This window comes from Malus domestica, chromosome 15, assembly GCF_042453785.1.
Source record: "Malus domestica chromosome 15, GDT2T_hap1".
Classification (NCBI taxonomy): Eukaryota; Viridiplantae; Streptophyta; class Magnoliopsida; order Rosales; family Rosaceae; genus Malus; species Malus domestica.
Genome location: NC_091675.1, coordinates 14,058,122 through 14,130,210, shown reverse-complemented (window position 1 = coordinate 14,130,210; position 72,089 = coordinate 14,058,122). Strand labels below are relative to the sequence as shown.

At 36.0% G+C, this 72,089-nt stretch overlaps 3 protein-coding genes, 2 long non-coding RNA genes and 2 pseudogenes across 5 annotated transcripts; 3 read left to right on the top strand and 4 right to left on the bottom strand.

The window, feature by feature from the left end:
* Positions 1-22,044: 22,044 nt before the first annotated feature.
* LOC139191710 (pentatricopeptide repeat-containing protein At2g34400-like) lies at positions 22,045-23,577 on the top strand. The gene is made up of 4 exons (XM_070812709.1): positions 22,045-22,505; positions 22,612-22,630; positions 22,787-23,072; positions 23,324-23,577. The coding sequence occupies exons 1-4, from the start codon at positions 22,045-22,047 to the stop codon at positions 23,575-23,577; spliced, it is 1,020 nt and encodes a 339-aa protein (XP_070668810.1).
* A 105-nt stretch (positions 23,578-23,682) lies between these two features.
* On the bottom strand, positions 23,683-33,669 carry LOC103415778 (disease resistance protein RUN1-like; annotated as a pseudogene).
* Positions 33,670-38,095: 4,426 nt separating this feature from the next.
* On the bottom strand, positions 38,096-39,403 carry LOC139191709 (uncharacterized). The gene is made up of 2 exons (XM_070812708.1): positions 39,250-39,403; positions 38,096-38,598 (listed from the first exon to the last, which is right to left on the bottom strand). Exons 1-2 carry the CDS (start codon positions 39,401-39,403, stop codon positions 38,096-38,098), a joined length of 657 nt encoding a protein of 218 aa, XP_070668809.1.
* Positions 39,404-44,140: 4,737 nt separating this feature from the next.
* On the bottom strand, positions 44,141-44,848 carry LOC114821315 (GDP-fucose transporter 1-like; annotated as a pseudogene).
* A 5,361-nt stretch (positions 44,849-50,209) lies between these two features.
* Positions 50,210-56,681, bottom strand: LOC103431490 (disease resistance protein RPV1-like). The gene is made up of 5 exons (XM_070814303.1): positions 56,045-56,681; positions 52,424-53,531; positions 51,901-52,182; positions 51,091-51,795; positions 50,210-50,976 (listed from the first exon to the last, which is right to left on the bottom strand). The coding sequence occupies exons 1-5, from the start codon at positions 56,572-56,574 to the stop codon at positions 50,377-50,379; spliced, it is 3,225 nt and encodes a 1,074-aa protein (XP_070670404.1). The 5' UTR covers positions 56,575-56,681; the 3' UTR covers positions 50,210-50,376.
* Positions 56,682-60,816: 4,135 nt separating this feature from the next.
* On the top strand, positions 60,817-61,978 carry LOC139192568 (uncharacterized). The gene is made up of 2 exons (XR_011576771.1): positions 60,817-61,416; positions 61,497-61,978. It is a non-coding gene; the product is annotated as an uncharacterized lncRNA (long non-coding RNA).
* A 330-nt stretch (positions 61,979-62,308) lies between these two features.
* LOC139192604 (uncharacterized) lies at positions 62,309-64,295 on the top strand. Its single transcript, XR_011576819.1, has 2 exons — positions 62,309-63,594; positions 63,984-64,295. It is a non-coding gene; the product is annotated as an uncharacterized lncRNA (long non-coding RNA).
* The last annotated feature ends 7,794 nt before the right edge of the window (positions 64,296-72,089 follow it).

The window sequence follows — 72,089 nt, the reverse complement described above, 5'->3', positions numbered from 1 at the left end:
CTCATTTTGTTTTTTCAATTCCTCCAGGAGCTCGTACAATCGGCTACGTTGAGCCAGATTGGAATCTTGATATATCATATGAACTTCGTAGTATAGCACTGGGTCCCACTGGGCGTGCCAAAATGTTGACCCTAGAAATTACAAAGCCTACGTGGCGCGCAGGCCAAGTATATTCTAAGCTAACTACGTCCTTCGGTGATTGCGGGCGTGCCAACTCGTCGGCCGGGGCTCGGCCGAGGAGTAAATTTGATGATGCTGCGTTGGGTCGCGCTACTGACTTCTGCGTCTTGCGATTGCGGCCGAGAAAGGAACACGTCTCGGCCTCTTGGGTTCTCGAGCCTGAAGACAAGGCTGCTATTTCTTACAAAGTTCACGAACTGAATTTGGCTTGCAATGTGCCGAATGTAATAACTGTGACACCTCACCTCGCCGAGAAGGCTAATGAGATGACCTCGACCAACAAGGATTCGAAAACCCTTCTCGACCGAGACTTGGATAGGTAATCGACCGTTCTCGCCGCAGTGCTGTTGATGCCAACGGAAGATACTGCGAGACCGACCGACTCTACGGTGACAGAGCTATCTATGCCGACTTAAGATATCACCGGTTGCTTCCACAGTGCTGTTGATGCCAACGGAAGATGTGTCAGCGAAAAAAGGAAAAGAAAAAGATCTCAAGTTGTGAGAGTTTGCGCAGGGCAATTTTGTATTGATTTTGTGGGGTTTTTTTCTGTTGCTGAATGTCTTGTATTTATAGTAGCAGAACATCTGCTTGTCGCGGTTGGATGATAAACATCTCAATCGCACCCAAAGTCTTTGTGACGGAATATCCTGAGAAATAAAATCATGACCACATGTGAATCTGAAAAATAGGGACTTCTGCATGCCAATCCCGCTTTATCCAACTTTGACTTATCTCTATCCAAACACTGAATCTTTTGGGATGGTTCTACACGGCTCTTCACGTAAAAATATCACCTTGCTGTCTAACCTTCCATCAAATTAGAAGCCTAGCTAGGCTAGGCCTCTTTTTCTTGCCACATGCATGTTACGGCAGCCATTAATCAATATATATATATATATATATATATATATATAATCATATATATATATATATAGCCGAGTTGTTCTAACCCACACGGTACATTGTTAACAAATTCAAATTAAATCGGACTGTTCCTGCTGTCTCTCTGTTGAGATATAATTTGAACCCTATTTATCTGGTTTAAGAAGATGCATATAATTCGTATTAAAAGATAATTATGATAAAAACCATAATATTATCCTTTAACAAAAAATATCTTTCCTTTTCCATCCGACGGTTGAGAACTATGCTTACTCAACGGCCTTGATTACACGGGCCGATGGTGTAAATTTGGGCCCAAACAACTATATATTTTAATAACTATCTTATCTCCGATTCAAAAAAAATTATAACGGTTATCTTTAGAATTTTAAGTGAGATACTCAAGTGAAGTCTCCTCTCAAAAGCAAAGCACATTAGTCAACCAAGACAATAGTCGTCTCGTAAGGCCATCTTCAACCGAGGGCTGGCCAGAGGACTTGTTTTAGCCCTCTGGCCCTCCAAGATATTAATATTTTAATGAATATTACATGACCATATTTGTCTCTGTCTCCAACAGAAGGCCAAAGTGTCAGATGACTCGTTTTAGCCCTGTCACAAAAAACCGTATCCAACCGAGGGCCAAACATAATTTATTATTTGAAGACTACAACTTAAATTTTGTTTAAGTTTTATGTTGGTTAATATTATTTAATGTTGTTTCATATTGTTTAATGTTGTTTAATGTTACTTAATTTAAATTAATGTTGTATAATGGCTTAGGAAGTTATAGGAAAAAAATAAAATTAAAAAAAATATATGAAACAAATTTTGTGAAATAGAAATTATAGGAAAAAAATAGAATTTAAAATAAAATGAAACAAGTTTTGTGAAATAGAAGTTATAGGAAAAAAATGGAATTTAAAAAAAAATATATATGAAACAAATTTTGTAAAATAAAAGTTATAGGAAAAAAAATATGAAAAATATAAATTATAGGAAAAATTTTGTAAATAAAAAAAATAAAACTGTTAAAAAAATCAAAGCATTCATGTCGGTTCTAATCGACATGAATACGTTCATATTATTTAGTATAACTGACAATAATACATTTATACTAAATAATATGAACGTATTCCTGTCAGTTAGAACTGGATTTTCATTTTTTCTGGCCAACCCCGGGCTGGGTAGTAGGCTGCATGCAGCCAGCCCTTTCTGATTCTATGGGGCCCTCTCATATTCCACAGCCCTCTGGCTTAACCCTCGGTTGGATACGATTTTCGACCCTCTGACCTTCTGGACCATTCGATTGGAGATGACCTAACCCTTCCGACATAGTAATAGAACAGTGTAAAAGTGGAAGCCGCTTTTTGAAGAAAAGCAAGGTAGTTTCCCGTGAAAAACCACTGAGGCCAGGCCACACGATCTGAATACTGGACGGCAAAGATTGAATATTCGGAGAAATCTGCCTTAAGAGAAAATGTCATGATCAATCGGAAAACTGAGTTTCTACCAAGGGTAAGGGAAAGAGGAAGGAAGGAGGAAAGAAACCAGCACAGAATTGCAGAGTCTACTACATTATCTTCACCTACAAACTAAAGACATCCAAGGTTGAATTTAGAGGTTTCGCATGGGATTTATTTTTCTTTTTCTAACTTGGAGTGTTTCATCTTCTACTTGTTTAATATAAGGGTTAAGTATATATAAGACCATTATCCTAATCAATTATTAGGTTTAATCCTAGATGCTTTGCTTATCTATTTAGGTCCGTTGATGTCCAATTCAACTAACCAACTTTTTTTTTATGGCCTTTATTTAAGGATGTGTTTCTGCAATTTGTTTCAATAGCATCTATATAATTCACTGTTCTTTTAGTGTTATATTTGTATTTGTAGTTTGGTATGTAGAAATTGGAGAAAAATCATTAGGTTTTAATAAAAAGCAGGGTTAAAAAGGTCAGGGTGTCAGGATAGATGCAGTTCAAATTTAGATACAAAAGTGTTACTTTTATTATATTTTTATGTCAAATTTGTATCACATTTTAAAAAAGATGAAATTCACATGTATTAGTGAGTCATGCTTCTATTAGAAATGTGGTACAAATGTGGCATGAAAAATATGGTAAGTGTAGGTTACTCTTGATATTAATGAAAAGATAGTACTTGCATCCCCATGAAGGGATGCGCATATTCTTACATTTGCAAATAACATATTTTGAGTATATAAATTCAATGATTGAAATTATTCAATTTCTTAATCATCATTTTAAGGTCACTCATACAAAAAATCATTTGAATCGAAAATCGTTTAATCATCCAAACGTATCAAATAAATGAACGGTTCATTATGAATGTATTACTTGATATCTACACCGTTGATTTGTTCTATACATTTCAACGATTAAATGATCTCTAATTCAAATGATCTTTTATAGCGGTTTAAATGAAGATTAAGAATTTGAATAATTCCGATTATGAAATTTGAATGATGAATATACATTCTTTGCTTAATGAATAATGAGCTCATCCTTCGAGCAAGCCCACCCCTAAGAGCAAGTCCACCGGAGTGGACTTTGCCCAGGACCCACCACAAAAACAGGGCCAGCACCCTGTCAATCAAGTCCACCCCTTCATTTGACTGGTACCCAGCTCGAGCTGGACTCTGGACCAGCCCAAAAGAGACTGAGACAGAAGCCGGGCAGTTGGCCTGGCGCGTGCGCTTCACGCAGTCGTGGCGCGAGTGCCCGACAAGGTTTCAGAGCACGGGCCCGCGTGCAGGCGCACTCAGTCCCCCCTCCCCAAGTTGGCGACGTGGCTTCCTTTATGCCGTTGGATTTCCAACGGCTAGTTTTCTAGACCGTTGGATTTCCAACGGTAAAAAAAAATTTAAATTTTACTTTTAAAATAGACCGTTGGATCAAAGATCAACGGTCCAGGTTTTTTTCACAAAAAGTAAATAAAAAAAAAGCCCAACGGTCATAAATATGACCGTTGGCCACGTGGCAACTCCCTAGCTCTTGGATTTGAATATTTTTCAAATCCAACGGTCCAAATTAATTAACTATATTAAAATTCATTAAAAATTATTAAAAAATACAGAAAATTTTGAAAAATGTTAATTTTTTTTTCCTATAAATACCTAACCCTCATCTTCTACCTTTACACCACATTTCAATATTTTCTACACTTTCTATACTATCTACATTTCAATATTTTCTACACTTTAAGAGAAAAAAATGTCTTCGTGGAAGCTCATTGAAGATGTTACGTTGTGTGAATGTTGGGTTCACACTACTCATGACTCGATTACGAGTAATCAGATGGATAAGCGAGAAATGTGGAGTAAAATTACGAAAGCGTTTTGCGATGTACATGGAGAAAACGCCAGAACTAGTCAAGGTCTTCAAGGTCATTGGAAAAAGCTCAACGCATCCTTTACTTGTTGGAAAAACGCCATCTCTCATGCTTCCGGTAACCTCCGTAGTAAGACAAGACCTAGAACATGAAAAGCATCATCTTTTTGCACAAAGTATGGATCATGGTTGCAAATATCACTCATGATTTTATTGAACAAATTTTGTTGCATTCTAAAACGACGTCTGAAAATATGATCAGGGAATATGCTATTGGGAATAAAATAATCTTCCAATAGATTTTTACCTCGTTTTTCCCTTTTTCTATCAAGATTTGCAACACGTCTTGGTTTGGCTATCTGACCCACGACTTCCATGACACGGCGGGAATGTGAGGCCTTCTGCCTTCTATGGTGATCATCCTTATCCTCCTCCATGAAGAAAGCCTCATCTCCACCTCCACCTTCCTCGAGAATGGCCAATTCTGCCTGTTGTGCCAACAACCTTTGTTGTTGCTCCTGCAACTGTTTATACACCCTTCTTGAAGAAGACATTGTAATAAGAACTCAAGATTTGAAAACGATGAACAAGGATTCTGAGCTAAAAAGAAGGATTGAGCTTGGTGTGAGGATGGATATAGGGATGTAGGATTTATATGGACAAAAAAAAGAAAGGATGAGGTTCTGGACAATGCCACGTGGCACTACGTGATTGGTTGAAAATCTTATCGAAATCTTGGCTAAATTATAGTAAACCGGAAGTGACACGTGGCGTGTCGGGATTGGTCGAAAATATTATCGGAAATATATCCACAAAATAGTACGTTCGGATAATGACACGTGACATGACGTGATTGGTTGAAAATCTTATCGAAATCTTGGCTAAATTATTGTAAAACGGAAGTGACACGTGGCGTGTCGGGATTTGTTGAAAATCTTAGCGGAAATCTATTCACAAAATAGTACGTTCAGATAATGACACGTGGCGTGACGAGATTGGTTAAAAATCCTATCCGAAATTAAAACTAATTTATTTTTTTATTCTTTTAGAAAAAATTTAAAAATATTTTAAATGAGCTGGGTGCCAGCGCATTTTGTAGGGATGGAGATCGTTTGTGCCAGCGCATTTTTTTAGGGGTGGAGATGCCTTGGCCTATTACTGTTCATTGGAGTCTGTTACTGTTCATTTGAGTGGATAAATGCGCTGGGTGCTGGCGCAAAGTCCTTAGAGCAATTCCACCGGGACTTGCTTTGCCCAGCCCCCAGCACAAAAAACAGCCTGGCCCTCAGTGAAATTGCTCCAGCCCACAAAGTTGCCTGGCACCCAGCCCATGCCAGGCAACAGCCCAGCCCAATTTTGACAGACCAAGAAGCTGGCCTATTTGGCTGGCGCGTGCACGACAAGCGCGCCTGGGCGCGAGTAGCCGACAGGCTGCAGAGGGGCTGTCAGCCCACTTGTGTTCCGGATCCCATCAGTGACGTGGCATGCTCATAGCCGTTGGATTTCCAACGGCTAGTTTTTCTAGACCGTTGGATTTCCAACGGTAAAAGAAATTTAAATTTTACTTTTAAAATAGACCGTCCAATCACAGATCAACGGTCTACGTTAATTAACTAAATTAAAATTTATTAAAAAATACAGAAAAAATATTAAAAAATACAGAAAATTTTAAAAAATTTATTTATTTATTCTATAAATACCTAACTCTCATCTTCCACCTTACACCACATTTCAATATTTTCTACACTTTCTACCAAAGCTTTCATATACTTTTTGTGTGAAAAAAAAATACCAAAAAGCTTGTGGTTGAAGAATAAAGTGTATTTGATGAGTTTATGTAATTTCATTTTAGTGTGTTTTTTTTATAGTTTATTTGATGAGTATGTAATTTTATTTTAGTGTGTATTTTTTTTAAAGTTTATTTGAAATTTTATCTTAAATTGGTTAAAAATCTTATCCAAAATAAACTTAAAAAAAAAAAAACACACCAAATAAATGCGCTGGGTGCCAGCGCATTTTTTTAGGGGTGGAGATGTCTTGGCCTATTACTGTTCACTCCAGTCTATTACTGTTCACTTGAGTGGATAAATGCGCTGGGTGCTGGCGCAAAGTCCTTAGGGGTGGAATTGCTCTTAGAGGTGGACTTGCTCTAAGGACTTTGCGCTAGCACCCAGCGCATTTATCTACTCAAGTGAACAGTAATAGACTGGAGTGAACAGTAATAGGCCAAGGCATCTCCACCCCTAAAAAAATACGCTGGCACCCAACGCATTTATTTGGTGTGTTTTTTTTTTTTTAAGTTTATTTCGGATAAGATTTTTAACCAATTTCGGATAAAATTTCAAATAAACTTAAAAAAAATACACAGTAAAATAAAATTACATACTCATCAAATAAACTTAAAAAAAACACACTAAAATAAAATTACATAAACTCATCAAATGAACTATAAAAAAAAATACACTAAAATGAAATTACATAAACTCATCAAATACACTTTATTCTTCAACCACAAACTTTATTATTTATAGAAAAAAAATAACATTTTAAAAAAATTTCTGTATTTTTTAATAATTTTTCTGTATTTTTTAATAATTTTTAATATAGTTAATTAATATAAACCGTTGGATTTGAAAAATATTCAAATCCAAGAGCCAGGGAGTTGCCACGTGGCCACTTGCCCAGTTTCTTGGTCAGTCAGTTTTGAGCTAGCCCAGAGACCAGCATGGGCTGGGCCCCAGGCTGTTGCGCCGACTGGAGGTAATGGACAGAGTGCTGGGCTGTTTTTTGGACTGAGTGCTGGGTAATGTCTACTCCGGTGGACTTGCTCTTCAAAGTAAGAATGCAAGTATTATCGTTACTAGAATTGTCCATGAGTTTATTGTTGGCTATCCCTCTCACCCAGGAATGAGACAGATGTACATTATGTTGCAAAGTTTGATAATGCCTTTATTATTGGGTTTAGATGAGATAACGGTTACAAAGAGAAAACCTAGGTCGAATTGGATTGTAATAAATGATTAGATGTTCTTAAAATTTCATTGCTCCGATCTATGATCCTATTTTATTTGATAATCATTTCGTTATTTTTTTTTATTTTTTATTTTGCTAGTCAGAGCATATTTTCGCTATGCTAGTTTCTTTGGCAGCCCTGGCTACCGATACAGTTACCATGCTTACCAGCTTTTGTCTATAGGACATAATCACGCTTATAAATTGAAACTATAGCATCGGGTTTTGGAAACCCACATTTTACTGGCTGAACTAAGGGGTGGTTTGGGAGTGAGGTGATTAAAAAAAAAGCACCCATGAAAAAAAGCTGTGAGAGTTTTAGGTGTTTGGTAAACTGAAAAAAAATAGCTTATTTTGGAAGCTGCTGTGAGAATAAGCTGAAATCAAAGGAAAAAGCCAAAGCTGCTATTTGCAGCTTTGGAAAACTGGCTTTTTTTCAAAGCACACGGAGCTACAGTGCTTCTTTAATGAAAAGACCCACTATCAGATTGCTTTTTTTTGTCCAAAAGCACTTTTACAAAAAAGTTTACCAAACACTCTGCTAATTTATTTCAGGACCGCTTATTCTCACAGCACATCTACTTATTCTCACAGCAGTTTTTTTTCAAAGTACAGCAATACCAAACCAGCCCTAAGAGAACTTTCTTATCACAATATATACAAGGAATGATGATCCACACACAAATGAAAATAAAAAACCAAAAGCGATTTGAATTTGATTTCACTTTTCGTTTTCTCTTTCGTTCCTTCTTCCCATGATCGCATCATCCTTTTACATTGCTCACTTATATCATATACTTTTCCTCCATCTCTAAGAACAAATAAAATTTAAAAATAAAAAATAAAATAGTTATCAAATTGACCGATATTTTGACTTTAATTACAACAAAAAAAGTCTGAACTATGCTCTTAATTATCTGGTTCCACAAGAGAATAATATTTTTTGTATCTTCTCAATTATTAATATTCCATTGGACGACTTGCTACCACTTGAGGCTGCATACTAATACCATATGAAGGCAAGATTATTCAATACTAATCCTTGAAAATGAAATTCAAGAAATTTAATCATTTGGCCTGTTGTTATTCCTTTTACAAAACCCAGTTTTAGACTTTATAAGTTAATAGAATTGATAGACTCATCATTTATCAACCAAATTTGCTTTCAAATTTCAAAGACGATTAATAAATGATATTAGAAATAAATAATGTTATTAGGTTTTTCCTTTTTCTGGCTGCGTACATGGTACGTATTTTGCAAGGCCACCCTGACATACACACATTAGGTCATCTGTCGCAGGACGAACATGTAGATGAAGATGACATCAGAAGGAAAAGAGCCCTGTGAATACTAATTATTTATAATTAGGTTTACTATATTATTATATATGTGACCACTGACCATAGAATATAATAGTCTTCATTACAAAACTTGAGCTAACTCTAGCTATGCTAATTAAGTTAATAACAAGTAGTACTAGTCTATCTATACTTATGCAGCCGGAGCAAAATCATAGTCGCCATCATCATCATCGTCATCGTCATCGTCCCCGTCCCCTTCTGAGCATGTTACCGGTGAAAGATCATCGAATTTGGCAGTGACTCTACCATCTCCATTTTCATGCTTCTTGCACCACGAGGCAATGCTAATATTTGAAACGGGACACATTTTTTCTTTTTTTATCAAGGAAGTGAAAAAAAGAAAGAGTTAGATTGAGTCCAAATGATGATAACTTAGATTGTGAAGGTCAGTTCATATATACATCGAGGGACGAGAATAAGGTGCATGCTAAACTCTTTTATGCACAAGGCATTCGCGTGGGGAGTGTGACTGCTGCATGAAGGTTGTGCAAGAACCATTGTCCAAGACAGGTGGTGCTTTGTCATCCAGCCACGAAGGGATCGCAAATGACAATTCAGCAAGCCACGTTGGCGCAAATTGTGTTAGCTTCGTGACAACATGCAGAGTTCATTCATGTGTTAGGATCGAGATACTTGGCAATGTGTTGGGTGGGTATATATTGGAAACTTTGAAAGTGATAGATGCTTTATTCACATGAAAGAAAAGGCTGATCTTTGCTTTTCAATATTAGGGTAGAGACAATTAATAGCTAGATTTCCTTAGTAACCTTTTCATTTAAACTTTTTGGTTTTATGTTTTTAGTTCGTTTTTCATTATGCAATGTTATATGCATGATCTAAATTTTATATTTTCGAGGTCATCCCTTAAAAATTATATTATTTAGCTAAACAATGAGATTTTAACAACACTAATCAATGATTAAAATTATTACTCATTTAATTGATTTTTTGTAAAATTAATCTCAAAGGGTGAAGAGTAGTATATCATCGTAACCATTTATTTCGGCTGTCAACTTAAGATTAATTTTGTAAGGTTCTTTAAGATTAATTTTGTTAGGTTCTTTAAGATTAATTTTGTAAGATGATTTTAGCTCAAGATGTACATGTTAAATATTATTGTTTAATGTGTCCATAATTGACTGATGGAGATAGTTTTATTCTTATTTGTTCCTTTAGGAGGGAAGATTTTATTCTTCGGAGCACTCACATCATGTCATCATAAGATCAACATCATTTCATTTTTCATACACACTAGCTACTCGCCTACATATAATATAAGAAACATATAGACTTTTCTTCCTAAAAAATAACTCCAAAGCGAGAAGAAGAGATAGTGGCTCCGTGCTGCTGCGTGTTGGCTGGGTGCAGTCGACGACAACGGAAGAGAATGAGGAAGAAGAATGAGGAGGAAGGATGAGGAGGAAGTATATGGGAAGAGAGAGCAGCGGCAGAGGATGGATTTAGGGTTTGTTTTTAGGATTTGGACGATGTAAATATTGAAAAAGACAAAAGGTGTTTTTGTCTTAAAATGTTATAAATTTGTGTTCTACAGACATGGAACAAGTCGTTCCAGGCAAGGAAGAAAATATCGGTAATATCGGAAATATCGGTAGTTCGAAAACACGGAAATATCGATGGAAATATCGAGATAATATCGATATCGATAAAAATTACATGGAAACCACGGAAATTGTAAGAAAAACTTGGAAATTTTTATTGAAACTTTGTAGGATGTTTATTTAGTCAATTATCTATTAGTTTATCACAAAAAATTGGAAAGAAATGCATTGCATGATGGATTTAACATTATCAAGTTGATTATATAGCGAGCTGACAAACATTGTGAGTGTAGAAAATATGTAGTAATTAATGAAAGAAGCCTAAACACACCATAATCATTTATATATAATGAATTAGTACAATATTTTACACTTTATACTTTAGTACAATATTTGGATCATTGGATCAGAGAGCTAGAGACAGGTTTTGAATTATTTGGATCATTGGATTTTTTTTTCTCACACGCCACCACACACACAGAGATCGAAATTCGAGACCCCCCACACCACACACACACACAGAGACTGAGCTCAGTCTCTCGATCCTTCCTTCTCTCTCTTCTGAGTTCTCGATCCTTCTCCCTTCCTTCTCTCTTCTGAGTTTTCTCCCTTCCCTTCTTCCTTCTCCAGTTCTCCCACACACACATAAAGACATCATCTCTCGATCCATCGGCGCGATCCTCCTCGTCCACGTCTCCCTCTGCTCATCCCGCGACTTTTACGTCCTGGTGTTTCGCGACCCAAAAGCTTGGGCAAACGCGTACAGAGCCTGCGAGTCCAAGATCGTCGAGCAGTGCGAGGCCGGTGCCAGGATCGCGTGAGCCATTAGCGCATCGAAAAAGTGTAAGCCCCCGTGGTGGCGAGCTCTGATTGGCCAGAAAGTCACAGACTTGAATGACTTGAAGCAGAGGGAACAGTGCGATGAGAGAGAAATAGAGGGGTGTTTGACGGCGGCGAAAGAGAAGTGCGGCGGGTTCGCGAAGGAGAAGTGCTTGAAACCCTTCAGAGAAACGAGGATTGCAGGGGTGAATGTGAAGCAGGCTGAGAGATTGGTCTGCTGAGGGACTCTGGCGGATCCGACTTCGTGGCTCAACTTGATTGGATTGGAAAAGTTGGGGGTTTTGGGTTCAGCGATGAATTATAGGGCTGGTGAATTGTTTGGTTCGGATAGTGAGTCCCGCGACCTCTACCTCTCCTCCGTCGGCGTCGCCGTCTACTCCATCGGCGTCGGCGTCGACTTTCAAGCAATGTCGCAATAATATCGCTAATATCGCGATATTATCTCGATTTTTTGACGAAAACCTATTGGACGTGTGTGTAAATATCGGACTCCGAAAAAAACGATAATATCGGCGAAATATCGTCGATATTATCGATTTTTTATACCCTAGTTCCAGGAGGAGGCGAAATGAAAAATACCACAAAACTTGTCCCATGGAACAACGTGTTCCACCCATTTTAGGCACACCAAACGTGAAACGAAACGCATCATCCAACTTCGTTTCATCTTGTCCCACTTACCAAACAGTACCTTATGTTTTGACTGCCCCAACTAGTGCCATAAATGCGTGTGGTCTTTGTCAATTTCTCAACATCTAAAGACTTAATATATAGTTAATACTTATCAGAAATTATTAGTACTTTTAGGTATATTAAAAGTACTTTTAAAATATTTAAAAGGATTTATAAAATATTAAAGAAATTTCTAATCATATTTGACAGTAAAATTAAAATTTAAGAGCTAAATTACACAAAATTACTTCAATTATTGGGAAAATCACAGTTTTATACTCCATCTTTAAAACAATTTAATGTCATACCTTATCTTTGAATTTGTTGCAATGTTATACATTCCATCAGTTTGTCTGTTAATTTCTCTATTAAATGCTGACATGGCATGAGGCGGATCCTACTCCTATTAAAAATTTAATTAAATATTAAAAACTAAAAAAAACTATTGCGGGACCCATTCTTACCACCTATCACCCTCACCCTTCGCCACCCCTACCCCATCCGTCCCTCATCCCCCACCCCATCCGTTTCTCCCCCTCCTCCTTCCTTAAAAAACAAAAAACGAAAAAACCCACACCATCGCTGCCACCTTTATTAAGGGTACAAATGTAATACAGTTAGTAATATAGTTAGGTAGTTAGTATTTGGTTAAAGTAGTTAGGATTTCTTTATAAATAGTATTTGTAACCTTCATTTCAGGATGTCAATACAAAACCTATTTCTCTCTAAACTCTTTCTCTAAAATCTCTTTTGCTTCTCTCTGTCTTCTTCCTCTTCCTCTCTGTACCAATCCTTTATCTTTGCAATGTAGTTAATATGGTATCAGAGCCACCAAGGCTCACGCCATGGATCTTGGTGGTCGATTCTTCTTCTATCTTTCTTCATTACTTTCTTTCGTTTTCGTGTATTTGATCGTTTATGCTTCCGTATTCATAGTTTTTTTTTTTTTTTTTTTTACTTTTGGGTCTCTGGTTTTTTCCTCTCCTCTTCCTTCACCTTCAGAATACTTTCTTCATCTCGACGGGGACGACGAGAAGCACAGCCGCCCGATCATCAGTAGTGAGCAACTCGATCCTGGCACCGGCCTCACACTGCTCGACGATCTTGGAGTGTTCATCAGAATTTAGGTCTCCAACACTGAGAAACCGTTCGTCTTCTACGATAATCTTGCTAAGAAAGTCGGCAAGTAAGTACCGTAAGTCATGTTCACAAGGTGTTCGAAGAAAAGTCTGAGAGAAAAAGTGTGGTACTCGAATCTGTTTCTTGACGGACCGATTTTGATTCACGGTGTTCTTGGCCCGTAGCTTTGGATCTGAGCGATGTTAATCAGGGTTGGGCGATGTTAATCAGGGTTGGGCTACAAAGGTGTTCGACAGAGTGTTCGTGAGTTACGTTCAAAGATTTGATTCGTATCAGGTGATATTGTTCATATATCTCATACGCTTGGGTTGTGCACAATATATTCCGATAAGTTTTTTTCTGGATCTAGTATTCCTGATTTGAGGTGATATATGCTCTACATTCTTGGATCTGCAGATTTTGGATTATGGTTTCTTCTTGGTGTTGTTTGCATATCAGCTCTATGTGCTTCTCTGGTGTTATTTGATCCATGTTCTGTTCGCTGTTCCACTACTTTGATGATCTGGTGGAGCTGCCAATTCCCTGCAAAAGTGTATGTTTCTTTGATTTTGTGAAGTGTCGATTGATTTCTTTGAGGCACGAGCCATTATTCCTTGTTTGCGGCACGAAGTCATTTCAAGTTTGTTTCTTTGGGTACAAAGCCATTATTGTTTGTTTGCGGCACGAAGCCAGTTCCTGTTTGTTTGCGGCACAAAGCCATGTTTTCTGTATAGATTAGTTGATTGAAGTTTGCGGCACGAAGCCATGTTTTTTGTATAGATTAGTTGATTGAAGTTTGTGGGCACGAAGCCATGTTTTCTGTAAAGATTAGTTGATTAGAGTTGTAGCTGTTGAAAGGCTTGGTTTGCAGGGGGTTGTTCTTTGCTGGCTTAAAACGAATCTGAGGTGCGTGAACAAGAGAAATCATCCAACCCGAGAATTGAAGGAGAAACCGGAGAACCAGAGAGCAAGGAAAAGTAGTTCTCATGTGCACTTTGATGAAAGCAATAAGACGATCAGTGGAACTAATCAAGATCAGGAGTGCAAGAGCGGCATTGACCTTAATGCAATGCCAGTGGTATTCATTTGTTCTCCATTGCTGAAAGCTTGAAGCTTGAAGGATTGTAGATTTTGCTGTGTTGTGTTTGTTAAAAGTAAAGAGTTTGTTGATCTAGAAGAACAAGAAGTTGTGTATGACGGAAAACTACGTGAAGATCAGAGACTTATTGATGACATATGTAAACATAATGATGATGTATTACATCTGTTGTTTTGGAAGTCGGCAAAAGTTAGGGCCAGACCAGTTAAGAAGAACTTTGAACTGTCAGTTGTGGCACCATAGTGGGAGACTGCAGTTGAGTCGAAACTGAACCATTTATCCATATTTCGGTGTTTGCTATTTGCGAATCTGCTGCAATCTCACACTGGGATACCCCAGTTGAGATTGAGGGGGAGTATTAAGGGTACAAATGTAATACAGTTAGTAATATAGTTAGGTAGTTAGTATTTGGTTAAAGTAGTTAGGATTTCTTTATAAATAGTATTTGTAACCTTCATTTCAGGATGTCAATACAAAACCTATTTCTCTCTAAACTCTTTCTCTAAAATCTCTCTTGCTTCTCTCTGTCTTCTTCCTCTTCCTCTTTGTACCAATCATTTATCTTTGCAATGTAGTTAATAACCTTCACCTCATCACTCACGTCTGTGGTTAGCTAGGCTAACCACCGCCACTCTTACCCGAAAAGCACCTTAGATCTATCGCGATTTATGAGGTCGACGATGTCTATTTTCCGACGAGGCCGACGATGTCTATTTTCCAACGATGCCTATGCCTATTTACCCAGTTAACGACATTGTTGCAGACGAGCCCCGAAGACAACATCAGTTCCGCGAATCGGATCTAGTCCACTCCGAATATTAGATCAACTTGAAATCGATCCCCTGCCGGCGAAGCAACTCGGCCAAGTCGTGTGCGTGGGCTCCATCCTCGACATCAGCATGCATAATTCGACCTAATGTGTTGGTGCCCACCGTGGTGTCGCCTTCCATAATGACGATGGCACCGAGGATGCTGTTGTGGAAGGTCTCGATGAAAGGGATATGGAGATGGGGAAGGCGAATGAAGGAGGAGGGGAAGAACGGATGGGGTAAGGGATGAGGGATGGATGAGGTGGTGGTGAGGAAGGGTGAGGGTGATGGGTGGTAAGAATGGGTCCCATATGTTTTTTTTTAGTATTTAATATTTAAATCAAATTACAATTTACCTCCTAAAGTTTAGATGCAACTACATCTTCATAACATTTCAATTTCATACACAAACTTGTATTTAGTTGCGATTTCATACATCTATTAGTCAAACTGTCAGTTTGACTGTTAAATAATGATATGGAAAATTACAATCATCTATCATATGCCATGTGTCAAAAATGAATTAAATGAAATGTTTAATTATTTAATAATGTATTTAAAATTTGAAAAACCCTCTGCCTTCTCTCTTCGACTCCTACTGCAGCCCTACATTGCCTTTCTTCTTTCTGCCATAGAGCCACCGTCACAATAAATCCAAGCTCGCCGCCCTCTCTCCATCTTAACCTCCCGTCATCCAGAAGAGGTGAGACCAAGTTGTCGACGTCGCGCCACTCACTCAAATCAAACTCGGGGTCTTCATCTCCATTTTCACTCTGATTCCAATGACAATAACTCAGGGTCACTCCATAACTCGAACCACTAGTTGCCGCTGCAAAATACTAACCCAAAAAATGTGTTTTCTTGGATATTAATTCGCCGTCGAGTTCGACTCGGCGATTCCGCGGGTTTTGACCCAATTCGTATGAAACCCACTGCCTTCGGATACTAATATTTTCTTGATAAGAATATTTTTGAGAATCTAATTGCTTGATTGATTAGGGGGATCTAAGTAGATAGTATGTGTATTTTGTGTTTGATGTTATGAAGAATTTCTTGAAATTGAGGAATTTGTTTGCAATTGTTTTTTGGTATAACGATGGATTTTCATAGGACTAGGCACGGAAAACTATGACAAAAGCTCAAGATTTATGGGAACTCCATTTTTAATTTCCTTCTTTTTGTTTGGATTTGGTGAGGAATCGGAAGTAGGAGTCGTGCTCGATAACGGGTTCAAAATAAGGGATAAGGTTGGGGTGGGTCTGGACAAGCTTGGTTCGTAGGTTTTGTCCTCCTCCACCACATCTAAAGGAAAGACGGCTGGGCAGATTGATGATGACTTGGCAGCGACGGGGAGGGAGATGAAGGTGTTGTCACATCCCGGCCCAGGTCCCCACCACATCCCAAGCTCGACTTCTTCGTAGCACAATATTGCCAACTTTGGGCCCCGACCACGCCCTCACGGTTTTGTTTTTGGGAACTCACACGAGAACTTCCCAGTGGGTCACCCATCATGGGATTACTCTCACGCGAACTCGCTTAACTTCAAAGTTTTGATGGAACCCGAAGCCATTGAGCTCCCAAAAAGCCTCGTGCTAGGTAGAGATGAGAATATACATATAATGCTTACAGGATCCAGTCCCTTGGGTGATGTGGGATGTTACAATATACCCCCCTTAGGGGCCCGACGTCCTCGTCGGCACACTTCCGGCCAAGGATTGGCTATGATACTAAATTGTCACATCCCGGCCCAGACACTTACCACATCCCGGACTCAACTTCGCCGTAGCACGATATTGTCCGTTTTGGGCCCTGACCATGCCCTCACGGTTTTGTTTCTGGGAACTCACACGAGAACTGATCAGTGGGTCACCCATCATGGGACATGAACTCGCTTAACTTCGGAGTTCCGATGGAACCCGAAGCCAGTGAGCTCCCAAAAGGCCTCGTGCTAAGTAGAGATGAGAATATACATATAAGGCTTACATGATTCACTCCCCTGAGAGATGTGGGATGTTACAGGTGTGGCTAGATGAAGGGTTACGACTATGACTGAAGGGGGGAAGGGTTGACGGAGAGAGGTTGAAGATAAGTGTAGAGGTAAGGGGTGGGCCCACTATTATTTGAAAACAAATTAAATTTTAGGTTCTAAACTTATCCCAACTTGCTTCAAGCCTTGGAGCAAATATGAGTTAAAACAGAAAACTCATTTTTGGAAAATTTAGCCCATGATTCCCTTGGTTAGTAGGGCTAGTATATTTTTTTTAGTTTCATATTTATAAATTAATTGAATCCAACAATTAATATCTAATTTGATCAAATTCAACGGTAAAAAAGAATATATAACAGTCCAAATTTAAATCTAACGGCTAAAGTAATTAAAAAAAAATTATGTTGTAGTGTTTCACGAGTTTCATGATGTCAGTTTAGTGATTTTTCAATATTTATCGGAATCTAAATATTTTTAGGTTAAAGTGTTCATAAAATTAAATAGGATAATCTACCTAATTTATTTTTTTTAGAAAAAAAATTTACTTTAAGAAAGAAATTATCCTAAATTCAGTCTTTAATAATATCGGGCTAAATATTTAACTCAGAAAGGTTGGAGGAGAAAAATTATTTCCAGGCTAAAATTTTTAGATTTTAACCTGAGGATTGGAGATGATCTTAGATTAACATTTCTAAATAAAATTACTTTTCTATCCTATATGACATACTATTGACTGCCACATCCGCAAAAGAATGGGACATGCACTTGACACATCTTTATTAACGGTCAAACTGACAGTTTGATTAACGAATGTATGAAATTGCAATTAAATACAAGTTTCTGAATGAGATTGAAATATTTTAAAGATGTTGTATGAAGTTGCAATTGTACCCAAACTTGAAGGAGTAAAATGTAATTTACCCTAATAATTAATTAATTTTTTAATAAGGATTGGGCCCTGTCTGTCACAGCCCGTCCCGAAATTTGTATTTATCGTTGATGTGAATTGACGGAATTGCCCTTAAAGGTTGCTAAGGTATGTGTGACATGTTTATTCGAATATTACATACCTTCCTAAATTCTTGGAAAAACAAATTAAGTTGGATTAAATTGTGTGTTTTTTGTGTGGTTAGGGACTTAGGAGGACCACACATACCCAATCAGATTTCTCTCTCTCTCCCACACGTTCTCTCTCTCATTTCTCTCAGTCCATTCTCTCTCAGTCCATTCTCTCTCTCCCTTCGAACTAGTACAGACCACACCCAAAGACCATCAAAACTTCACGGATCGTCGTGTTTGAGACCACCATCGTGCTTCTGGAGACCACACGAACTCTCTGGTACCCATTTCGGGTAAGGAATCGTTCGTTATCACGTTGAAAACTCAAGCTCCGAGTTGAGCACTATTCATGAACTTTTGAATGGTTGGTTTTTATGACAATCCAAGCTCACAGTGAGCTCTAGGAGGTTCCCACGAAGCTCGGGGACGTTCGTTTGAAGGTTTTGGACGTCGGGATCACAAGGTTCGAAGGTGGCTGGTTTTGGTAGAAATTTCCAGACGAGTTTTCGAAGGATTTGGAAGTTTAAAAAGGTATAGCCTTCTTTCTCTTGAAATTTGTGAAGTTTTGGTGAAAATTTCGTGGAAAATGGTGCAAAATCGAGCGAGAAAAGGGCGATTGCAGGTCTGCCCAGTTTCCGACGCCGGCGAGATTTTTCGGCGTCTGGAGGTAGGGGATGACGGGCGTGGGGGCGCGTGCGGCGTTGAAAAATTGTTCTAAAAATATCTCGATGTCCGTGACGTCGAGTAGGTCACTGTGGTATATTCATATACCCAAATTGAGCATCATATGAGAAGTTATTACGTATTGTCAGTTATATGCTTTAAAATAACGTTTTTATAGTTGTTTCGCATATAGATGATACTTATCCCGAGGACGAGCGCATTCAAGGACGTCACGGGGGTTATGACCCTTCGACTTACCAGTAAGTGGGCATTTATTTTCTGTATATACCTATATACTACTGATTTTTCCCAGAAATTGAATTTAAATGAAAGTATGTTTTCAAATGCCATGCATGCATATTATATAAAATATATGAACTAGTATTTGATGCATATATGTTAAATGGTGATGTGGACGCACATGTGAGTATCAGCTGAGTTTTATGTTGTTCATGTGATTTATTGTTTGATGTGATTTATGTTGAGAGCTCATAACTTGCACCCTTGGTGTTAGTGCTTATATTATTCACCCCGCACCACACGCTCACCTTGGATCCAAGTAGGTGCATGTCGTATAGACCATTAGAGGTGGTTCCGGCATGTCGTACAGACCATTAGAGGTGGTTCCGACTTGTAGGTGACTTTAGATTATTATACAGTTGTTGATGAGAGAAGCACTAGAGCGTATTCTTACACCATTCTTGTTATACATACTACTTTAGGTAGTTTCGATTTGTGTGCAGAGTAGTGCCGTACAGGTCACAGTTGGTGACTCCGGCTGGATTGAATATTGAGCTATATAATTAGCCGTACAAGACAGCTGCAGAGTCTTCGGTTGATTCCTTATTTCATCTGTTATATTGATGCATCCTTATTATGTTTTGAAGCATAGCATGGCATATTTTCCTGAAAAGTGTTAAAGACTTGTGATTTGAGTTATTTGTTGTTAGATATGGTTATATATATACTATTTTTCTGGGAAAGTATACATGTTTTACAGCTAGGGGTTAGAAGTGTTATTAATTGAAATATTTTCGAAAAATTTTGTTTTACTGACCCATTCAATCTTGTTTTGCGCCCCTCCAGGTTCTAGTTAGCAGTGTTGGTGGCTCACGAGGATTCCCACGGCGTTCTGACAGACTACTTAAATGTAGGACTCACCTTTGGGTGTTGTAATTTAGGAATGGTCTTACTTGACTGCACCTAGTGCTTATGCTCTGATTATGTGTGTTCCACACTTAAACTTACTCTAGCATGTTAATTGGGTATTATTGCTAGTAGTTGGTTTTTATTCCTTCGTATTTCTTTTACCTTTTTGCTTCCGCGTCGTACTTTTGGTTACGTCACGCCCACGTGACGGCCAACACGCCCTGATTTTAGGGTCGGAGTGTGTCAACGTTAACATTTAACGTAGGAATTGACAGACAAACTGACGGAAGGTATGACATTGCAATAAATTCGAAGATAAGGTATGATATTGAAATGTTTTAAAGATGAGGTATAAAACTGTGATTGGCCTAATCGTTGAGGTAATTTTGTATAATTTGCCCAAATTTAAGAGTTGTTTTCTAGGAGATACTTGTATTTTAATAACCACAATATGATACACTTGTATTACACAATGTGCTTCTACTAATATTTTTTAAAGAAGCAATTCCAAACAAACCTTAAGAGAGTCTCATTTGATAATTATTTTGGCTTTAGTTTTTATTTTTACTTTATTTAGATTGAAAACCAAAAAAAAAAAATGATTGTGTAGTAACTGTTTCGTTTTTAAATTTTATTTTCATATTTTCTTTAAGATTGAAAACCAAATCTTAAAAAGAATTTTTTTTGAGTTTTCAAAATTTAGCTTTCAATTTTCAAATTTTAAAAAGTTAGAAACTAAAAATTAAAATGCTTTTCAAATGGTATAATTTCTATTTTCAACAATATGATTGCTATCTAAGGTATTCTCTACATATGTAAGTGAGATGTTTTATGTGCGATTCTCACAAATTGCAGGTTCGATCATAAATTAATGTTGACCAATGTGAGTCTTTACCCAACCCTCTTTCCTAATATCGTACGTAGCAAACATATAAAAAACCGTGTAGCCTCAAATTATCAGAGATTGACCATTCATATTTTTTTATATTTTACCTAAACACTCAACTGAATGAATTGTCTCCTCCATTCTTTTTGTCTCCACCATTCTTCCTAAACACCCTTAAAAAAAAATATTAATTCCCAATATCGTCATCCCAAATCTATCTTCTCCTTAACTTCATTTTCTCATCCAAAGTCTCTTGTACAAGCTTGCTTATTTTCAATTATAACTTTGCAGTTATTCAGACAAAAACACTTTAAGTCGATGTCATATATTCACATGACATTGTAGCATTAGTTTAAAAAAGCATGTGACGGCCTAAAAGATGCATGTTAGTCATTCTTTCTTTAAATGGTGCACACAACTCTATGAGTGAACGATCCAAACCGTACCCCTCATAAGATGAGACCAAATATGCCATTCAATGAGTCAGCATGACAATGTCGTTTTTGGTGTTTGTAATGATTTACTGCTTGAAAGATGCATGCTAGTAATTCCTTATGTACTCATACGTAACTTTAGCATAGAAATTACAATTTTTTAATACTTTCAAAAAAATGATTGAAGCCATTTTGAAGGAACCAGGATCCTCTCCTGAGCAATTCCCTAGGGATCCTAAGAATCCCGCAATCTTGTCTGTTTATTTTATATCGTGCGATCAGTTTTCGTTAAGTACTATTCATATTTGAATTTTAAAATTTAAATTTTAAATTATTTCTGACCGCACGATATACGATGAACGAACATGATTGCAGGATCCTTAGGATCTCTAGGAAATTGCTCAGGAGAGGATCCTGGTTCATTTTGAAGCATTTAAAACAAAGGAAAACTAATGAAAAGGGCTTGAAAACTTTGAGTTTTAATGATAAGGACAAAATAAAGGGTAAAGTGAATAGTACCAGGATTGACTTTTTAATGTAAAAATATGGTTTTTCGTTAAAGTGAACAGTACCGGGTGCTTTTCGTTAAAGTTCCCTTAAAACAATTCCCATTCTTTCAGCCCAACTTAAGGTCCAATATTGAACAGAAGAAAAGTTGTTTTTAGCATTCAGGACCCTAAGCCTGTAAATTGCAAAAGCTAAAGGACCCTTTAATAATCATTTTGCTTTAGTTTTTTTGCCTTCAGTTCTTTGTTTTGGTTTTTAGTTTTCACTTTTTTGAAAATTGAAATCTAATTTAGCAACTACTTTTAGTTTTAAAAAAAAAAAATTGAAAATAAAAAACTCAATGCCAAAATTGAAAATAGTTATCAAACACAATTGTAATTTTTTCTTTTCAGTTTTCAAAAAAATGTAAAAATAAATTGAAAACTAAAAACAAAATAATTATCAAACGCACCTACGAGAATGAAATGTTCACAATGGTCAATCTTCCACGTTATAATTTCATCTACCCATTTGTTTTGAAAGCCATTGGATGCTTGGGAGATGTTCGTGAAGGTAAAAAGGTTCGTGGGTTTGTGGTAAAAACTGGAACAGGGTTTGAAGCGTATATGTGTAAATCGCTCATTGACATGTATCCGGAAATGGGCATGGTTGAGAGTTTCTGGCAAGCGTTGGATGAAATGCCCGAAAGAAACAGGCTTTGTTGGAACGTTACGATTTTGGGGTATGTTAGGTGCAGGAGGTTTGAGGATGCTTTGGATATGTTTTGGCGGATGCGATGTGAGAGCATGGAGAAGCCTGATGAAGTTACTGTTGCAAGCACCCTTTCGGCTTGCACAGAGTTGAAAAATTTGTTGCTTGGGAAGAAATTCATGACTACTTTAGAAGTCAGCATGAATTCACTACTAAAATTGGAAATGCGTTGTCAAATATGCATGTAAATTGTGGTTGTTTGATTGAATGCTGGATAATTTTGTATGAAGGGGCGGTGAAAAACGTGTTCTGTTGTACTAGTATGGTGTATGGCTATGGAAATTGTGTAGGGTTGATGAGGCCATAGAGGTGTGTTGATGGGACATGGGAGTGCAACTAAGGATGCTGTTCTCTGGACGGCTATGATTAATGGGGACGTAAAAGTGCAATACAACCGTTTTGACGAGGCGGTGGTTCTATTCCAAGAGATGCAACCTAGAAGAGTTAAATGGGATAAATTTACAGCGGTCGCTCTCCTCACGGGCAGTGCTCAGTTGGGAGCATTGGAGCAAGTCCACCGTTACTAAAATTGGCCGGGCAATTGGGTTAAATTGTCTTGGGTCAAGAATTGCAGCTGTAGCGGAGAAGAAAATAGGGGGCGATTTGGGCTCCATGATCCCCGTTGGGCTGCCCTACCAATTCAAGCCTCGGCCTGAGCCCGCTGGCAATGGCCAACTTCCATCAGCAACGTCGGCAGCAGACAGCCCCCCACGTGCAAGCCAACAAGCCGAAAGGCTCCCATTTGTGATCTGTTGATCAGGATCATTGAATTTCCAACGGAAACAAAAGGGTAAATTATATTTTGCACCTTTAAGTTTTGATGCAATTGTAACTTCATACAACATTTTTTAAACATTTCAATCTCATACATTTGTTATTATTTTACTTCAAATCACACTTAAAAAATCTTACAAAGTTTGTTCAAAACACTTACAAATTAAACATTAAATAATTAAATATTATTTTGGTACATAGATGAAAACAGTATAAAATTTGTTGCAGTTTTTGCTACCGGGCTTATGGAAATGTATGCGAAATGGGGGAGCATAGACAAATCTTTGGAGATTTTTAATGGATTAGGGACAAAGAAGCAGCCTCTTGGATTTCAATCATTTGTGGGCTTGCAATGCAAGGAATGGCAAGACAAGCTAAGCAATAGAGTTGTTCTCGAAAATGGTACAGACTGGCATGAAGCCTGTGATCTCACCTTCATTGCTGTCTTAACTGCTCGAGTTCACAGAGGGTTGTTAGATTAGGGTCGTGAGTTCTTCAACTCCACGAGAGAGATAAATGAGAGATTGAGCGGAAGTTAGAAACACTATGGTTTTCTGACCGACCTTCTTGGCCATGCTGGAGTACTGTTAGACGAAGCAGAGGAGTTGATAGAAAGGATTCCACGAGGAAACAATGAGATTATAGTCCTGATTTCTATCCATCGTCATTAACTGCACATTCAATCTAAAATTTTGATTTAGGACCGAAAAAGTAGAAGTATGATGTTAATAATTTAGTTCCACAAGAGAATATGAATATGAACAATTAACAACCGAACAACTAGTTAATATCGCAAATGAATTGTCATAATCCTCTAGTGATCCCCAGGAAGGCCAAAAGGCCCTCGAAGTAGTATGCTTGGTACAATTTACAACAATAATGTCAAGAGGATGATAATTTTCTTTGATTTTCGAATAAGCACAGCAGAGCGTCAACCCTTTAAAATTACGACCATCACACTGAGGAACATCGAAACTGACTTTATTGCCGTCAGCGACAAACTCGAACCACTCCGGAATATCATAAATCCCATCCAAATAAATGCCACCACTTCCGCAAGAAGTCCATCGCTATAATATATATACAACATAATATAGCACTGTCAAATTCTTGTACATATGCATTTGTGTTTGTGTGTGTGATAGATAGAGAAAGACAAGAATGAGGAGACAGAGATAGAGAGAGACCTGTAGGATGTTGTCCCTAAACTCAGCAGTGAGATTGGTGCACCCTTTCATACAAAGCCATGCCATAGAGTTCAATGATATATCCAAGCCTAAGCCTGGAACTTCTCTGACTCTGGGAGAATCAGTTAGATACAGTGCTCTCATATTTGACATTTGAGAAAAGTCTGGCATTGTTTCCAATGCATGGCAGCCAATTGCAGACAACGATTCCAAATTTGTTGGTAAACTAGGGATTGCACGAAGATTTCTGCAAAGATCCAACGTCAAATTTACAAGATTTGAAAGACCACTAAGGCTGGGTAGGCTACGACAACTATTAGAACCAAGATCCAAATCTTTTAAAGAAATTAGACTCCCAAGATTCTTGAGGTGTACATCCTCAATAAGATTGCAGTTTGAGAGAAATAGTTCTCTGAGATTCGTCAATCTCATTATGGAAGAGGGTGTTTGTGTTATGCCTATATCATGTGCTCTAACTTTTCTCAATTCTACCATCTCCCCTAAGCCCTCAGGCAGTCCTCTGAGTCTCCAACAGTAGGTTAAATAAAGAGTCTTAACCGATTTCGACTTATAGAATTCCCCTGGAAGATACCTAAGCTTAGTACAGTATTCAAAATTCACCAAAGTGAGTCTTTTAAGTTGACCAATGGAAGGGTGAATCTCGGACAAACTCGAACAATCTTCAAAATTCAATTCTTCGAGATTTGGGAGCCTTGAAAAGTCTAGTGACGTTTTTAACTTACGGGAACTACTAAGATCAAGGATTTTCAACATCTCAAGCGGCTGCACAACTCATAAGCAAATATTATTTAAAATCCAACAAGAATATGGCTTAAAAAAATAAAGCTAAAAATAAAATCAGAAAGAGAGAATTAATTATAACCAGCTAGGGGTGATTGTACCTTGGAATTCTTCCAGCCTTGTCTGAGTTGGCTGAAGAGCAGGTCAAGAGCGACAAGTTTTGGTTGATTAAGAAGGTGCTTCGGCATGGACTTGAAAGGGAATCCTTGCCAGCACAACCATCTCAACTCTTTCGTAAAATGTTTGAAGTTTCCAGTGAGGTCTACGTTACTGAGCTGTAGCAACCTCAGTTTTTTCATACCTGCAAAAGATTTTGTACGGAAACTAGCTTTTTTAGAGCTTGGCAAGTCTAAAGTAACTACTTCATTTTCTTCAGTTCCCTGTTAAGTAAACAAAAGGATATATATTGATTAATGAGCAACAAAAGGGTAATTTACATGTGAAAAAAGATTTACAAACATGGAAGGAGCATACTAACAATTGCTACGATTTATAATTTCGATTGGAAAAGTTAAAAAGTAGAGTAAGCTATGAACAAACGAAATATAAACTATGAATAATAATTTATTAATCGAAAAGAAAGACAACATTACAAATTCACCGAGACAACTACTTAACCTATAAGACTACATCTTGCTAGACTTGTTATATTATAGAGTTACAAGATATCATATATACAGAAAACTAACATAACCCTAATAGGCAAGGAAACGGATAGTACTAACTGGCTAGGCCCAAAAAAGCTCTACCAATTTGGTCGTTGCGATTACAGGTTGGATGTATAATCGTCTAGGCAATAATGATAATATCTTGTACCTGAATCGGTGGCTCACTTTTTCTAAGTAATGGGGAAGATGATCGAAACATGCCACTGAAAGACTCTACTTAGACAAAGATGGGCAATTGGACAAATCTAGTATGGATCGTACATGGACAGTAGTTGGAATTGACGGCTCTCCTAGGGTTCTTCATATGGGATCCCTGGTGAAGAGGATCAAGTTGAACCTTTTGAACAACTTGATGCATTATCTCCCTTCAACCTTTGGGTGAAATGCAGCAAAATGAACAATTCAAATTGAAGCAATTGGATGTTCGATTCGGGGCTATATGACATGACTGATCAATAGAAATACTCTAACACTCTATCTTTGTCATATATCCCATACATCGCACTGGATACATATCATATTCATGGAATATGATGCTATTGCAAGTACCAGTGCATGATTTTAGTGCCAATGCTAGTGCAAGACCAATACCAATACCAATGCTAATGCAAATTTCTCCAATACCAATTGCGAGTTTTCGAACAAAAGAAAAATCCAATTCACCACACACATAATGTCGCTTGAGTGGTCATCAGTCAAAACACTCGAGTGACTGTCTTGGTGGACAATAACACTCCATATACAAGTCCAATCTGCAACTCTTCTCAAAAAGCAACCAAAATGGGCCCAACAACAGTCATCAGACCCAATCCGAAGTTCCCAAACTTCAATACTTCTTTCATTTGTCGATTCCATGGACTCCACGATATCAATCATAACCAGGGTTGAAAAACTTCAGCAATTCATTCAAGTAACCTTGTTATTATACCCACTCTTCTGAATTCGGCAAATTCCTCCCTTTTCCTGAAGAAGCAAATCATCGCAGAAGGAGAGCGAGTGAACGCTCTCTTTTTCTTTCAATCAAGACAAAAGACAACTTTGACAACTCCACGAACTGATCTGGCTTCGATTCAAACAAACGAAAAAGAAAGCAACAAGCAGCGGGATTCCGGTGTGGTTTGGGCAAACACGACTGGGCGTATCATCCTTTGGGTGCGATTATAGGATTTGCTATGGTTCAGGTGGACGGCAAGCAGATGGATTCGCGGGTCTGGGTACAGGTGGCAGCGGGCGGGACAACGGCGTGACAGGTACGGTGGGCGCAGGTGTAGCAACGTGCGACGGTTGAACCTGGTGCTACAGCGGTGGGGTGTGGGTACGGTGAGTACAGGCTTCATGTTGAGCAGGTGAGGAGGTTTTTGGGTTCCAGCAGATCTGGGCGTGCGGAAATCAGCGAGGGACGACGGGTTGCAGAAGCGGGTCAGGCTGCAAGTTCAGGGGTGCGGGTCGAGTGCAGGTGGTTGGTGCGGCAGTGACTTCAAACTATGTACTTTTCTTTTTTTTTAAATTTTTTTTAATTTTATAAATCAGTGAGAACTGAACATACTGATCCAAATTAGACAAACAAACAACTGAGTATCGGGAGAGGCGATGAACGACAAACAAAAAGAACAGATTAAATTTTGAAGGATTAACTTGTTCTTATATCAAGTTGAAAATCTAATACGAACTAATGAAATATAAACAGTGAATAATAATGTATTAGTCAAAAGGAAAGAGAACATTATAAATTCGCCAAAAAAATAAAAACCTAATTTTAATAGGCAAGGAAACAAACATTTAATACTAACAGCCTAATCTCAAAAAATCAAATGTTAAAATTAACCTAAATACTAATATTTTTCCTACAGAAAATCGATTTAATTGCATCTATTTCCACGTGAAGGTTTATTGCATAAATACATTTCTACATAATATTCTAAAATATAGGCCAGTTGCACAAAGATATGATTTAGCGAGCATTAATATAAAATTTTGTTGCGAAACTACTTACAGATTCATTTATCAACACATTTATTACGGCTTCACGGTTTCACAGTCTACTCCATCTTTCAAGTTGAGTCGGGGATTCTTTAAAAATGATTATGTTGCCCATTTTTCGAACCAAATCATGCATCTTCAACTTGCCGTATTCAATAATTACAAGACATCTTTCACGGAGAACACTGATTCCTATTATTGCAAAGAAGCCACATCCATCTAATATTTTTGTGACATAATCCTTGTCCATTCCAAGAAAGCAACAAGATATATCAAGGAATATAGCCTTTTGAGTATCATCTAGCCCATCAAAGCTTATTCTGAGTTTTTCTATAATTTCTCTTTCAGGTACTCTTTTCAATTTCTCCAGTTCACTTTCCCACTCTGTTATGGTTCTGCTCATAAGTAAAGAGCCCAAAACTTCGAGTGCTAGTGGCAAACCTCCACAATAAGAGACTACCTTCTTTGACAATTCATGATATTCTTCATTAGGCAAACTATTTCCAAAAGCATGCCAACTAAAGAGCTCAAGAGCTCCTTCTTCATTCATTACCCAAGTTGGATATCTCATATTCACTTTCCATTGATTTAGTAAATGCTCATCTCTTGTTGTTATGATAATTATACTTCCTGGACCAAACCAATCACGATTCCCAACTATTGCATTTAGTTGGCCCACTGTCTCTACATCATCAATAACAAGAAGTACCATTCTACGTCGAAGATGTTGTTTTATTACACCGATTCCTGCATCGACACTATTTATTTGGAACTTGGTGGTTTGTTTCAAAATGTGAGAAACAAGCTGTTCTTGCAAGTAAATTAGACCATATTTGTTGGAAATTATATATTATAATATGAAATATTGTAATATATAATTTTAATAATTGAATGAAAAATAGTGTTAACCAATTTCTTAGAAGAGTTATGTTGTTTAGGTGTACTCTCTTGATAAGTGATGTATACTTATAGATGAAAAGTTACATCTCCTTAACAAGAAGTATTTGGGTTCTATATAAACTCATGAAACCATTATCATTAAATATAGAAAATTAGAGTTAATTTTTACTCTTGAGAAATAGGGTTTCCCCACTTTGTTTCTCAAATGATTCGTGTGTCAAATTCCGAGTCGTGTCTTGAGAGTACGGAATATATAAAGTTCGCCAGAGTCCGAAGATTGAAGTGCTTTGACTTCGGATTATAGATTGTTGAATCCTGGGAGATGGACGCCTATTGAACTACAAGCACAAGAGTAGGGGCGAAATTTTATCTTTAGGACATTGCATTTATGCAAGCCTCAATCTCCAAGTTTGTCAGTTATTCTAACTTTCACTGTAGTAGTTTATATTAATCTCATATATAATTGATGTTGTGAATTTCTTTATGATTATTATCATTGGAATTATATTGTTATTTCTCATATTTTCTAATATTGCTCCAACAATCTAAAGATAGAAATTTTTCTTATGCAATAATTAGTAAATATGAATGTGAAGAAGATGTTCAAGAACATTGAAAGTAACCCCTAATTCAAAGAAACTGTGGTTTTTTACAGAAAAATGTATGTCTTGGTGGGACTGATTCTACTTGCTTATTGATATATAACATAGTAGTATTTGTGATGTTGGCGTTTAAATTGTATTGTTAAATGCATGATACAATTCAAATATATTCTTGGACAAATGTAGAGCAATTCGATGTTTGGTTGTGTCCAATATTTCCTAAAGAAATATTAGTGGATTATAATGAAATGCCTTGTGAGTGTTAGTGCTGGATTTGAATGCAGCCGTGACTTTTAATTGTTATGGATATGTATGCAAGTATTATAAAGGAACATGAATTGGTTGTATTTGATACATGAAATTGTTTGCCTCTTGGCATATGATGTAGAGGTGATAAGAAAATCTGAGAAAAGATTAAATACCATTTCATGATAGGATGTTTCTTCTCACTCATAAAGTTTACGCAAAGTTATGCGTTGATGCAGAAGAAACTGTATGCGACTTTTCTAATAGTCGCACCGTTTCGTAATGGGATCTATTTTGGACCGGTTGAGTTCTTGCAGTGCAATCGGTTCATATCCATGTGGCATATACATATATGTATGCATGCTCTTAAATCGATATTTTTTCTACATAATTGAAAAAAAAAAAAAATTGCATATGGAATGCATTGCAGTCAAACGGCTCTGCTTTTGTTCCCAAGCATATAGATTTCTGAGATGTTGCAGATGCAAAGTGTCCACAACCCAGTATCTATATGTGATACGCATACCAGTTCTGTTCTGTTTTATATCTAAATAAATTCTTAGTTTTGCAGAAAGGAATTGCATCTGTATAATTGATGCAGTTGATCCTTATTAGGCAGATGCGCGAAGGCTTCAAGGCCATAGTGAATTATCTCAGAGTTTTAATTGAGTTAATATGACCTTTCAGTTGTACGGTATAGTTCCATATAAATGGAAACTATCTAATGGAAACCACAAAATTGGGTTTGCCATAAATCGGGAATGGTCCAGACTAAAAGCCAAGTCCTTTGAGAACAATAAGACGCCAAAAGTGTGGGGATTTTTTGTAAATTTGCAGAAAGACGTTATGTTGCTTATTTAGTAAGCAATGGCAACCAATGAGTGTGTTTTATCAATGGTTACTCATGGTAAGAAAGCTTTTGTGATAACAAAAGAAGATACCGTATTCAAATTAAATCTTTGAACTCATTTTAGATGAGTTATTATCATCTTGAAAAGAATAGACACTCAATGTGAGAGGAATTATACATTGGAAGTGTGGGGGATCTTTGAGAAAAGAAAAAATTAGACACTAAAATGTGGGATATTTGAAAATATGTATTATGCCTGATGATGCTTATTAAGTAAGCATATAAATGGTCATGCATGTATTATGATGGCTTGCCAAATATGGCAAAGAACAATGTCTAAATTACGAAGAATAATTTGCATTTAAAAGAGATAATAAGCAATATCTCTTATTATGGATAACTTGTTTAAGGTATGGCAAGGTTAGAGACCTTACAAATACCTTAAATGTGGGGGAGTTTACCCAAGTACTTAGTTTTAGCAAATTACTTAGTAATTAAGTCCTAATATAATTTTGAGGACTTGACATTTCAAACAATGTCAAACAACTACTCTAGTATGAAATAAAATTTCATAAGATGGATTGTGCACACCATTAAAAATAGTCAACCTAGTAGTGGATCTAATTATTAAAGGTTAGACTAGAGAGCAAGTTGATCATCGAGGGGAATGAGGCTAAAGCCAACATAATTAATGAATCAGCCGGGCGGAAACCTAACTTAGTTGATTGGAGATCCCATGGTCTAAGTTCAATAGGAAAACTGGTTGGGCATGATTCAAAGAAGTTAACACACTATATACCTCATTCCTATGATGGAAGAAGTGTGTTATCTGCAGAAGTTTTAGGATGTATATTTATATTTAATGACAGTGATATCTTATAAATAAGAGGAATAGAGCAGACTATTCTTAATCAGTGGTCACCTATGTGAGAGTAGAAATGGGTCCCTTCTATGAGAATGAGATGGCTAAATTCTCTAAAGCTCTCATGAATCCGGGATTTGTTCAGGACCAAAATGAACACAACCGTATGAACCGTAATATATTAGGATTAGTGATGTGTGTTGCTTATTGTCTCGGTTTACTGCTGCGGTGAACAGTTCAAGATCTTCTACATCCACTGCGTCACCAAGTAAACCCGATAAGTATTCACTAGGGTAGGTTCAAGTCCAAAAGACACCTCTCCCGATGCATCTCTTGTCCGCCTGTACTCTCAAATTCTTCCTAATTTTTCATTCATGTGGGGGATTGCTGGAAATTATATATTATAATATGAAATATTGTAATATATAATTTTAATAATTGAATGAAAAATAGTGTTAACCAATTTCTTAGAAGGGTTATGTTGTTTAGGTGTACTCTCTTGATAAGTGATGTATACTTATAGATGAAAAGTTACATCTCCTTAACAAGAAGTATTTGGGTTCTATATAAACTCATGAAACCATTATCATTAAATATAGAAAATTAGAGTTAATTTTTACTCTTGAGAAATAGGGTTTCCCCACTTTGTTTCTCAAATGATTCGTGTGTCAAATTCCGAGTCGTGTCTTGAGAGTACGGAATATATAAAGTTCGCCAGAGTCCGAAGATTGAAGTGCTTTGACTTCGGATTATAGATTGTTGAATCCTGGGAGATGGACGCCTATTGAACTACAAGCACAAGAGTAGAGGCGAAATTCTATCTTTAGGACATTGCATTTATGCAAGTCTCAATCTCCAAGTTTGTCAGTTATTCTAACTTTCACTGTAGTAGTTTATATTAATCTCATATATAATTGATGTTGTGAATTTCTTTATGATTATTATCATTGGAATTATATTGTTATTTCTCATATTTTCTAATATTGCTCCAACAATATTTACTTACAGTGTCGCTAACGTCGGCAATGAAACATTTAAATTGGAAGCTGTGATGAATTTTGTTATAAATGGCCTTAGCAGCAGTTGTTTTGCCCAATCCACCCATCCCCCAAATTCCAACCATTTTGAAGTCATTTGATCCACAACTTGAAAGATCACTGATAATTGGTTGAACACGAGAGTCGATTCCAACCGGGTGCGTGGCCACATGTAAATATTCGTTTGTGCTGGGGCGCCATTCCCATATATTCTCATCAACAATTTTCCTAATAAACTTTGCTTCATGCCTGAAAACTCAATTAATAAGCATTAACTCAATGAAGGATTACCAGAAGCTTATCACCTTCACTCAATATAAAGAATTAACTAAATGGAGAACGTATATATAGATAAACATGAACGTTATGGCGGGAGATGATATAGCCTGACTTCTTCGACTAAAACAAGCGTATATCAATTTGATACAAAGAGAAAGAATCACGTCTGACCGCAAATATGGAGATATTAGAGGATTATTGCTACTCTAATAGGATTTGAGAGTAGGAAGTATTAGAATGTGGGATATTTCAACCTAAAATCAACGTGCAATAAATAGGAGAGAGATGCCCAATATTATTTAAACCACCTGAACCAAATAACCTTAATTTTTCGATGCTTGGACTTGAGTAATGTATATAACTTAAAATGTTTCAACCATTCATTAAAATGTTTCAAAATGGGGAAAACCCAAATAGATAGCAGCAGTACAATTATACTAATCGAGTATTGAAAGACATCAACGTCTAACGAAAAATATTAATCACCCGTTATTAAGATAGTGGCCAGACAAATTTGCAGCTTGAGTAAGAGCCTCCCTCCATTGTTTTACCGTTTCTTTCATAGCTTCACGTTCTTTGTCATCTTTTTCTTCAAAGATGTCATCTTCGTGCTTCTGAAATGCTCTGGCTAAACAACCCTCCTGCTTCCTCACATGTGAAGGATCGACATGATAGAATATTGGTAAAACCTCTTGCCCCGACTTTACTTTACATTCCATGATCTTCACCAGCTCGTCAAGACACCATCTTGAATCCACGTAACTCTTTGAGAAGACAATGATCGAGATTCTGGACTCTTCGATTGCTCGGAACAGTTCGGGTTTTATTTCTTCCCCTCTTTTCAGATCATCCTCATCAATAAAGACCTCGTAGCCCTTGTCTTTTAATGCTGCATGGAGGTGGCCCGTGAAGCCATTGCGTGTATCTTCGCCTCTAAAGCTCAAGAATACATCGTACTTCCATAGTTTTGAGGAGGAGGAGGAGGAGGATAATGAAGAAGACGCCTCATGGGTTGTCATTGTAGTGTCACTGTTTACAGCACTACAGTGATTCCTATCACGAACGAAATGATGGCAACGCTTGTCTTGTGTTGCAACGCGAATATATAATACTCAAGGACACTTTTTGCTCTTTCCAGGAGACAAAATAAGTTTTAAAATCATGGAACCTCTAATCCAATATCTGACTCAACCAACCAGAGGCAAATGAGACACATAATATGTTGCTGCACTATAAAACAAGAACAATATTACCAGAGAATGAAGAACAAAAGTGGAGAACTGTCTTGGGTTGAGTCGCGGGTCTTTTTCTTTAAGACGTTTCGCGGCTCTGTTTAATGTGTGCAAGCAGTTCATAAATACCACGTCATCTCCAGTATAAAACAGCCTAGAATCCTTCTGTTTAGACCCTCTCTTGCACTGAGGAAGATCCGAATACTATCACCCTATATACTCAAAATGCTCAGTGTTTATAGCTTTGGTTTTCAACTTTTTTTTCTTCTTATTCGACTAATGAAAGACCCTCATATATATAATAGAAGAACCAAAGTTTAACGTTGAAGTGGTAGAGGAAAATTAAGGTGGCCTTAGAATCAGGCCAAAAAATCTGGAAGTGATCGCCTAGTTGAGAAAGATTAGGTATTTTATTTGATCTTCAAAACAAAACCTGTTTGGTAGAAAAGAAGTGGTCATGAAACTAGGAGAGATACGTTTTTTATTAAAACGAGAACTAGGTTTTTTTTTTTAAATAAACACAAAGTTCCAACATAATATAGAGAGCATTTTTGTTTGTCACTCTAAACTATGATGTATGTTCACCATACATTTAATCATCTGTCATGTGTCTTTTCACTTAATCTTGATTAATTGTTTTTCAAAATTGAAAAAACATTTGATGTGAAAGTTAACCAGAATTAGATGAAGGGACATGTAACAGATAATTAGGTATATAATGAGCATACACTATAGTTATGATGTTCAGAATACTCCCTATAATATACATCCAACGGTGTCTTTTTATACGACTTGGACTTGGACAGTTGGACTGGCTGCAAATTGCAATGACTTTCTTGGCGGTGAGTAGTAGTAGCTACCTACAATTCAACTCCCTATAATGCATCAGATCATCTCTAACGAAAATGTCAAATTATTATAGTTAAATTACAATTGGTGACTAATGTAGCAATTTGAAATCTTATGTCAAATTTTATATTTCTCCAACCGAGTTGTCAAATATTATTTTTTATTAATCTAGAGCTTTAAATAGTTGTATTTATTAAAAAAATTGTTTAAACAAAATTTTATTGGTTGAAATGTTAGTGAGATGAGGGATCTGCAATTCTAATAAATTTGACATTGATGTCAAATTTTACTCCTAAACACAAAAGCTTTAAATCCAGTAAGCAAATAAAACTTTGATTGAAAGGATTTTTGATGTCAAATATACACAGTCATATCTCCACCTAGAATTTTACATCTCCTTTAGAGATACTCTTATATAACTTGGGTTGATTGGTATTTGTAAGCATATACAGCCACAGATTAAATTTTTTATTAACAAGGTAACAAAGCTTATTTTGAGTATTATCTAGCCCACTAAAACTTATTTTGAGTATCATCTTAATAATTTAGTTTCACGTACTATTATGGTTTAGTGATATTTATCTTTACTTATAAGTGAGAAGTCTTAGATTCAAATCTCGACAATGATGAGTTTGCAACACAATTTATTCTCACTTTCTTAATGTAAATATATCTATGTAGGAAATAAAAATAAAAATTCAGTTCTACAATTGAATATATATATTTGTATCCATTAATTGGTTCCACAAACCATAGTAGACATTTTTTATATTTTACTTTCGTTTCCCACAATGGAATAGGAACTTGATAGTACATTGAATCTGATGCTGCATAGAAAGTCCGAATGAAATTTAAAAATAAAATTATTTTGGCACCCACTTCCCCACCACCCACCATTCTTCCTAAACACTCTTAAAAAAATATTAATTTCCTAATATAAACCATAACTTCATTGTGGCATTAGTCTAAAGAAATCAAGTGGCGGTCTAAAAGGTGCGTGTTAGTCATTCCCTCTTTAAATGTTGCTGCATGATGAGCCAAAATCTATACTATATATTTTGCCACCTTTTATTTTCCCTTTTTATCTAGTTCATCTGGAAATTTTTAAGTTTTTGTGTTACTTTTGTCATATTGTATTTCTAGAAGCAGCAAAATTTATTTTGGTGAAAAAAAATATGCAAATGGAAGTACAAATGCAACTCATACTCAAGAGATATTTTTCAATGTGATCGGCACACATGGTGATATACACGTGTTATCATCCAAATAGTGAAAATATGTGTGTTAAAATATTATTAACCTAAAAAAAAAAATTTCACCACTTACATAAAAACACGTGGTGCAACACACATGTTTCCATCACAATGAAAATTTTCTTCACACGAAACCAAGTATCCCATTAAAATATGTGTTTCATTTGGTTTATTAATTAAACCTACACTCCAGTTGGACTCCAGTAGCCGAAAGTTGAACGAATTAATATTTTCTATGTTGGGAGGTAGGCGGCTGGAGAAGAAAGAGAAGTGAAAGAATAAAATGGAAAGAGAAGAAAAGGAGGGAAAGAAAGGAATAAAAGGACAGAAAGGGCATGGAAAATAATAAACAAATGAGGAAAGGTGGAAATGATTGAAAAGCAAGGAGCAATTCCACCCCAGTGGATATTGCCCAGCACCTAGTCTAAAAAACTGCCCTGCCCCTTGTCAATTTGCTCCAGCGTGCAAAAGAGCCTGGCACACAGCCCAAGCTGGGCAACAGGCCAGCCCATTTCGGACAGACCCAGAGGCCGGCCTGTTTAGCAGGCGCGTGCAGCACAAGCGCGCTTGTGCGCGAGTAGCAGACCGGGTTGCAGGCGGGGGGGCCCGCTTGTCAGCCCACTTGTGTTCACCCGGAATAGGGCTACGTGGCCCTCCTTAGTGCCGTTGGATTTCCAACGGCTATTTTTTGTAGACCGTTGGATTTCCAACGGTAAAAAAAATTTAAATTTGACTTTTAAAATGGACCGTCCGATCATAGATCAACGGTCCACGTTTTTTTCACAAAAAGTAAATAAATAAATAAAAAACAGCCCAACGGTCATAAATATGACCGTTGGCCACGTGGCAAGTCCCTAGCTCTTGGATTTGAATATTTTTCAAATCCAACGGTCCAGATTAATTAACTATATTAAAATTCATTAAAAATTATTAAAAAATACAGAAAAATTATTAAAAAATACAAAAGATTTAAAAAAAATACACAAAATTTTGAAAAATGTTAATTTTTTTCCTATAAATACCTAACCCTCATCTTCTACCTTTACACCACATTTCAATATTTTCTACACTTTCTATACTATCTACATTTCAATATTTTCTACACTTTAAGAGAAAAAAATGTCTTCGTGGAAGCTTATTGAAGATGTTACGTTGTGTTAATGTTGGGTTCACACTACTCATGACCCGATTACGGGTAATGAGATGGATAAGCGAGAAATGTGGAGTAAAATTACGAAAGCGTTTTGCGATGTACATGAAGAAAACGCCAGAACTAGTCAAGGTCTTCAAGGTCGTTGGAAAAAACTCAACGCATCATTTACTTGTTGGAAAAACGCCATATCTCATGCTTCCGGTAACCTCCGTAGTGGGACAAGTTTAGCGGATCAGGTAACAATATTTTTATTTATTTATATGCATTCCACCCACATCAATATTTTGATTTATTTAATTTCGTATGTAATTTTTATGTTATTTCTTATGTAATTTTTATATGCATTCCACCCGCATCAAAATTTTAATTTCTTTATGTAATTTTTATTTAATTTCTTATGTCATTTTATGTAATTTATATGCAAGAGATGCGGAAACAAGTCAAGGGGGTTCTAGCAACTTTTGTGACAACCAAGATCCTCGCACCACATATCCTAACTCGAGAGACTTTGTATAATTTTTATGTATTTTTTATGTTTTTTCTTTCTTTTTTCTTTTGAACTTTATTTAATTTCTTATGTAATTTCTTATGTTTTTTTCTTCTTTTAGGTTTGAACTTTATTTAATTTCTTATGTAATTTTTATGTTATTTCTTATTTATTTTTAAAACTTTATTTATTTTTATTTAATATATTATGCAATTTTAATGTAATTCTTTATTTATTTTTAAAACTTTATTTCTTTTGTACTTTATTTAAACACATGAAATAAGATTACATAAACTCACCAAATAAATTTAAAAACAAAACACACTACATAGAATTACATAAACTCACCAAATAAACTTAAAAACAAAACACACTACATAGAATTACATAAACTCACCAAATACATAGAATTACATAAACTCACTAAATAAACTTAAAAACAAAACACACCACATAGAATTACATAAACTTAAAAAAAATACAATTTATTCTTCAACCACAAGCCTCATTCTAATTATCTTCGCCTTCATGCAATCCCCACTGATGCTCAATCAAGTCATTCTGGCGGGTTACGTGCCAGTATGGCTCTTGCACATTAGTGTATCGTTGAACGATCAATTCATTGTAAGTCCATCGCGTTCCAACGGCTCGTGTTGCACTGGATCTTCGGTCCTATCATGAGCACAATAGATACGTGTTCTTGAGTTGTTCATCGGATCCGGCTCATATTCATCGACGCCATCATAATCATACTCATCTTCAACAATCATGTTGTGGAGAATAATACACGTCATCATGATGGATCGAAGAGCCTCGACATCAAACATTCTAGCTGCAGCCCTGATAATCGCCCAACGAGCTTGCAGGATACCAAAACAACGCTCGACATCCTTCCTACACCCTTCTTGACATTTTGCAAAGTGTTTTTCCTTTTCAGTCTGTGGATGTGGCACTGTTTTGACAAATGTTGACCACCTTGGGTAAATGCCATCTGCAAGGTAGTATGATCCCTCGTATTGGGTACCATTAATGGTATATGTGCATCTCGGCGAGTTTCCTTGCAGTAGTTCGTCGAACACTGGGGATTGGGCAATGACATTTAAGTCATTCTGAGCTCCTGGAACACCAAAAAAAGCATGCCAAATCCATGTATCAAATGAAGCCACCGCTTCCAAAATGATGCTTTTGGCTCATTTTCTGTTGCCATATGCTCCTTGCCACGCACTTGGACAATTTTTCCAAGTCTAGTGCATGCAGTCCATGCTTCCAATCATGCCAGGGAAGCCTCGCATCTCACCCTTTCTCAGAAGCCTTCGCATGTCCCTTGGCGTGGGTGTCCGGAGGTACTCATTGGTGTAGATGGCTTCAATTGCAGAGCAAAACCGCATCAGGGACTCCAAAACAGTTGTTTTTCCCATCCTCGTGATCTCATCCACTTGATCTGCAAATGCTCCATATGCAAGCATTCGCAAGGATGCCGTAATTTTTTGCTCGGGAATAAGACCTAGAACATGAAAAGCATCCTCTTTTTGCACAAAGTATGAATCATGGTTGCAAATATCACTCATGATTTTGTTGAACAAATTTCGTTGCATTCTAAAACGCCGTCTAAAAATATGATCAGGGAATATGCTATTGGGAATAAAATAATCTTCCAATAGATTTTTACCTCGTTTTTCCCTTTTTCTATCGAGGTTTGCAACACGTCTTGGTTTGGCTATCTGACCCACGGCTTCCATGACACGGCGGGAATGTGAGGCCTTCTGACTTCTATGGTGATCATCCTCATCCTCCTCCATGAAGAAAGCCTCATCTCCACCTCCATTTCCACCTTCCTTGAGATTGGCCAATTCTGCCTGTTGTGCCAACAACCTTTGTTGTTGCTCCTGCAACTGTTTATACACCCTTCTTGAAGAAGACATTGTAATAAGAACTCAAGATTTGAAAATGATGAACAAGGATTCTGAGCTAAAAAGAAGGATTGAGCTTGGTGTGAGGATGGATGTAGGGATGTAGGGTTTATATGGACAAAAAAAGAAAGGATGAGGTTCTGGACAATGTCACGTGGCACTACGTGATTGGTTGAAAATCTTATCGAAATCTTGGCTAAATTATAGTAAACCGGAAGTGACACGTGGCGTGTCGGGATTTGTCGAAAATATTATCGGAAATCTATCCACAAAATAGTACGTTCAGATAATGACACGTGGCATGACATGATTGGTTGAAAATCTTATCGAAATCTTGGCTAAATTATTGTAAAACGGAAGTGACACATGGCGTGTCGAGATTGGTTGAAAATCTTAGCGGAAATCTATTCACAAAATAGTACGTTCAGATAATGACATGTGGCGTGACGAGATTGGTTAAAAATCCTATCCGAAATTAAAACTATTTTATTTTTTTATTCTTTTGACAAAATTTAAAAATATTTTAAATGGGCTGGGTGCCAGCGCATTTTGTAGGGATGGAGATCGTTTGTGCCAGCGCATTTTTTCACTAGGTGCCAGCGCATTTTTTGAGGGGTGGAGATGCCTTGGCCTATTACTGTTCATTGGAGTCTGTTACTGTTCATTTGAGTGGATAAATGCGCTGGGTGCTGGCGCAAAGTCCTTAGGGGTGGAATTGCTCTAAGCAGCAGAGCAGCTGGAAAGAATGAAAAGAAAGATAGAAAATAAGAAAGGGTGATTTTGCTCGATGAATTACTTCTGTTCGTATTCCAGTATATATAGACTTTACATTGAAGAGTTTTAACAACATTAAAACTCTTTGAAACAAACTAACTGATAAATAAAAGATAATTACATGAAAAATATAATTACAAAAGTTTAAACTTGAACTTCCACAGGATTAGGATCAGGTGAGGAGCTGCTCTCACGGCATCTTGTTTCCAGTTGCAGCTGATGAGTTGTTGCCGATTTTGAATTTGAGTTGAGCAGGAATATCTGTTTATCAAAGAAAAATGGGACTTCAAGTGGATGGAAGAGAATAAAAAAGAGGACTCTCGGCAGGAGAGTAGGGAGTTTTTTTGGCTGCGGTTGGCAAAACTAGCAAGGAGAGCAGAGAAAGCTCTCGGCCGAGAGGCAGCAGACACATCAAGGGAATGCAGAAGGAACGTTCAGACGCATGAAGCGGAGAAGGATTTGGAGAGCTCCGGAGGAGGCCTTGAAAAACGGGTTGTTCTCCCTCTTTAATTCCTCATGGATACTGTTGTATGTATTTATATAATTATGTGTAACTAATTTTCTTTTGCTAGAGTGAGACCATGAACCTCAACACAAATATGTAATTCTCTTGTGGTTGCTTAAGTATTGTTATATGTTTACTTTGATATTTTCAATCACTAAGTTATACTACTTATGTGCCTTAATGCTTGATTACCATTAGTATGCTTAGAAAAATAATTTGATGCAATCTTAAACAAATGTCACGTTAAAATTGGTTCTAACTTCTTGTGGTTGAGAATTGTAATCTAGTTGAATATCAAAGGGCGCAACGAACAAGATTACAAAATAATAAGAATATTATTAAACAACCGAGAATGCCGGAACGGCTACAATATCCTAAGAGACTATATTGTAAATGGCTTAATTCTCAAACTAAATTACAAGTTCTATTTATAGAGAAATAAACCTAAGAAACCCTAATGAGTAAATGCCAAAATTACCCTACTACAAAATCAAATCTCTAATTAATTTCCTAAATAAACCTAATAAATTCCAACACCTCATGGCGATACACGTCATGAGGTTGCCAACAAGCAGATGCGGACTGGCTCCGTTAGGCGGACAGACAGGCGGGCTTCGCAACGCGGACATACATACGAACTAGCGAACTGGCAAACTGATTCTTGCTGGCAAGCTGATTTTGGCTGGCAAACTGGCTAGTATTGAGAGTATAGAAAGAACCCGTCACTAAACGGACGAGATTTCCATATCTCAATTGTACCAAAAAACGGACAACACCAACAACTTGTGTGGCCCAAAAACAAACTTAACTATGTTTTTTTTCCTTCCCCGTGTGGGCCTAAAACCAACAGCAAACAATTTTCTTTTCCTTTTTTCCTTTTTTTTTTCTTTCTTATTTTCTTTTCCATTTTTTTTTCCTTACTTCCCTTTTCCCTTTTTTTTGTTTTTCCTTCTTTCGGGACTGACAAACTGGAGATGCATGCCATACACCTCCAACATTGGTGCGGCGGCGGTACGATTGTAGGCGCGAATCAAGCAGACTTCGACAAGGCACAGAGGTTCAAAGGCGGTCAAGTAGCGGGTAGTCAAGCTGTAGGGTCGATTAAGCAGTGGTGTAGGCGTGATGCTCAGGCAGACACATCCACGATAGTGATTTCTGGGTTTCATTCAAATACGATGATGGATCAGGTTATAAGTGGGTTTTGCGGCAACAATGCGATGTGGGTTTGAGGACAGTCAGCAAGACGGCGATGCAGGATCTGGAGGAGGGGAAGGTTCAGGTTTTTGTTTTCTTCTGCAAACTAAACCAACGACAAAAACAAGAATACATACATACTGACAAACAGAATACCAACCCGACCAAGCAGATTAAATCCTGAAGGATTGAACATGCTCTGATACCAAGTTGAATATCAGAGTGCGCAACGAACAAGATTACAAAATAATAAGAATATTATTAAACAACCGAGAATGCCACTGATACGACTCATACGACTCATAACTTGCCATATGTTAAACATTAAATATGATTTCTAATTTTTCGTTTTATGTCAAAATAAAATTAAAAAGTTAAAGCATTATTTCTTCAAGAAACTAAAATTGCTAAAATAAAACTCACAAACCCTAGTTCCTTCATCTGCAAACCCGCCCATAGACTCTTCTCTCTCGTCGGTCGGTGTCCCTAATGCCGTCGATTCTTCTGCCTTACTACTCAACCTCCCCTTCCCTGATTCCCACATCTCTCATCTTTCTCTCCCTTGATTGCTTATAACTAATTCAATTTCACATCAATAGGCCATAGTATTTGAAAACTGGAACTACTAACAACTGGTGAAGGAAGGTGGCTTTAATAATTGGGTTCTTCACCAGAATTTATGTGTCCTTAATAATTATTCGATAAGTTATAGAAATACTGAGGTTAGTCAAAAACCTAATTCATTTCAGATGGATTAATGAACCTTTGAACCAGTAATTACACAAATTCTACACAATTTCCCAGCAACCATGGAAGGCCGTGAGAGAGATAACCTTGCGATTATGATGTCCCTCAAAGTCAAGCCTTTTAAAAAATTTCTTTTTCCATATGGTTTTTTATATTAAGTTTATTAATTATGATATAAATTGAAAATAAGAAATTATATTAATGCAACAATGCTTAACACACGACAAGTTATGAATGGTATGGTAGTGCCACTCAGCATGATCCAGTGGCAAGACAAGCCCCACACAAGTGGCAAGACAAGCCCCACACAAGTTTTTCTCTACATTGTGAATAACTTGATTCTCAAACTAAATTACAAGCTCTATTTATAGAGCAATAAACCTAAGAAACCCTAATGCGTAAATGCCAAAAATACCCTACTACAAAATCAAATCAAATCTTTAATTAATTTTCTAAATAAACCTAATAAATTCCCAAAAAGGTTTTCACGTAGTTTAATGGATGACTCATATTCACATTTAATCTAAATGTCATGGATAAACTGCATATTGTTGCATGTGTTTTAGCTTGAATGTCACATGTTAAATTTATACAAGAAAAATTTAACCTTCAAAGTTTGCATGTTTTCAATTATTTGTATAACTAAAAGAGCTAAATAGGAGTGTTGCTTGTGAAAGTTGAACTCTAGCACTTGGTCAATTTGTTTATTTTCATCTGCTCTCACGTTCTTGTGTTACTGCTTTTATTTGTTTTATCTTGTTCAATCATTAGTTCTTTAAACCAATCCCCATTTTATCTCAACTTTTGCAGGTAGTAAAAATTTTATCATAGTAGTACTTTTCTTCACTTATAAATAAAATGTTTTAGGTTCGATTCTTGTCAAATGCGAATTTTAACCAAATTATTACTAGTCCATTGTGAGAGTTAGCCTACTCCACCATCCTCTTAATGTAGATAATATTTGTTAAAAAAAAATTGAAACCTATGAAATATGACAACAATAAAAGAAAATTTGTCAATTTGGTTTTTTCCTCAAATAACTCAAATATACTCTTCTATAAAAAAATTTAAAAAAAAAAATCAAACAGATTCGATCACACGGTCCAAACAAAACTCAGTCACATAAACATGATTTTCTAAATGAATACATATGATTTATACTTTTGATCTCAATGATGTTGCCGTGCAAGCCAAGTCTTCTTCTCTTCGACCTAAAACTTAAACTAAAGAGCTTGCGCTTTCACAAACCTCTCTGACTTCGGCCGAATCAGCTAGATAAAATTATATCATATTTGACATTTCCGAAAAGTCAGACACTGTTGCCAATGCATCACAACTATGAGCCCATTTAATAGTCATTTTGTTAATTTTTCATTTTTTGTGCTAATAATGGTAGAAGAAATGTGTGAGGAGTAACGCACAAACCAAAAAGTATAAACAATTTAAATTTGATTTCATTTTCGAGGTTTTTGTCTTCATATAATCTCCTTGACTCCTCCCTCTTCCCTCCCATGAACATCGCATCATCCTTTTTCATTCCTCATTTCTTCATATACTTTTTTTCTATCTCTAGAAACAAATGAAAACTTAAAAACAAATGGTTATCAAATTGACAAAGAAATTCGCAGCCTTCGATCCAGAAGAAGCAAACATATCAGAATACTCTCCAGTAATAATTCAAAACAGTGAAGCGATCATCAGTGACAAAAGATTGTTGTACAACACAAAACCCCAAACGTTCAACCCGAGATTCGTGACCATATGCTTAATATAAATCATCTCAGTTGTAAAGGTCACCAAATAGGAAAACGCCCACGAATACGTAGTCTAACTAAAACCCGAATCAGTGCCCACATAACCAACAGCGCCACCCAAAATGATCAACAACGATACAAAGGTAAGCTTAGCCGGGATTGGCTGCTTCCTAAACGCAGTATTCGCCAGCACAACCAAAAGAGGCGTGCAGGATCTAAACACTATAAACATATCCAATTCGCATGGCGAAGAAGATTGGTGTTGGTGAAGATAGCAAGGTAAAACACAAGTGCAGCGGGCAAAAATTTCTTGGCCGTGGGCCATGTGAAGGGATGGTGGTGCAAAAATCCCAACTTTCCCAAACCCCAAACTCCCAAAGCAGATGTAAGGTACTACAATGCAGTCAAGAGGCCAGGGTAGTTGCATTTGGTAATGGCAAACTTGTTTATCACAGCTAACAAGCTAGAACAGAGAGCAGTTAGGCATTTGAATTTAATAAATTAAAAAAAATAAAAAATAAACATTAAATCAATTAAATATGGGCTGATGGATATCAACAGCCCATTTGAATATATGCCATTAGATTACATAAAAGAGCCGTTAGGCTCATCAATGAAATAGGCAAGTGGGCGACAAGCCCACGTGGGTGGGTCCTCTGCAACACATGGCTCGTTCCCTTTCGTGCGTGCGTCAAACTTAAGCGTTTGGCTTTCAAAACCAGACTTCCACTCACACAAATGGGCTACACCACTAACCCAAACTCAAATATTAGCCAAAATTTGGCTTTTTTTTTAGTTTTAACACTTAATTTTATATTAGCACAAGACTTGGAATAAAATGGGAGGAATAGAAGGAAAATTTTGAGACTTACTTCAAGGGTTGGAGTTAGTCTTAACGAGGCAGAGGCTCTATTCCAAGAGATGCAAACTAAAATGTTAAAGGGGATAAATTTACAGCAGTTGCTCTTCACAGGCTGTGCTCGGTTGGGAGCATTAGAGCAAGGGGAATGGATTCACAGGTATATCGAATATAACAGAATTAAAACTGATGCAGATGTTGGTACCGCGGTTATAGAAATGTATGCAAAATGTGGGAGCATAGACAAGTCTTTGGACTGCAATCATTTGTTAAAAGTTTCAAAGTTAGGGCACCGATCAAATTGTGTACTTGACATAATAGATTTTAGGATACATGACACATATGATTGTGCATTTGTCAAATCAGATGATGTGATGGACTTTTGAAGTAGAGAAGGACTTGCCAATGTCGAATTTTTTTACTGTGCTAATATTTCAAATTAATATTGTGATATCATATGTAAAAAGATTTATACGCGACATTGCAATATTGACTCGAAAATCATAATGATGTTCTAAAAGTGAACGCGAGTCCTTCCCTTTTAAGTGGTGATACACAATTCAATGAGTCAACAACGACCCAAATGGTACCCCCTTGGTGGATCAAATAGGCCATTCTATGAGTAAGGAAGATGGTATTTTATGGTGGTTATATTGATTACGTATTCGTACTTAGAGCATCTCAATAATGTCCATTCTTTCAGCCCAACTTAGGCCGAACATTTGCTTTCAGAATTCAGGACCAGATAAGTTTCAATTGCAGAAGCTAAAAAACGAAATGCACATCCACCTCAACGGTCAAATTTTCAGGTTATTTTCCCGCTATTTTCTTCACAAACTGAAAACATAACTTTGATGGATCAAACTTAAGTGTCATCAGAAATAACAAGAAATCAAAACAGAGAACACAAAGAATTTTACGATTGAAAAACTCTTTAACAAATGAAGAGAAAAACCTCAGATCACACAACTTGGTAATCACGATCCATGAAGGAAAAATAACTTATACAAGACAGACGCTTACTACAATTAAGGGCTAGTTTGGGTTGTTGTGCTATGAAAAAAAAAAAAAAAAACGTTTTCAGAAGTAGAGGTAGAGTTGTTTTTGTTTTTTGCTGTTTTGGACCCATGATATTGACAAAGCACACTTTTTTTTTCCCATTTACCAAACACAATTTTAGCTCTAGCTTTTTTTAAAAAAAAAGAACTACTTATAAAATAATTTCAGCAATGTCAAACCAATCCTAAATTCTCTATTATACTTTTATTCTTGTAGCATGATGTCCTTACTTTGTCTTTTTTATGAACAAAGTTGACGCATATGATCTTCCTCACAAGTAAAGGATGCATAGAACTTTGTTTCACACTCATGAATGATATGATATGATTGTTAGATTGCTAAAGCCTCACAAAGATTGCTCTCAAATCTAACCCTAGAAGAAGACACACTTTTGCTGTCAATATGTAGCATACGTATTCTTTAGAATATGCAAAAGTTAATTTTTCACTTTTTTTTTAAAGTATATCGATATTTTTACACTAAAGAGAAGGGAGTTCGACTAAGCCACACAATTGGCAGCCTAATTTCGTATCGAATTCACCATTCATAGGATTCGAACTTAAGACCTTTCACTTCCAAATGAAGAGGAATACCACTGTATAGACTTAGAGCATGTATTCAATTGGGATTTTAAAAGATTTTAATTTTTTTAATGAATCTAAAGGTATTCAATTAGAATTTTAAGTGATTCTCTAAAATTCAACCTATATTCAATTACGATTTTAAGATAGTTTATTAAAATTCTTAGAAATCAAGGCGTATTCAATTATGATTTTAAAGAAGTTTATAACATTATAAGTGTATTCAATTAAGAATTTGTTTTAAAGAATTTTAAAAATTTGAGGAATTTGATGGATTTCGTAGTGTATTTTAATCATTCACAAATCTTAACTCAACCTCTTAGATTTCGAAGGAATTGAATCAAAATTTTACATTGAATCTCTACAAATCAATTAAACTCCATCAAAATCTATAAATTTATAAATCTATTAAAATATCTCAAAATCTCAATTGAATTCACCCTCGTAATTATTTAAGGGGAAATTGAAGCCTCGTAGTTATTTAAAGGGAAATTGAAGCCTAAAAAAATAGGACAACAATGAAAAGATAATTTGTAAATTTGTTTAACTTTTCCTCAAATAACTCAAGTATGCTTTTCTATAAAAACTATACAGATTTGTAAATTTGTTTAACTTTTCCAGGTTTTCCTCAAATAACTCAAGTATGGTTTTCTATAAAAACTATATAGATTTGATCTCACAGCTAACTGAAACTCAGTCAACTCAGTATTACAATATGGTTGTATTCCTCTTTATTTGGAAGTGGGAGGTTTTAGATTTGAATCTCGTGGATGACGGATTCGATACCAAATTAAGTTATCCATTGTGTAGCTTAACCGAACTTCCCTCCCTCTAGTCTAAAAATACCGATGCATAAAAAAACAAGTAATTGCTATTAACACTTCAAAAATCTAATTTGACATTCCAAATTTTCTATAATTAGAAATAAAAATACACTTATGATTTTCTGAATGAACGCATATGATTTTTACCTTAAGAAGTTCACGAAATGAGCTCTCAACCTCCTAGTGGAGAGGATGTGCGTATGAACTTTAGGTTCGAATGAACTTCCTTGTAAACCAATAAAAAAAACGAATCTCCTTATCAACCTCCTGCAACCAAGACAGAGCCGCCGTTAACATGCTCATGATTTTCTACACCAACCCATCTCTCGGAAACTTTGATTACGCCGAGAACGTCTTCCGTTTCATCAAAGATCCGTGCTTGTTTGTTTACGATGTAATGATCAAGGCGTTTGCCAAAAGGAGTAGTTTCAGAAGCGCCGTTGAGCTCTTCAGGCGGCTGAGGGAGGAGGGCTTGTGCCCCTATAATTTTACCTACCCATTTGTTTTAAAGCCATTGGATGCTTGGGAGAGGTTCGGGAAGGTGAAAAGGTTCATATGTTTGTTGGAAAAATTGGAATTGGGTTTGATGGTGTGTGTGTAACTCGCTCATTGACATGTATGCGTAATTGGGTATGGTTGAGAGTTTCAAGCAGGTGTTTGATGAAATACCTGAGAGGGACAGGCTTTGTTGGAACGTTACGATTTCGAGGTATGTTAGGTGCAGGAGGTTTGAGGAGGCCTTGGATATGTTTCGGAGGATGTCATGTGAGAGCAACCAGAAGCCTGATGAAGCCACGGTTGTAACCACCATTTCAGCTTGCACAGTGTTTGCATTCAAAATATGCCAATTTTTACTTATTTGGGTCATTGGGGTAAAATATGGCATTTGGAGGATTATTATGCAAGAAGACTAACTTGGAAGATATTTAGCTACAAGTGGACATTATAATATTGTTTCTCCAATTTGTTTGGGTGGTGAAGATTTGCATGCCTTCAAGTAGATTGGAAAAGCATGCAGACATTCTTGCAGGAGGCATGTGAAAGAAGACAGCTTGCTTCTTTTTATTATTAATTACAAATGGTGGAGATATGTGGTGGAGATTCAAACTTGCTTATTCTAAATATTTCACAATACAAGCTGCCCAAGCTTCTTTCGGGCAAGTACAAAAACCTCAGCAGGAGGTTTCCTCTAGACCTCTATAAAAAGGAGCAGATGCACAAGGTTTTGAGACACTCAAAACAACCAATCAAAACTCTACTCAAATTAGCTCATCAGCTTCCTTGTAGACATTTATTTTTTAGCCAAGCATCCTTTGCTTTTCTTGTTTATTAGCTCTGCTACTCACTTGTAGTATCGATCTGATTTGTAGCTTTTATGTACTCATTTCCAGTCATATAAATTACAAGCAATCTGCAATATTAGTCACTTTCCTCTGTCATTTATATTTCCAAGCAACCTTGTCATTTACATATTGTTCTATCTCTCCATATAAGTAGAGTCCTTATTTTTAAGGCAAACAAAGAACCTTAATTTGAGCAACTCTCACTCAAATGGCACAATCTTTTGGTTTGAAGTCAAAAGGCACAACCTCAGTCATTCAAATCCCGTCTACTAGCGGCATCTAGTAGTGGCACGCCCGCACCCACCAATCTCGTATGTGAAGTAAATCCCCGGCTTGCCCGCAAGGCCCCATGGCGGATTTAGGGAGCGAACACACAGCATCGAAAATGTTGGAGCTTGGTGAAGAAATTCATAAATATGTTAGAAGTGAACTTGGATTCACTACTAGAACTGGAAATGTGGTTGTTGAATATGTATGTAAAACATGGTTATTTGATTGAAGGCTGGAGAATTTTTAATGGGTATACAATACAACTGTTTTAACAAGGCAAACTAAAAGAATTGAAGGGGATAAATTTACAGCGGTTGCTCTCCTCACAGGCTGTCCTCCGTTGGGAGCATTAGAGCAAGGGGAATGGATTCAGGGGTATATCGAATATAACATAATTAAAAATTGATGAAGTTGTTGGTACCGCAGTTATAGAAATGTATGCAAAATGTTGGAGCATAGACAAATCTTTGGACTTCAATCATTTGTGAGCTTGCATGGAATGGCAAGACAAGCAAAGGAATCGAGTTCTCGAAAATGGTACATATTGGCATGAAGCCTGATGATTTCACCTTCATTGTTGTCTTAACTGACTGCGTTCACAGAGGGTTGGTAGATGAGGGTTGTGAGTTCTTCAGCTCCAAGAGAAAGATATATGAGATTGAGCGAGGTTAGAACACTATGGTTGCCTGATCGACCTTCTTGGCTGTGCTAGACTGTTAGACGAAGCAGAGGAGTTGATAGATAGGGTTCCAAGTGAGATTAAAGTCCCGATTTCTATATGTTTGCATCCATGGTCAGTAACTGCACATTTCAATCTAAAATATTGATTTAGGACAGCAAAAGTCGAAGTATGATGCTAATAATTTGGTTCCACAAGAGAATATGAATATTTGTAAAGCATAGAACAATTAACAACTGAACAACTAGTCAATATCGCAAATGAATTGTCAGTAAAATGAGGAACAAATCATCTGTTGGATGCAATCAAATCAAATGTCCGAATAATAGAGCTGGGAAAACGAGAAAGACAGCTGACATGGTCTGCGGGAGAGTATAATACAGGAATAGCATCTATTCAACCGATCTGGCAATGCTCTTTCTTCAAACCTTTTGCCTTTTCCATTTGGGTTTCATATGTAGTAGTCGTCATTTGATTAGTGGGATGATTATCAGATGCACCATGGCTTGGTCCTGGACTTGACTCATCATACAACCAATCCGGAAGTGCTTCAGATTCATATTCATAGTAATAATCACCCCTACCAAGATGCTTGTTTTCCTTCAAGGGTTTGTCCCATACTAGATTTATCCCAGTTTTCTTCACTATACTAGAAAAAGAACCCTCTAAAAGAATAACAATCTTGTCCCCGCCTTGCAAATTGAGCTTGAGCTTATCATTCGAAAATTGTCCCTGCCAAAAATAATCCTCTCTTGCTACCCAAGGCATAGAGACCCTCGAGGTAGTATGCTTGGTACAATTGACAACAGTAAAGGCAACACTTCCAAATCGGAATTGCAAGCAAACCCAGCAGAGTGTCAACCCTTTAAAATTACGACCATCACATTGAGGAACATCAAAACTGACTTTATTGCCGTCAGCGATAAAGTCAAACCATTCTGGAATATCATAACTCACATTCAAAAAAATACCACCAACTCCGCAAGAAGTCCATCCCTATAATGTACATACAAAGTAATATAGTGTCAAATACTTGTACATGTGCGGTTGTGTTTTTGTCTGTGATTGATAGAGAAAGACGAGTAGGAGGAGACAGAGATAGAGAAAGACCTGTAGGACGTTGTTCCTAAATTCAGCTGTGAGATTGGTGCACTCGAGCATATGAAGCTCTGCCATGGAGTTTAATGATTTACCCAAGCCTAAACCTGGAACCTCTCTGACTTTGGGCGAATTATCCAGACACAGTTGTCTCATGTTTGACATTTGCGAAAAGTCTGGCATTGTTTCCAATGCAGGGCATAAATCTGCTTCCAAGACTTCCAAATTTGTTGGTAAATCGGGAATTGCACGAAGATTCTCGCACCTACTTAAACTCAAATATACGAGATATGAAAGACCACTGAGGCTAGGTAGGCTACGACAACTATTGCCTCCAAGTTTCAACTTTTGTAAAGAAATTAGACTCCCAAGGTCGTTGGGGAATTGTTTTATGGCTGTACTAGTTGCATCAAGTTGTCTCAATGATACCATCTCCCCTAAGCCCTCAGGCAGTTCTCTTAATGAACAGCAAAACAGACGAAGAGTCTCAACAGATTTCAACTTACAGAATTCCCCTGGGAGGCACCTAAGTTTACCGCAGAATTCAAAATTTACCAAAGTGAGTCTTTTAAGTTGACCAATGGATGGGTGAATCTTGGACAAACTCCAACAGCCGAAATAATTCAATTCTTTGAGATTTGGGAGCCTTGAAAAGTCTGGTGACTTTTTTAACCAACGGGATACACTGAAATCAAGGATTTTCAAATTTTCGAGCGGCTGCACAAACCCAAAAGAAAATATTATTCAAAATCCAAGAAGAATATGGCTTAAAAAATAAAATCAGAGCGGGAATTAATTATAACTGGCTAAGGGTGATTGTACCTTGGAATTCTTCCAGCCTTTTCTGAGTTTGCTGAACCGCAGGTCAAGAGCAACAAGTTTTGGCTGATTAAGAAGGTGTTCTGGCATGTACTTGAAAGGGAATCCATGCCAGCACAACCATCTCAACTCTTTCGGAAAATGTTTGAAGCTTCCAGTGAGCTCTACATAGTTGAGCCTTAGCAATCTCAGCTTTTTCATATTGACAAATGCTTTTGTACTGAAACTAGCCTTTTTTTTAAAGCTTGGCAAATCTAGAGAAAGTGCTTCAATTTCTTCAGATCCCTGTTAAGTAAACAAAAGGGCATATGTTGAGTAATAAAAGGGTAATTTGCGTCTGAAAAATGATTTACTTCAAACAATTGTCATATGATCGGTTGGAAATCGATTTAATTACTTCTATTTCCACGTGAAGGTTTATTGTACTTATAAGTATATTTCTACATAATATTATAAAATGTTAGCAGTTGCACTAGGATATGATTTAGCGAGCATTAATAATAAACTTTATTCAAAAACTACTTACAGATTTATTTGTCAACACGTTTACCACGGCTTCTGGATCCCCCAGTCTACTCCATCTTTCAGGCTGAGTAGGGAATTTTTCAGAAATTATTGTCTTGCCCATTTCTCGAATCAAATCATGCATTTTTAGCTCGCCTAGTTCAACAGTGACAAGGCACCGTTCACGGAGAACGCTGATTTCTTTTGTTGCAAAGAAGCCACATTCATCTAATATTTTTGTGACATGATCCTTCTCCAAACCAAGAAAGCAACAAGATATATCAAGGAATATAGCTTTTTGATTATAATCTAACCCATCAAAGCTTATTTTGAGTTTTTCTATAATTTCTCCTTCTGGCATTCTTTTCAATTTCTCTAGATGGCTTTGCCACTCTGTTATGGGTCTGCCAATAAGAGAAGAGCCTAAAACTTGGAGTGCTAACGGCAAACCTCCACAGTAAGAAACTACCTTCTTTGACAATTCAAGATATTCTTCTTTAGGACAACTATTGTCAAATGCATGCCAACTGAAAAGCTCAAGAGCTTCCTCTTCATTCATTCTCCAAGCTGGATATCTCATTTTCACTCTCAATTGATTTAGTATATGCTCATCTCTTGTTGTTATGATAAGTATACTTCCTGGACCAAACCATTCACGATTTCCCGCTATTGCATTTAGTTGCTCCACTTTATCTACATTGTCAATAATGACAAGTACCCTTCTACGTTGGAGATGTTGTCTTATAACAGTGATCCCTGCAGCAACGCTACTAATAATTTGAGGCTTGGCATGTTGTAAGATGTCAGAAATAAATTTTTGTTGTAAACAAAGCAGACCATGTTGGCTTGTACCATGGTGGCAAACATCTTCAAGGAAGCATTTGAATTGGAAGCTATGATGAATTTTGTTATAAATGGCTTTGGCAACAGTTGTTTTGCCCAATCCACCCATCCCCCAAATTCCAACCATTTTAACGTCATTTGATCCACCACTTGAAAGATCATTGATAATTGGTTGAACACGAAAGTCGATTCCAACCGGGTATTTTGCCACGTGTAATTCATCTGTGCTGGGAAGCAATTCCCTAATATTCTCTTCAACAATTCTCGTAATAAGCTTTTCTTCATGCCTGAAAACTTAATTAGTCAGCATTAACTCAATGAAGGATTACTAGAAGCTATCACTTCACTCAATCAGTAAACATGAACGACATGGAGGGTGATAATATTGCCTGACTGCTTAGACTTTCAATACAGGTTTAAGAGATTATGGTTTAGGATTTGTGAAAAAAATAGAACCAGGGAAGATTTGGAAGAAAGACACTGTAGTCTGTTGTGTTGGATTTGTGGCTCCATTCCGATTGGGCCTTCAATTACTTGAGTGTCCATCTGTTTTGGTTCCTTTTGTTTGCACCATGGGCCCATCTGTTTGGTTCCTTTTATTTGCACCATGTGCTTGCCACGTGAGTGGCTAGGGTATTTGCCCCAGCAGGTATACAAGGCATATGATGCTTTCTTGTAGTTTTTTTTTTTTTTTTGGCAATTCCACATTCAATGATACTGGTGTTACTTTTGTGGCTTTTGGGAGAGAAGAAATTTAGTATGCATTTTCATCTTTATTGTTTTTTGTTTGAGTGAGAGTTATTGGGTATACATGAGATTTGGGGTTTAAGAACTAAACTTTATTTGTAATCTTTATTTTGATTAGTAGTGAAATTTTCTCGCCGTCTTCGAAATGCATATAAGTTTAAGCCGAACGAGTATAAATCTTAATGTCATTTTAGATTGTTTCGTTTTTGTTCTATTTTTTTTGTATTAGTTTATTGATTTCACATTTGACACTTTCGCACAACTTATTATTTCTCATTGGTGCAATTATATACATATACAAATCGACTAAACTAGCATATATCTATTTGATACACTGATTTCAACCTAAAATCAACTTGCAAAATATAGGAGAGAGATGCCCAATATCATTTAAACCCTAGAACAAAATAACCTTAATTTTCGATGCGTGGACTTGGAGTATTGTATATAACTTTCAATGCCAAAAATTTCATTTTAGTAACGTTAATTTTTAGGTCAAATTAGCAAATTATGAGATGTGTCATCAAGAATCACATCATATGATTTGTAAAAGGGAAATTTTGATTTAGGTGCTTGATTTTTAAATTTGTTAGACCAAACATCCTTGGCTTTTGGATTTTATTTTTTATTTTTTGGTAAACGACTTTCTATTAAACTACATTCTACTATCCTAAACTTTGTACGAAAAAATATAATAAAAGAGCTAATTAGATAAATATTCAAGGGAGTATTTTCGTTCACCATCCTAAACTTTGGTATATGCTTATTATACACCTAATCATGTGTCATGTGACAATTCAACTAACCTTGGTAACTTTTTTGTTTTTTTTTTCCATAATTGAAAAAATAATATTTACTGTGAAAATTAACTAGAATTAGTTGAAATGACACATGACAAATAATTAAGTGTATGGTGAGCATACACAATAATTATGGTGTGAGCAAAATTACTCACAATATTTAAAATGAAAGACCATGATTATATCTTAAAAAGGAGTCCACAACTTCTAAAATAATTTAAAAATGAGTTCTAATATCATAAGTGTTTCTTCGTAGAACCGTCCACAAATTTGATCAAATCAAAATATGCCGAATAACTCATGTTATGCTCTTAAGAATCAATTAAAAGAGATCTAATTTCAATTACCAATTTGTTAGACCCTTCTATAGGGTAACTTCCCTCTTGAAAATTATTTGGCGTTTTTATACGATATCCGCAATTTCTCATAATTTCATAAATTATAATCATAATTTTTAATTTGATAAATAAAGAAATGTTGATGTAGCCTAATATACCTAAGCGTCTTACTCAAAATCTGATTGTACTTTTGACATAAAAGTATCAATTCATAATATGAATAAAATGAACGCACAAAAAATTAAAAATAAACGTACCAATTCATAATATGAATAAAATCAACGTATGAGCCAATAATGTATACAAATAATTCTCTCAATGAAATGTATACATAATAATTAAAAAAAATGTAAACGTCAACCATTTTTGTTACCTTGAAGGTAAGATTATATTTTAATTTTAGGCCAAAAAAATATCTTGTATGAAAAAATATAAAATAAAAAAAGAGATATTTTTTTTTTGGTCAAAATAATAAGAGATAATTAGAAAAATATTTAAAATGAAAAACCATGATTATCTCTTAAAAAGGAAGTTGTAGACTTCTAAAATACTATAAAAATGAGTAGAAAATTACAATCATAATTCTTAATTTGATAAAGTAAAGATGTTAGATAAAAATAAAAAAAATTAAAACCTTTAAATTTTAGGAGTTTAAATATAATTAAACATTTATAAAATATATTTTAAATTAATCGTTTGCTTTGTTAAAAAATAAAAATAAAATAAATGGTCCCCTTAGCTTTACTCATTTTTTTATCTTGGAAATCTCGATGTTTCGGTGAAGCTATTTTTCTTGTGTGCTATTTGCCTAACAACCATTCCAATAAAAAGTTTCGAAATGTGGAAAATCGGAATAGATAGCAGCAACCCTCTTTGCTAAAAGACTTCAAAGTCCAATGAAAAAAGATTAGTTACCTGTTTTCAAGATGGTGGCCAGACAAATTTGCAGCTTGGGTAAGAGCCTCTCTCCACTGCTTTATCCTTTCTTTCTTAGCTTCACGTTCTTTGTCATCTTTCTCTTCACGGATGTCGTCTTCGTGCTTTTGAAATGCTTGGGCTAAACAACCCTCTTGCTTCCTCACATGCGAAGGATCGACGTCATAGAATATTGGCAAAGCCTCTCGGCCCAGTTTGTCTCTGCACTCCATGATCTTTACCAGCTCGTCCAGACACCAACTCGAATCCGCATACTTCTTTGAGAATACAATGATAGAGATCCTTGACTCTTCGATTGCTTGGAACAGTTTTTCTCTTATTTGTTCCCCTCTTTTCAGACCGTCGTCGTCAATAAAGACATCGTAGCCCCTGTCTTTTAATGCAGCATGGAGGTGCCCCGTGAAGCCGTAACGTGTGTCTTCGCCTCTAAAGCTCAAGAACACATCGTACTTCCACAGTTTTGAGGAGGAGGAGGAGGAGGATGAAGAAGAGGATTCATGGGTTGTCATGGTGGTGTCACTGTTTACGGCACTACAGTGATACTCAAGCGAAAAGCAAGGAAAAAATGGCAGTGCTTGTCTTGTGTGCAATAAGAATTTATAGCACTCAAGGGACACCTTTTGGCTTTTGTCCAAAAAAATAAAAAATGGGGACACCTCTTGACTCTTCCCAGGAAAGCATCCTAACCTAATTTTTTTCCAGACGACTTTGTTTATTTTTGTGTGTTGATTCTTATTTAATTTTTCAATTCGATTTGAGTGAAAAGACGCAAGTCCAGTCTCCTCTCAAAAGCAAAGCACCTTCCGGCAACATAGACAAAAGTCATCGCGTTACCGTACGGACACGTAATAGAACGGTCAACTTCTGAGGGAAAAATTGAAAAAGTAACCAAAATTTGAACCGTATTTAGAATTATAGTCACTATTTAAAGATTATGATAATTATAACTAAAATTTAGTATGAAAATACTAATGTACCATGAATAACTAAAATCATCATCTTTTTGGTCTTAACCTTTGAACGAAGTAGTAGTTCTGTTGTACCGACTAAAGCATCGGTGGCACCGACTAGGAGAAATAGCTCTCCGTACGAAATATCAAACATTTTGTCCCATTATACTTCAATGGAGGAGGATGAGGGTCTGGTGAAGAATGGGACTGAGGATCTATTAAGGGCGCGTTTACTAATCCGTAATCAAATTGAGAGAAATTGAATTGAGGAGAAATTGGATTGAGAAGGAATTGAAATGAGGTGGAATTAGAATCAAAATCATGTTGAAGTTGTTTATTAAAACTGTCTGGAATTGAAGTATGAATGATGTTGAGTATATATAAGTTATTTACTAATTCACTTCAATTGGAATGAAAACTCGGTTGATTACTATATTGCCCTTACATAAATAAATTATTTCCATACTAATTAATTAAATTAAATTCTTAATTAAATTTATATAATAAAATTCATCTATATAAAAATATATAAATAAGTTTTATTTATTTATTAAAAAGATGGCAGGAATGATGTTGAATCCATATAAATTGTTTACTAATTCACTTCAATCGGAATGAAAACTAGGTTGATAACTAAATTACCCTTACATAAATAAATTATTTTCATATTAATTAATTGAATTAAATTTATATAATAAAATTCATCTCTATAAATAAATAAAAATGGTTTTATTTATTTATTAAAAGATGGCATAATGAGTGTCAAATGAAGGGCAATGTTAGGATAATAAGAAGGGATAATTTGATATAGATCCAATTTTGTGAGTTATTACTAGAATCAATCCACTGCATTGAAATATGTCCAATAATTGATATTCCACATAAGCTTATTTATAATTTGTACCATATTTATCCCTTAGACTTATAAATTGTAGTAAATATTCAAAATTTCTTAATTATATGATTATTTGTGGTTTAACTAATCCCTTAATTATAGGATTAGTTATAGCAATAAAATCTCAACCCCCAGTCCATTTCATCCCTCCTTTTTTTTCCTTCTTCTAAACAATTCCTTTTGTTAGATCATGGAATCAATTCTCCTCTTTCTTCTCTCATCTTTCATGGGTGATATTTTGTGTTCCTCCCTCCAAAATCCTTCATGACAATTTCAGTTTTTACATAGCTTTCACAATTTTTTTACATATTCGTTCGGCAATACATTATCAATTGCAAGCAATAATACAATATCATGCATTTATATTTGCTCTATTATATTTTTGTGCGTAAGGTAAACTGAAACTTAGTATTTGTTCCTTTTTTTTTGTTTAGTATTTGTTTCTTTAATGGAGGTATATTATATCATATTTCTATTCTAATGTTCTGCCATGGAGGTTCAGCATTTTTCTTCTTATACAATAGGTAGTTTATTTTTATTTTGTTGGTAGATTATATCTGTTTTGTAGGTATAAAGCATTTTTCTTCCTATACAATAGGTAGTTTATTTTTGTTTTGCAAGTAGATTACATCTGTTTTGTTGGTATAAAGTATTTTTCTTCCTATACAATAGGTAGTTACTAAATTATATCGGTTTTGTAGGTAAACATCATTAGGTGGTTACTAGATAATATTTTAGTTTGAGTATTTAAATATTCAAAATTAAAAACTGAATAAATAATACAAAAATTAAAGAATTTAAATATTTTTATCTAAAAGGGCAAAATTGGTATAAAAATATATAATTGGACAACTGGACTTAGTTCAAAAACTACCTATATTTTTTGACCTAGATCGAAAAGCCCCTAATAAGAAACAAGTGAGGGCATAATTGGTAAATAAACTTCATTCCGGATTCCTCAACTCACAAGGAATTGAAATACCTCCCTTATGTAGGGAGTCCAATTCCTCCAAAATTAAGAGCTGGATTCCTTAATACGTGTGGACCCCACATGTATTTTGATTCCTCAAGATTATGTAAACAAAGGTTTATCTCGTAATCGGAATCAAATTCCGTAAATTGATTCTGATTACGGATACATAAACATGCCATAAGAGTGGAAGGGCAGTGTAGGTAGCGGTTGTGGAAAATTGGATATGGTGGTTGTGGGGCGGTGAAAAATCTAGAGTCCCTTTTGAGTCTGGCTGATGCTCTTGCCGCCATGACACCCAAACGCCGCTGCCACCACAACCTCTTGTATTAACACCGATCTTCTCCTGCAATCCTCCAACGCCCAAATACGAACCATTTCCTCCTCTTCTTCTTTAACTATATGAAAATTCAGTTTCCCGACAATATTCCTATTCATTTTCTTCTAGTATATGCATATATATATATATCATATGTTTGTGTGTGTGGATATATGGATAAGTTTTAGCTTTAAATTATGTCTCCCTCGCTTACAATATTGCTCAGGTAGGAACCCATATCTGCTGTACTCAAGTTGCAGAACAATTAAAGTCATGACGACGGCTGAGGAGACCCTTACAGTTACAAACCCTTATTCAAGAATTTTAGTCATTAAGGATAAATTAGTACTTTCATATCACATTATGGTTAATAATATCATAAATTTTGAAAAGTAGTTGTAATTCTATACAGAATTCAAAATTTGATTATTTTTCCAAATTTCCCATTTCTGAGAAAACCAAGGAAGTTTCCAGTATTGATTCCACTTAACCGATGAATTATAGATTAGGTCCACTTTAAGCGGTGTTTGACTTGACTGCTACATTAAAGGAAAGGGATCCTCTATGGATTTCTTTCTGATCTATCCCTTTCCACATTAAACGCGTTCCCACAACCCTATCTTGAAAATTGTGTGTGTATATAATATAGAACCGCGTTCTAACCAAGGAAGAAAATATCGGTAATATCGAAAATATCGGTAGTCCGAAAACACGGAAATATCGATGGAAATATCGGCATAATATCGATATCGATAAAAATTACATGGAAACCACGAAAATTGTAAGAAAAACTTGGAAATTTTTATTGAAACTTTGCAGGATGTTTATTTAGTCAATTATCTATTAGTTTATCAAAAAAAATTGGAAGGAAATACATTGCATGATGGATTTAACATTATCAAGTTGATTATATAGCGAGCTGACAAACATTGTGAGTATAGAAAATATGTAGTAATTAATGAAAGAAGTCTAAACACACCATAATCATTTATATATAATGAATTAGTACAATATTTTACACTTTATACATTGCATGGTAAGATACATGAGTGACTTAGTACCACATAGAGTTCCTATGAGGTTCAAAATTTTCACTATCTTCATCATCTCTATGTGTAGAGTGAGTGTATTGTGAAGAGTAATATGGCATCAAACTTCACTCATATCAGAGTCTTAATTCGAAAGGATTTCTATGTTTTAATTCGAAAGGATTTCTATGTTTTTACTTTTAAATTCACTTATATCAGAGTCTTAATTCGAAAGGATTTCTATGTTTTAAAAAATGGGAACCGGATCCCTTCGGGATCCAAAGAAACTGAGCCTACTCATCAAATGATCTGAGTCATTGAAATTTGATCCAACGACTACAAACAAGGGGTCCTCTAAAAGTTATAAAAATTGCAGCTGTTGGATCGAATTTCAATGGCTCGGATCATTTGATCTTTGGACTCAAGTCATTTGGGTCCGAAGGGGATCCGGTTCCTAAAGAAAGGAAACTAGTTATGGGACTCATTATATAGTGAACTTGAACGATTCGAACTGTTTATTTTTTAAGTCCTCGTTTGATTGTCATGATGAAATTTTAATGTTTGTTAGAACATAATGTTCGTCAATTTCTTTGTCATATCGATTTCTTGTGTCATTTACAGTCTACTATTAAAATTCAAGAATACACAAGTGGACACATTTTTTCTTATGATAAATAGCTTTTTCATGATACGTGAGCATGACTCTTTGCAATTTGCATGTTTGATTACCACCTTTGAGGCACCATATCCTAGTCGCTTTCCACCAAGGTACAACAGTTCTTCCAAATTTCCCTTTACTTTTCACTGCAATTAGCGACAAGAATGCACCCCACATCTGATCGTTGCTTTATTGCTTCCATCCTCACAAGTCACAATAAAAGTTGACTAGAGCCATTTACCAAAGAAAAAGTTGAGTGAAGTTTGATGCCATATTACCTTTCAGCAAATAGAGTTCCATATTACCGAGACCCACATACACCCTCCTTTCTCTCTGCACCGACACCCACACACACCTCTCCTTTCTCTCTGCACCGACACCCCACCCACACACACACCACGGCCTTCTGCTCCTCCCTCTCCTTTCTCTCTGCACCGCGACCCACATACACCTCTCCTTTCTCTCTGCACCGACACCCACACGCACACCATCGCACCTGCTCCGGCGAGTTCCTTCAATTTCTCCGGTTAGGTAAGCTTGGGGTTTTTCTTTTTATGTTCTAGATCGAAGGTTAGATGTCAAATTGAAGTTCTATCTCTTCTTTTTGCAAGGTTTTTGGGATGAATTCGACTCGGGAACATGGAAACCCATCTCCGGCGAGGCCGTGGGTGTCGACGAACTTTCCGAACACCTCCGGCCGTTTCACGGCAAACGAACGTTATAAAAACGTTCCTCTCGTCTTCTATTTCATGTTCATACCTAGATCGGAGTCTAGGGGGTTGTTTTACAGTCGGCCGGAGCTGTAGAAGCTCCGGCGTTCGTCTCCGACTTGCACATTTCCGACATTTCGTGATAATATCGATAATATCGCGATATTATCGATATTATCGCGACATTTTGCCGAAAACCCCTTAGATACCACCTAAAATATCGGTGCACGAAAAAAACGATAATATCGGCGATATATTATCGATATTTTCTTCCATGGTTCTAACGTTATCGTTGATTATAGAAAACTGATTACGCGTTTACGTAAATGTTCTAGTTGAAAATAAGAGGAATTGAATTAAAAATAAATTGAATTGAAGAGAAATCAGAATTAGATTTCTGTTAAAGTTATTTATTTAAATGTTCTAGAATTGGAATAAAAATGACACTAATTATATAAAACTATTTACTAATTCAGCAGAATCGAAATATAAACCAGTATGATTACTAAAATGCCTTTGTTTCAAATCAAATATTTTATATATTTTTTTTAATAAAATTTGATATAATATATAATAGTAAGAAAAAAATTTAATTTTTTTTATTTCATAGACACACTACAATGCTTTTGTTTATTTATTTTTTTTAATTTAAGTATTTAATTTAATATTTAAATTTTCTCGCTCAAGTTGTAGTTTCTTCTCTTCAGCATATGCATGAAGTTATGCATAATATGAATCAGCATGAAAATAAAAATAAAATAAGTAAGGAGTTACGCATGATTTGATTTTTTTATTGTAATTTCAACATTTTAGATCTCTGTATGCCCTTTTATTATATTATTCCTAATTAGATCGGATTGATTTGGTGTGCAAAATTTGGAACTTTGTTGAGGGGGCATAATGTTACCATTGATGAAGTCTGCGAAGTGCTTTTGGAAGGTAAGTAGGGATATTCAATCATTGCTATTGCATTTTGCCCAATTTTATAGGAAAATTTCTAAAATAGGTGTGTGTTTGATATGAAGAAGTCTCATAATCCAATTTGGAAGGTAAGTTGCGATTCTGTAACGATGTATTGAAGGGCTATTTGTTTAGACCATCTCCAAATGAAATGTCAAATTCTAAATGGAATATCATGTAATCAAATTTAAAGGTTGGAGCCTATGTGGATTGACATGTGAGTTTTCATATGTCAAATTTGACATATGAGAAAATGTAATGTCAAATCATTTTTAATTATTATATTTTGTGGACCCCATTAATGCACTAATTATAGATCTTGAAAATTTATTTTAATTGATTTCTTTTTAAAATAAATCATACAAATATCATTTATAACAAAAAAAAACATATCGGTTGGAAAAAAATAATATCTGACATTTCAACATCAGCTGTCAAATTAACATTTGACATTTATCTTTTGACATTTCCTTTGGAGATGCTCTTAGTCGTCAGTGGAATTTCGTTAATAAGAAGGAATTGAAGAAGTGGGTTTGGGTTAATGTGGAGAACTGTTACAGAATTGTACTCATTGTTATTGCATGGAAATGAAATAGAATTTTACCTTCTACAAAATTATCGAGTGGTAGCAATTTGCAGATTCCCTATTCAATTGAAGTAATTTGTTTTCAGTTTTATTTGTCTTCCTGTAATTTTCTAAAAAAGAATTGCTTTGTTGCGAAAAGCAGGGATATGCTCCCATCTATTCAAGACTTGAAGATTTCTATACTCCCTGACTTATATCTTTGAATTCAGGTATTTTGTTATTGATTTGATTGCGTTGTATTTATTGATTTGAACGAAATGGATGCATCCGGTCCTGCAATTAAACATGAATTCCATGGAGTCCCGTAAACTTAATCATAATTGATAATTTTGATTAATTTTTTAAAGTTTTGACTGATCAAGACAGTTCAATGGACCTTTTGCAAGTGCTATGGATAGTTGGTTTGATGTGGTTTATCGCTACTCCAACGACTACAAAACACTCAAGTAACATGTACAAATTTCTTATGATTTCACAATTTCCATGAATATTTCAAGCCTTTTGTTATGTTTACTTGATTTCTATTATCATCATGTTGCTCGCAAAATTATAAATTCTGTGTTTTTCCGCATCTAATTTCTAAAAATTATTTTCATCCGTCCAGAAATAACCAATATATATATATATATATATTGGGTCCCAAAAAGGTTGAGATGATAGCGGTCGGTAACTAATACTAGTTTGCAAGAAAATTTAGTTCAAACTATTTTTCTCAATGTATTTACCATGGTACCCTTCTATCATTAGTCACCATCAGTTTGCAGAATGAGTTCTTCCTGTAAAAAGGGAGAAGGTTTTCATCTTTTATTCAAATAAATGGCTTCTAATTTTTGTCTTTACAGGAGGCTTGATTGATAATGACTGTTTAAACCACAAGAGGAACACTTGATCCAACGCCATTCAAGTCGGATTACTGGTGAATGCCTAAATTTTTGTATTTTAATGGATTCATCAATTCTTTTTTGGTCATTAATTGTTGTTTTCAGTCCATTTTCCTTGCTGTTGTTGTATTAGAATTTTAAACTCAATCGTGAAATTGAGTACATGCCTTTTTGGTTGTACATAAGTTCTTAATGTGGAGTCGAAACAAATCTGCCCTATACAAATTAGACTATGTAAGTAATGAACAAAACTATTCTTAATGTTTCCAGCTATTCATTTATCAACTTCAACGTTTTTAAAACCTGCAGTGAAGCACATGTATTTATGCTTGTTAAATCTATGATCCAATTCACCATTAGGCTTTTAATAAGTCACTGTTTTTTTTTGGTGTTATATTTGTATTTGTAATTTGGTTTGCAGAGAGATGACATCATTAGGTGTTAATAATTCACTGTTCTTAACGCTGGCCGTTGAGATATATCTAATGGCTAAAAACGAAATGTGCAAATAGTATGTGGATTTAAGTCTGTGGACTAGAGAAGCTCTGATCTTAATAGTATATTGAAGACTTGCTGCCGTCTGAGGCTGCATAGCAAGTTAGAATGAAATAAAAAAATAAAATTATTTATGCACCGACTTCCCCACCACAGAATGAGGATGCTTTCCAGATCCTGTTTGTGAGGATTTCGAGGATTCTCCAATCGTGTCTGTTTATTGTATATTGTTCGATCAGAAATTATTTGCTAATCTAACATCTAACTTACTAATGATATTGCTTGACTATAAAAAAAAAATCGTAATGTATGTAGTGGATAAATACAATCTCAAAATTTAATTAAACTCACTTAACAACAATAAATAAAGGCATTATCACAACTTAGGGGTGGTAAGCAATCCTATTAAAATAGAACTTAATATATACATATTGAAAACAAAAACAAATCGATGCAAAATCTCCCGACGACTAAGACTATTCCAAGTCATGCATGAAACATACACATGTGTCCCTTCATGCCACTTGGTTATAAGCAAACATCATGCATTTATTAATACTATTCCAAGTCATGCATGAAACCTACATATTTGTCCCTTCATGCCACTTTGTTATAAGCAAACATCATGCACAAGTTGTTTACTAATTAGTATTACTACTATTCAGCTTGTATTATGACTGCTTTCTTTATGTTAATCATACACTCAAGACATTGTAAGAAATAATGTTGATTATTCAAAATGAATCAACAACTAGTTGCACAGGGTCACAGTCAATGATACTCCCAACTTGATAAAGAAAGAAAAAAAAAGGAAGTCAACTTCCAAACTAAAATAAAATGTATATAAATATAGAAAATTGTTATTAGCACTTCAAAAATCTTATTTGGCACTCCAAACTTTCTATAATTAGAAAGAAAAATACACTTGTACGGAGTCTAGAATGAGATTTTTGGAGTGCTAATAACAGTTCCCTAAATATATCTTAACAAATATTGTACGTGGCATTGACTTAGAATGTGAAATCTCGTTCCTGGATTTCAATATTTCAAACTACGTATTTGTATTAAGGAGATTTTATATTATTTTTGGGAATTAATTTAAATTTAGATTTTAATTAAACTAATTACGAAGTTTGAATTTTGGCCAGTAATCATTAAAAATATGTGGACTTACGGGGTCACACTAAGTATAATTGGATTGAACTTGACCCTACGAGCACGTAGGCGAAAACCGTTCACAAATCGGAGTTGAAATGAAGGAATTAGAGACATTTTAATTGTTTAAAAAATAAAAGACTAGAGGCTGCCATATGGCAGCAGGAGAAAGGGGGAAATGAGAGAAGCGGGAGAGAAGAAGAGGGAAGGTGCCCAATCAAAAGGGAGGTAAAAAATGAGGGAAATGAGGGAAGAGAGAAGGAGGGGGTTTTCCAACCCGACCCGGTCCTCTTCATCACCTCCGGCGCTTTTTTGTCGGTTTTTCCAGCGAACCACGTTATCTAACCACCTGGAAAACGTTGCACGACCTTCCCTATACCAATCTCACCCAAAAATTGGCAAAATTTAGCTCGGGTTCATGAAGAACTGCACCTAGGGGTGGGCACTTAGAATCGAAAACTGAAACCAAAACACGAACTACACCGAACAGTTTGGTTTTTGCAGTTTTGAAACCGAATCGCAACATAGGAAATGGTTTGGTTTCGGTTTTGGCTTTTGAAAACTGCATCGCAAATATTAATAAACATTTAATTAAATGTCCATATTAGATTTTATGTTTTAATTGGTTGTTTGTTAGAATCCATACACTTAGTATGGACTCAACCACACTAGAATATCATCATTCATCACTTTCTTTCGTTCATTAACTTGAAGGACCTTTGTTATTTTATACCATCACACCACACGGCGCACACACACATATATGTACAAGGGTGGACTAATCTTGTTATCAAGAGTCGAACAATGATCTAATGAAGTCCACTCATTTGAAGCATGATATCACATATTCTAGTATGAAAGTTTCGCTCACGTTTAATGAATTCAAAGTTATTCAACTTGTTTTATGTTATACCTTGTACGAGACACCATTTTGTTGCACAAACATGTTTTAACATCACAACTGCATGCAACATGCTAATTGTTTACATAACAAATGTCTTTTTCCTATTGCTATTGGGAAATACTTATTAATATGTTAAATTGCAAATTGTACATTTTTTCTTAAAAGCCAAACCGAAACCATTTGAAACCACATCAAACCAAACTAAACGTTTGGTTTCATTTCAATTTTGGCTTCAAAACCACACCGAACCAAATCGTGCCCACCCCTAACTGCACCGGTGGGCGAGGTGGTACCACGCCGGCGATCGGGCATTTCCGAATGCAATCACATCGATCTCCACCACTACTAGACTCTCTTAAGGCCATGAACAAAACCCAAACAACCTTGGAGGCGGCGGAGCACCGGAGAAGTCGAATTGAAGCCACCCATTTCTAAGGTTTTCAACGGGTTCGTAGTGATTTGAGGCTTCTCCTGGCCAAATTGAGCTTAGTCACAGGTATGAAACTTGCTCCATTCATCAAGATCCACATTTATGTGAAATTTGGTAAATTTTGAAAATAGTTGAATTTTCCGACGAGTCTGGACGGCCTGCAGCAGCGTGCGGCGGCTCATAGGCCGAAACCTGACTTGTCTATCCTAAGCTAAATTTGGTGCCCCGATTTCATATTTGACACCCATTTAGTGACATTCCAATGTTTAACATAGTTTTGTAGTTGATTGCCTAGTTGGCCGTCGCGAGGTCATTATATGAATTGATGATTCGACCGTTGGATCAGCACCAAACTTAAATACGTAATAGTACGTAATATTTGAGGACCATATGGACTGATGGATTGGGAATCCGACGTACGTATCTTCCCGAATTGAAATTCTAAATTTGTAAAATCAAACGTTGATAGCAACCTAATTCTAGCAATTGGCAGAGATCCGACCGTTGGATCGTTCTGAAATTTTAAAATATTATTTTAAAAGATTAATGAGACCCTTGGGAAGTTACATATTGGAAATCCATGGGCGGATGTTTCAGATTGACTTGTATAGGTTTGTGGACCCCACATTTGACAGAGACTTGACTTTTAGTCAATATGTTACGAGTTGATCTTAAATATTAAAATCAGTATTACTAGAGACCATGTAGGGCTTAGTGGGCCTATATTGGTTAGTGAGTTATCTCATATGATATATACATCGGCTTATGTGTATGGGACGTCATATTGTGATATATATATATATATATATATATATGTATGTATGTATATATGTGTGTGTGTGTGTGTGTGTGTGTGTGTGTGTGTGTTTATTTATCTTCTTAATAATGTGAATGATAAGTATGATAGATGTTATGACAATGTGATCCTAGAATCCTATTGGAAGTGTTATGTGGAACTTATATGCTTGTATGACATATTAGTTGGTGGCTATGAGAAGTTGATGGTGTAGGTGACTACGTTGTAACTGATAAGGGTTGAGTTGTGTGTTGAATTTACTGCACCATGTAGCAGTGGTACATGGATGGTCCTGCTTGGTATATCCGCGTTGGGTAATCACTACCTAGAGTTATAGGATACAGTCCTGCTTGGTATATCCACGTTGGTAGACTATTAAGCATGATCATGCTTGGTATATCCGCGTTGGGTGATCATTACCTATGTTATTAGACTATGCATATGGTTCTGCTTGGTATATTTGCATTTGGGGATCATACGCATTATAGGAGTGATCATGCTTGGTATATCCGCGTTGGGTGATCACTACCTAGAGCTATAGGATACAATCCTCTTGGTATATCCGCATTGGGGGACTCTTAAGGGTGATCATGCTTGGTATATCCGCGTTGGGTGATCACTACCTATGTTATTAGACTATGCATATAGTTTTGCTTGGTATATCCGCGTTGGGGGGATCATACGCATACTAGGAGTGATGAGGATTGGTTATACTTGGAAAATTTCGATGGGTGCCATATTTTAGTTGGATTCCGTTGAGTGGTCAAGAATCCTTGCTCTTGCTCATTTTCATAAGGTTAGTACAACCCTAGATTCGAGTGAATGGGAGCAACCACAGTAGACCTTGTGAATATAAATGGAATTCACCATGTTATTACTTATAAACCAAGTGGGGATTTATATAGAGTTCTTTAATTAAATTCATGAAATGATATGTTATTTCATTGATTGATTAACGTAGTTAGACGTTAATATTGTGCATCTTTGATTCATGGATTTGATTTATTGACATGATTGTGGAGTGTCGTTGGATATGATTGTTATTATTATGAATGGATTAGTAGATCAATGTGGCATGAGAATAATATTGTGCTTTGTTGGTTCTTTGATATGTTACATGTTGTGGATTGAGGTATCATGATGAAAACATAGTGATTTATATGATGGATGGAATGGAAATCTTGAATATCATGTGGGTTTGTTATGTAGCTCTGGACCTAGTAATTTCAGGCTTGTCAAGTTCTAATAAATGATTGAGAAATGCTATGCTTTTCTGCTTGAACGTACTGTGATAAACGCCAGAGTGTAGTGAAAGGACGAACTACGAATAGCTTAATCCCTGTTTAGGGTACATAGCTAGTCTAACAAGGAGGTTAGATGCAGCCATAAAGTATACAAAAAATTATTACGCAGTTGGATCTTGAGTTGTGCTTGCCCATATCCTGGAGACGGGATATGATAGAGATACAATTATTTGATGACGTCACGTGTCGATCTTAGACGTATGTTGAGATCGGGGCGTGACATAGACTTTTATGAATAGACTTATAACTTCTGGTATCTAATAAATATCCAGATTGAAAATATTCATCGATCTATAAAATTTTCTCATGGAGGTACCCTTTTTTTTGCCACAGATACCAATATAGAGTCTAAAAGACAATACGATATTAAATTCATATGTGGTCAATATATTTATGAATTTAATCATTAAAATGCATAAGCTCAATGATACATTCAAGTTAGATCAATTCCCGAAGTTTTGGTCAACAATAAAACTGCTTACCTATGAGTTCACTTATAAGACATGCAAAGGCGATGTACTTTTTAACCACAGTTATATGTATTGTGAATTTTTGTCCGCAACTTTTATGGCATATAGAGGCTAAAAGATACTATGATATTAAATCCATATATGGTCAAAATATTTATCAGTTTAATCATTAAAATGCATAAACTCAATAAGTTTTGCTCCATAATAAAAATCGCTTAGCTATGAGTTCGCCTATAAAACGTGCAAAGGCGATATACATTTTAGCCACAGTTCAAAGTAATATGAGTTGTTGTCCGCAACTTTTGTATCTAATAAATATCCACGGTTAAAAATATTCATTGATCTACCAAAAGTTATCATGGACGTACCATTTTTCTACCATAGATAGGAATATAAAGGCTAGAAGATTCTCATTTAATTGAAACGTACCAAACTCATTAAACACTCTAACCAGAAGCTCATACCGATTATTAAGCTAATTAGTGCTCTAGAAATTTAGGGATGTCAAATGATGAAGAAAATGAAGAGGAAGAGGTTTGGATGACTACAAAGGAGTAGATGGAGGTGCAGAATGACAACCATGGGAGATGGAAGGATTTTTTTAAAGAGAGAGAGAAGAAGATTTGCTCCATGGAGATGATACACTGGTTAGAGTTTTTTTATTTTTTATTTTTAAGTAGATTGAGTTGGGTGTAAAAAAAGGTTTGATTGAGTTGAGTTTTGATAAGTAAGGGTTTTAGAAATAATGTTTGGTGTAAATAGATAATAATAGATAAATCAAATACAGTGTGGATATAAAAACTAGGGAAGTTTAATGAAAAGTTATCGGTACTGTTCACTTTAACGAAAAACCATATTTTTACACTAAAAAGTCAATCCTGGTACTATTCACTTTACCCTTTATTTTATTCTTATTGTTAAACTCAAAGTTGAGTGTTGAGATACAAAATATGAGTTCAAATAAAATTTCTCTTTAAAAAATTATTTGAATCAAATTTAACTTAAAACTTTATAAATACATATGTATTTGTATGGATTTTAATTACTTATCGGAATTTAAATATTTTTAGAATAAAATGTTTATAAAAATAAATTAGGATAATCTACATAAATTGTATTTTCAAAAAGGTTACCAAAAAAAAAATTAGGCTAAAATCATTATTCAATAATTTCGGACTAAAATTTTAAGCCATGAGAGTTGGAGGAGAAAAATAGTTTATAGATTATGGCTTAAAATTTCCTGACTTAAATTTTTAAGCTTTATCCCTAAGAGATGGAGATGGTCTTAGACCACCCATCAAATTGTGTACTTGACATAATGGTTTTTAGGATACAAACACTTATCAAATGTCACACTTAGACGATCCATGTGATTGTGTAATTGTCTAATCAGATGATGTAGTGGACCTTTGAAGTAGAGAAAGGACTTGCCCACGTCGAGTTTTCCAATGCGGGAAACAACCATTTGTTTTCAAAGCCTTTGGATGCTTGGGAGAGGTTCGGGAAGGTGAAGGTTCATGGGTTTGTGGTAAAAACTGGAATTGAGTTTGATGTGTATGTGTGTAACTCGCTCATTGACATGGTCGAGAGTTTCAAGCAGGTGTTTGATGAAATGCCTGAGAGAAACAGGCTTTGTTGGAACGTCACGATCTTGAGGTATCTTAAGTGCAGGAGGTTTGAGGAGGCTTTGGATGTGTTTTGGGGGATGCGATGTGAGAGCAATGAGAAGCCTGATGAAGCTACGGTTGTAAGCAACCATTTCAGCTTGCAAAGCGTTGAAAAATTTGGAGCTTGGTAAAAAAATTCATGAATATGTTAAAAGTGAACTTGGATTCAGTACTAGAACTGGAAACGCATAAATGTGGTTGTTTAAATGATGGCCGGAGAATTTTTTATGAAATGCTGGTGAAAAACATGTTCTATTGTACTAGTATGGTATCTGGCTCTGTAAATTGTGTAGGTTTGGTGAGGCAAGAGAAGTGTTTGATGGGTATGTATGTACAATACAATTATACTACCATTTTAACGAGGCGGCGGCTCTATTCCAAGAGGTGCAAACTAAAATGTTAAAAGGGGATAAATTTACAGAGGTTGCTCTTCACAGGCTGTGCTCGGTTTGGAGCATAAGAGCAAGGGGAATGGATTCGCAGGTATATCGAATATAACAGAATTAAAACTGATGCAATTGTTGGTACCGCGGTTATAGAAATGTAAGCGAAATGTGGGAGCATAGACAAGTCTTTGGACTTCAATCATTTGTGGGCTTGCAATGAACAGCAAGACAAGCAAAGCAATCGAGTTCTTCTCGAAAATGGTACAGATTGGCATGAAGCCTGGTGATTTCACCTTCATTGTTGTCTTAACTGACTGCGTTCACAGAGGGTTGGTAGATGAGGGTCGTGAGTTCTTCAACTCCATGAGAAAGATATAAGAGAGATTGCGCCGAAGTTAGAGTACTATGGTTGCCAGATCGACCTTCTTGTCCATGCGCCGAAGTTAGAGTACTATGGTCG

Excerpts from the sequence above, each read along its gene's own strand:
- LOC139191709 (XM_070812708.1), bottom strand. The coding sequence starts at position 39,403 with ATGTCTTCTTCAAGAAGGGTGTATAAACAGTTGCAGGAGCAACAACAA. Across the intron at positions 38,599-39,249 it reads TGAGGATGATCACCATAGAA|GAGCTCAGAATGACTTAAAT; the intron begins GTCAGAAGGCCT and ends TTGGTGTTCCAG.
- LOC139191710 (XM_070812709.1), top strand. The coding sequence starts at position 22,045 with ATGGTCAATCTTCCACGTTATAATTTCATCTACCCATTTGTTTTGAAA. Across the intron at positions 23,073-23,323 it reads AAGGCTCCCATTTGTGATCT|TTTTTGCTACCGGGCTTATG; the intron begins GTTGATCAGGAT and ends AATTTGTTGCAG.
- LOC103431490 (XM_070814303.1), bottom strand. The coding sequence starts at position 56,574 with ATGACAACCCATGAATCCTCTTCTTCATCCTCCTCCTCCTCCTCCTCA. Across the intron at positions 51,796-51,900 it reads AAGGCTGGAAGAATTCCAAG|CCGCTCGAAAATTTGAAAAT; the intron begins GTACAATCACCC and ends GGGTTTGTGCAG. Across the intron at positions 50,977-51,090 it reads TTAGGAACAACGTCCTACAG|GGATGGACTTCTTGCGGAGT; the intron begins GTCTTTCTCTAT and ends TGTACATTATAG.